Here is a 72,089-nt window from a genome sequence, read left to right on the forward strand (position 1 = left end):
ACCATATTGGGACAACTTCATTCAACTCAGACTGACTGACTGAGTTTGGTTTTACGCCGCTTTTAGCAATATTCCAGCAATATCACGGCGGGGGACACCAGAAATGGGCTTCACACATTGTACCCATGTGGGGATTCGAACCCGGGTCTTAGGCGTGACGAGCCAACGCTTTAACCACTAGGCTACCCCACCGCCCCATTCAACTCAGAACAAAAGATGGAGGGTATAAGAGAGGCTGGAAAAGGAGAGGAAGATCGATTTGTGGATTGGGGTGGAGGGTGCCGCTGGTGTACTTACCATGAGGGCGGTCGGGTAGCCTAGTGGTAAAGGCTTTCGCTCGTCACGCTGAAGACCCAGGGCCCCGTTTCACAAAGCTCTCGTAAGCCCAAGATCTCGTGACTTTTCTCGTAGCATTCGTACTTCATATTCTGTAACGTAGGGAGTACGAATGCTACGACAAAAGTTACGAGATCATAGGCTTACGCGAGCTTTGTAAAACGGAGCCCAGATTCGATTCTCCAAAACGGGTACAATGAATGAAGACCATTTCTGGTGTTCCCGCCGTGATATTGCTGGAATATTGCTACAAGCGGCGTAAAGCCATACTCACTCACCATGCAATATGCCTGAAACAGTGGGTTCATGTCCGACCACTGCACCCCTTCTTCAGATACCCAGTGGAACAGACCATGCCAAAATCATAATCTCAACTTTTATGCCCTGGTTCATCATTTAACATTGTGATATGGATGCTGTATTTCTACTGATAGCGATGGCTCTCTACTTATCGACATGATCTCAAAATGATTTCTGTTCTGATCGAACCACATAATTCTATGGACATTCGATATAGATAGACTTCGAGCTGTGAAGGTGTTACAACACCAGGTTTTCATGTATTGCCGATGCTGAACAGGCACCAAATGAGAATGTATCATCAACTGTTATGAAAAAAAATAAAGAATGAATCAGTTCAGTACATGTCTTGGCGTTATGTTGTTCAAAGCAGAATTGCTCACACAAACAGAACATTATGTAATCGTATTATATTCGTCTATACTATCTGGGGTAGAACGCACACACACTCACTTCTATGCCAAAAACTTCTGCCTGATTTGCAAACGTTACACCAGAAGATTATTCTGCTATTAAAAAAAGAGTAACATTTATAAGATTTACCTTATTATGTTGGAGACTCATATTTTTTCACCATCAAAATAGGAAACGTTTGACATGTACAACAGGGCTCCTTATTTCTGGAAGACCACCGCCATTGCGTGACAATATTGACCTGTCGATTCCATCATCCGAGAGCATTCTGGAAGACCACCGCCATTGCGTGGCAATATTGACCTGTCGATTCCATCATCCGAGAGCATTCTGGAAGACCACCGCCATTGCTTGGCAATATTGACCTGTCGATTCCATCATCCGAGAGCATTCTGGAAGACCACCGCCATTGTGTGGCAATATTGACCTGTCGATTCTATCATCCGAGAGCATTCTGGAAGACCACCGCCATTGTGTGGCAATATTGACCTGTCGATTCCATCATCAGAGAGCATTCTGGAAGACCACCGCCACTGTGTGGCAATACTGGCCTGTTGATTCCATCATCCGAGAGCATTCTGGAAGACCACCGCCACTGTGTGGCAATACTGACCTGTTGATTCCATCATCAGAGAGCATTCTGGAAGACCACCGCCACTGTGTGGCAATACTGACCTGTTGATTCCATCATCCGAGAGCATTCTGGAAGACCACCGCCACTGTGTGGCAATACTGACCTGTCGATTCCATCATCAGAGAGCATTCTGGAAGACCACCGCCATTGTGTGGCAATACTGACCTGTCGATTCCATCATCAGTGAGCATTCTGGAAGACCACCGCCACTGTGTGGCAATACTGACCTGTTGATTCCATCATCAGAGAGCATTCTGGAAGACCACCGCCACTGTGTGGCAATACTGACCTGTCGATTTCATCATCAGAGCGCAAATGCGGTGGTTTGGCAACGATTTTACTGGCACTTCAACAGTTTTCAGATGTATAGCTGCATTATCATCCGTGAGCTGACATTCAAGCGATTCTATAATTCTATCGATTCTGTGATGGTTATCCACTTATGGAGGCAAAGGGATAACCGTTATTGAATATCGACATCATATGGCAAATAGAGGATATGTGACTGGATACCCTCAGAAACACAAATGAAGATTCTTAAAGTAGAGTTAGACGAACACGAATACATGTTTTATGGATAACAACATCTCTGAAATGTGATGAAAGATAAAAAGTAGTTTTCCATAAACACGTGTCATGTATAATAATTAAATGTTTTTAGAATTCCTAAGATTGGCAAATGGAGGATGTCACTGAATATCGTTAGGAGCACGAATGCGGAAATGGTATTAAATATGCTCAAATGGACAAGTTTATAGGAGCGAGGTTGGACCTTTTCAAATGGACAAATGAAGGTTATATATTTTTTCACAAATGTGTGAAACTCCTTACAATACAATTGTTATGCAAATACATTTGGCATCACTTAGCAATGTGCCGTTTTCTTATGCATAATATGCATTGCATGCGTGTCAATTCCATCCTTGATGATATAACTTCCAAATTCAACTTATAGTCCGTTTGGCTCAAAAGCGGACCGATGAATTGCAATCTAACTCGAAAACTAATAAACATATAATACTCAATGAAACGCTGGTCATAATCAAAACGTCAGACCAACTCTGTGATTTGTTTGCAGAATTAATGTCCTTAAAATAAAAAAAGTTGTTTAACAAACTATCATTAAAATACTGACACAGTTCACTATTTGTTACGAGGGAGGAGTGCAAAGAAAGGGACAGCCCGGTGTGCGAGAAAGGATGGAGACGGCACAGCACAGGTTAATGAATCAATAACTTTGTCGGCACTTGTGCACGTGCTTCTCTAACACCTGGCTGTGCCTTTCTCTGCACTATTCCCTCGTAACAAATAGTGAACTGTGTCAAAATTTTAATGATAGTTTGTTAAGCAACCTTTTTTAATTTTAGGACACAAATTCTGCAAATAAATCAAAGAGTTGGTCTGATGTTTTGATTATGACCAGCGTTTCATTGAGTATTATATGTTTATTAATTTTCGAGTTAGACCGCAATTCATCAGTCCGCTTTTCAGCCAAACGGACTATAATGGAGTTTGGAACATCAACAACAAACAAAACACAGTTATCCTTATTTGATTTATTTACAAAGTGTGCACCAACACACAAGGAGTGCTAAGTTAGACAGAACCTGATCCACATTGCTCATGTCAAATGTAAATTATGATGTCTTGGTAACTATGATTTCCCTGTCATAAATTTAAGTTCTTCTACAGTGAGTGAGTGAGTGAGTGAGTTTAGTTTTACACCGCTTTTTGCAATATTTCAGCAATATCACGGCGAGGGACACCTGAAATGGGCTTCACACATTTTACCCATGTGGGGAATCGAACCGGGTCTTCCGCGTGACGAGCGAACGCTTTAACCACTAGGCTACCCTACCGCCCCTCCTTCTACAGTGTAATAATGTACAGGTCTCAGTTGGCTCAACACAGACTCTCATGCCAACACACACAATCATGGAATAAATATACATTGGGGAAACACCTAACAATCCACATGCATGTGTGTTTCATATCTAACATGGGAATGTTGTCATGAAGAAATGACAGACAAAAGGGGGTCCCCAAAATTCACGGTTTATAGGGTAGGGGGCATGAAGGGAACAACAGCAAAATAACTAACAAAAAATTAACATTTCTAACTTTCAAATAAATAAATTCTTCGTTGGAGTACTATTTAGGGTCTGGTAACTTGTAAGGTGGGACGTGACATGACAAAAGTAAACAAAAGTTGTACAGTCAGCTAAATATGATACAGTTCTATGACCACCGGGGCCCTTTACCTGACCAGGCTATCATCTGTGATTTACAATCACTATAGTAACATTCAACTTTAGCACTTGGTCTCAGTCTAGCACACCAGCTTGACTTTCAATTTAACCCTGATATGAACAGGCATTAAAATTTACAAATGGTAAGTTATTAATGAATTAAAATGAAGAACATGTTCATCCCTTACAAGACAGAAACAGTAATGGATGACTATGGATATGGGGTACTCCTATGAGAAAACCGATATTTCAGCCTTGAAACTTCACACAACACATTCCTGAAGAACTGAAATTAATTGCACTTCATCCTTTGAGACACCATGAGCATGATTCAAGAAAATGAAATATATAAATAACAAAGAAGATAGAATAATTTGTTCTATGGTAAAGGAAATGGCTGTGAAACCTAACTTAGGAATTAACCTAAAATTTCACATAAACAACAGATTGATAAAGAAATATTTCACTTCAAATACTAAATACATTTTAATGTGTCATGTTTTTAATTTTAATTCTAGTCAGTATTCCACTTTTTGAAAAATGCACTTTTTTAGATCAATATATCATTTATACTTATCCTAACTCATACGCTTGAGCGAATAGTCTAAGTCAGGATAAGGTAAAATGTGACATATTTATGAAATGTAACTGTCTGACAATTGACCAATAGTGTTTCTCAGAAGTATGTTAAAATGTATCCCCTATGTTATAACTTTACATATGTTAGCACAAGAACATGAGTTTTATAAATACGAACATGTGTTGTTATTAATTTCAGGCATGAGTATATAGAGATTGTTATGGGAGCATATGTCATACTGATTTTATGAAATGGGTGTCAGAATTCTTGCATTTCCCGGCACGCAAGAGTAAAGGTAATATATGCAGATATATACATGGGCATGATGAGTAATTCCTTTAATTATTTGTTAATCCTTGGCTTTAGAGCTACTCTTTAGAAAAAATGCACTCATCCAAAAAACAATTTTGTCAAATGACCTCACCAATCTTCACCTCTAATCCTCCATGATGTCACAATAAGATTCAATTGACATCAACAATGCTGTCCGGATGATTTCAACAACACTGGTACAAGTAAAGTGATATTTGCACGAGTGCACATACAATCATTATGAATTTTTATATTTGCAACCTTTTGTGTAATAATGCAGACAAAAATATCATGATAATGAATGAAAAGAACATTTTGTCTTCAAAATATCATCAACTTACAACTATATATCTCATTAGGACCGTAATTCACATCTGAACAGCCACTTGATACCATTTGATCATTTGACTCCAGTCAAAACATTTGGCACCAAAGGGAGACAATCATATCCAATATGCTGCAAGTCTACTGTAGGGGTGAATCGGTATAACACAGTATTAGTAGAACTGCAGTATTTTATCTTCGGTTCGGTATACCGTAATGAAATCCCAAAATTCTGTATTTTCGGTTTCGTGCCATCAAATTCCATCTAGACCTAAAATGACATTTTGTTCATTCAAAATAAAAAGGATTATGGTTATTTTTCACCATGCCATTAAACAATGTAAGGTTTGGCTCTTGTCAATTTCTGCATAATGACCATATCTCATATACCGGAACCGAAACAGACCGAACCGAAGGCTTTGTACCGCACCACGTACTGTACCTTGGTAAGAGCGTACCATTTCATCCCTAGTTTACTGACACTGTCGCAAACAGCACCCGTAAAACCAATATGACACCTGCTGAAATTGCAATCAACCTATTTCCAGCTCAACCATACAGATACTATTGTGTCTAACAGCTGAACACACACATATCCTTCATGTATATAAAAGTTTAGACTAATTCATTCAACACCTCTGACAATCAGCATAGGTAAATGAGATATTTTCTATTCAGATATTCATACTGTGTTTAATCTGTACTCACATATTTCAATATTTCCCAATATGGGTATAATCTTAATTATTCCTAACAAAATTTCACAGACCACGATCATCACCTGTTTGAAATGAAGAATTTTGATACATCCTTTTTGGAGAATATTTAGGTATTCTTTCATGGACGCTGCAAGAATTGGTCAGATCAAACTCTCTTGAATGAGGATTGCAATTGTGGAGGTAAGTAGCCCTTGGTCCGTGTCCTGAACGAACACGCCTTGTTTGAAATTTCCCCAGATCTATGTGTGTCACTTGGACTCATTTTTAGGTGATGTCGTCGGTCTTGGGCATCTCTAGGGATGGCCAGCTGAAGTTCTCAGCCTTCCTGAGATTGATCTCCACCTTAGTGCCAAGCATCTTCACAGAACTCCTGGCAGGGTCTATCACCTGTGAGCAGAGCAGAGAGCTTATAAGTTTGTTGCTTATCAATTGAATAACAACCCGTGAAGGTCCGGGTTAGAATTAACCTTCAGTAACCAATGCTTGTCGTAAGAGGCGACTAACGGGATCGGGTGGTCAGGCTTGCTGACTTGGTTGACACATGTCATGGGTACCCATTTGCGCAGATCGATGCTCATGCTGTTGATCACTGGATTGTGTGGTCCAGACTCGATTATTTACAGACTGCCGCCATATAGCTGGAATATTGCTGAGTGCGGCGTAAAACTAAACTCACTCACTCAATTGTATAACAATACACTTGGCAATATTCCACTTATTTGACAATAACTTATCAAAAGTAGTCAGTAACGACAAGCAAAGGTTGTTGTGAACACATTCTAACCCTGTATGCCCTAACCTGGGACAAGGAGAGTGAGTGACTGTTGCATGAACTTGCATGATACCTAATCTTCAGGATTCCAGCTACACCATAGATGTATGCATACCAAAGAAAGAAAGCCAGGACATGCCGGGTACAATTACACATTAATTAACACAGTGGTGGTCCGAGTTGGGTTGGTTTGTTTTGCAATGTCATTCATAATCGCAATATTCCAGCATATATTTTTCACATGGTTGTTGTGGGTAAAAGCACTACAAGCTCGAAGTCATGATTGACCAGATTCAATCCAGCGATCAACATCCTTGAAAGATTGATCCAAAAACCAGTTGAACTATCACGTTCCCCTTATGACATGTGTTAACCAAATCAGTGAGCCTGACCACCCGATCCTGTTACTAATTAACCTCTTGTTGTTAAAGACACTCAGCAAGTATGGGTTTGTGTGAAGACCAATTCTAACCAACATCTTCACGGTCTAACAAATCACTGAACTTGAACCTTCAGTATGGGTTGCAATGTCAGCTGTCAAACAGGGATAACCTGACTGCTTCAAACAGGGATAACGACTGCTTTGTACAACGCAACAAATTTGAAAACATTTTGTTTCAATCAACAGTGACAATGACCTACATGGACCATCATATCACCAAGATGAGCCTGACAGTGTAAAGTTGGAGAAAAGTCTGAAGTGATGCAGGTTCCAGATGCTCCACATCAACTCACTACATTAAAACATCAATAATTTGTAAATACTAGTCATGAGAATATATATCTCCAATTATAGAGTCTTATTCTTAAGGTGAAGTGAGGTGAGGTGAAATTGGTTTTTACGTCATGCTTGAGAATATTTCGCTCATATGACGACGTGCATGCATGTGTATGTGTAGTGTGCGGCTGCTTGTACTAGCCCAGACTAAAGCTGGTTTTATAGTGCTAGCTCACTGAGATACCATGCCGCAGTGAAGCATGAATACCCCACTCAGACACATTATACTGACTCCGAGCCGACCAGTCCTTGATGTACCCATTAATGCCGAGCGCCAGACAGGGACCAACAAGTACCAAATTTTAACGTCTTTTGGTATGACGTGGTCGGGGATCGAACCCGCGACCTTCCACTCTCTGGGCGGACGCTCTAACCACTACACCACGGAGGCGGTCTTATTCTTAATGAACTCCAGTGTACTGGACGACCTGCTCCTATCACATATAAACCCAGACTGTACACGTAGTTCTACTTACGTCTCGGAGAACAAATTCCTGTTCAAATATACTCTTCCCGCCGTCAAACACTATGTGAACTCGGAGAAAGACCCTGTTGGCTTCTATGTGAGAAAAGTCAGGATTGGCCACCTTGGCGAACACAGACAGACATACATTGGGCCCTGTTTGATGCCAGTCAAACCTGCATGCCTTCTTCTCCCCTCCTTCTGCCTGCAACATCAAACATTATCTGACATTGTCAAACGAGTTGAACATCATCAGTTGAGTTGAGTTTCACAATGGTTCTAGCAATATTTTCTAGCTGCCTCAGATGGCCCCATGCAACACATCGTCAGGGACGTCAGACGGCGGCACCACATGTGCCTGTAGCATGGACGTATCATCACCGGCAGAGGTTGGCTACAACTTACATACAGGTATCACCTTCATACACAGGTAGAAAATGTTGTGTGGATTCCAGTTTGGAAGACAGTTGGATTTGTGGATGCACATGGTGAATTGGTTGTTGGGAAGTTTTTGAGCACAATAATTTTTAACAGAAATCCTAAACACCATGATTCCGTAAACCTGTATCAGAGCTTCATCAATCATAGCTTCTGTCTCCTGGGTAGAAAATGGCAGACACTTCCTATGTATTATTGTAAACCAAAAGTCACTGTGTTCTTTAATCTGATTGGTTGAAAAACGTGATCAAATGGTATTTGATTCCTGGAAATTCTCGGCGTAGTAATACATACAAACATGGCTCACACCACTGTATTGTTACGTCGTCAGCTGTGATGACGTCATTAAAACCATATTGTGACGTAAAGTCCGAATGACGTCACAAATCAGCAGTTCCAGATGCTACCATGGGAGACAGCCGAAACGGCCGGCTGATGACATTTCACTGCTGTACCCGTACTCGATCTCAATGAGTGCAGACACAAAAAACGTGTGTGGATCTTTTGGTTTACTTTTGTGTTTACAATGTCGATAAACATCATGTGTTGGCGAATTTCCGGGGCTGACGCCGTCGGTTCCAAATGAATTCCCGTGCTTCAAATACTCAATAAAGCCCGGAAATTCGCCAACAAATGATGTTTATCTCCTAAATGACACCTTCACATCATTCCGTAAAGTGATCATGAAACACTGATCTCCTCAACTTCCATGAGTTATGAAACTCCTTTATGTCATACTAACTCCAGGATTATATCACAGACACTAAGCAGCCCCGAATCCCCACGGGAGGGTGGGGTGAGAGTGGCGTGACAACCTACCTGTGGCTTGATCCACCTGTGTGTCCCGGTCTCACACCCCACCTGATTCAGGAAGCTGTCAAAATCTGATGTCTTCCTCATGCAGCATGACCAGAACTTCATTCTGGGACAAACAACAAGAAATACCAATACATAAACATGGTGGTCAGATTTCTTCAAATTCAGGTTCACTATTGTCAGTTACTTTGGCTAACTTTCCATAACTGACAATATAAGAACTTAATTTTGGGACTAGTTAAACAAAATTCACTGCACAAACACAAAGAAGTGAAAGATTGGATAGCAGTGCTCTCTCCTGTGACCATTTATTGACTTCACATCAAACTTTGCTCCTCTTTTGCAACAGATCTCATTTTTGTGCCAAGGGTTTTCCTACATAATGACGTACCCTTCATGGAAGATAGGCACGCCAGGGTGGTACATGCAGGTCTCACTGTCGCTGGCCTCGCCCTGGTAAGTCTGGAACAGGATGATACTAGACTATACCGAGAAATTAGTGTATATCTTTTGAAGGTGAGGTGAGGTGGTGAAATTGGGTTTAACGTCGTGCTTGAGAATATTTCGCTCATATGACGACGTGCATGCGTGTGTATGTGTATGTGCGGCTGCTAATACTAGCCCAGACTGAAGCTGGTTTTACAGTGCTAGCCCACTGAGATACCATGCCGCAGTGAAGCATGAATACCCCACTCAGACACAGTATACTGACTCCGAGCCGACCAGTCCTTGTTGTACCCATTAATGCAGAGCGCCAGGCAGGGACCAACAAGTACCATATTTTAACGTCTTTTGGTATGACGCGGTTGGGGATCGAACCCACGACCTTCCACTCTCCGGGCGGACGCTCTAACCACTACACCACGGAGGCGGTCGTATATCTTTTGAAGAGGCTACTGATCAGAACTGAGTGGAGCACCCTGTTAAAGCCTTTTAGATCACATGAAAAGGCCATTTCCTTTGCAAAACATGAAAACAACAGATTCACATAGGTGTTTAGGGAAGAAAAGATAAAGGCATCAGAAATCCGGCAATTATAACGCGTCTTTCTTGAAATAAAGGAATAATAAGAGCCTTTCATTGCAAAACTATCTTCCGTATACCAAATGTGTGTTGATATGAGACAAAAATGCAAAACAATCTGAAGATAAAAACAACTTACACCTTTACATGAATTGTTTGTGCAGCTTGTTCCAATCTTTATTGTGTTATCAGCTGTCTCTGAAACAACACGGGAATAATGAACAACAGGTAAAGACACCAGAAACAGGCTTCACACAGTGTATCCATGTGTGGAATCAAAACCGGGTCCTTGGCTTGACAAGTGAGCGCCACACCATAGGGTCAAGACAATGGATAGAAATGTGACCACAAGACCCCCTCTAGTCGACTATTATGGTAAGGACAGGATGTGGTGACATGGGTCCCGTTCACAAAGCAATCGTAGAGCTAAGATGATCGTAACTTCCATACTTTAACATAGACTTACGACAGTAGTAGCGCTAAGATTAGTTTGCGAAACAGGCTAGCTATTCTCGAAACGTTCGTATTCCTACGAACTTCTTAAGCCCATTCTTAACACATTGGCTACGATCAAAGTTAAGAATTCTTAAGGCTACGAACATTTCGAGAATAAGGGCCCAGGGCCCTGTTCTTCCCTAATATCAGGATAGGATAATGATTATGTAGATAAAATGAAACTTAAGTTATATTTAAAGTATCAAACAAACATATCTTCCAAACTGAATGTTTATCCAGCTCAACATTTCCACATACCAACTGCACTCTCCTTGTCATCGTCTGCCTCCAGTGTGAGCTTCTCCAGCGCTGACTTCAACGTCGCTCCCACTGTCAGCTTAAGTTTTGTCATGGGTTCATCAACCAACGGCCGATCATTAGCATTGCGTGGCTTGATGGGATCTCTCTGTTTGGGGGCCTCAACCACCACCTGACTCACAGAACAACAACACTTCAACAGATGCTATAGTCCGTTTGGCTCAAAAGCGGTCCGATGAATTGCAATCTAACTCGAAAACTAATAGACATAAAATACTCAATGAAACACTGATCATAATGAAAACATCAGACCTACTCTGTGAGGTTTTTGCAGAATTTATGTCCTAAAATTAAAAAAGTTGTTTAACAAACTATCATTAAAATATTGACACAGTTCACTATTTGTTACGAGGGAGGAGTGCAGAGAAAGGGACAGCCAGGTGTGCGAGAAAGGATGGAGACGGCACAGCACAGGTTAATGAATCAATAACTTTGTCGGCACTTGTGCACATGCTTCTCTAACACCTGGCTGTCCCTTTCTCTGCACTCCTCCCTCGTAACAAATAGTGAACTGTGTCAATATCACAGAGCTGGTCTGATGTTTTGATTATGATCAGTGTTTCATTGAGTATTATATGTTTATTAGTTTTCGAGTTAGATTGCAATTCATCGGTCCGCTTTTGAGCCAAACGGACTATAGTAACAAGTTAGCATGCTAACTGCTGGACCATTCAATACCACATTTATTACTTCCTGGCCAAATAATCAATCCATCCATGTGTAGCAGCCATAAAATGTCCCGTGCTGGGTTTCGAACCACGGACCTTCTGATCTTTGAGCCCGGCTTTTTTTTTAATCAGACACCTTGTTCACATGACCAAAGAGGTTAACACTGTCAGCAAGCAGACATGGTAAGGATGTCATATGTGGGATGACTCCACGAGTTGCTACACATGTTCTTGTAGAGATCTCTTCAAGTTCTTATTTACACTACAGAGGTATTTTTAACCAATAAAGTCAAATTAAACCTTTTCCTTTTATTTCAGAATCCTGCTATCAGTGAAATATAAGTGACATTGACCTTCATTTTCAAACTATCAGTTATTATCACCATGATCAGAAGAAACAAAGACGCCCCTCCCACTGACTGACTGAGTTTGGTTTTACGCCGCTTTTAGCAATATTCCAGCAACATCACGGCGGGGGAACACCAGAAATGGGCTTCACACATTGTACCCATGTGGGGATTCGAACCCAGGTCTTCGGCGTAACGAGCCAACGCTTTAACCACTAGGCTACCCCACCGCCCCGGCGCCCCTCCCAATGTCTGGAATGTGTTCTGTATCTATGGTAACCAACAGGATGTGTACTCACCACCTCCCCGGGGTTTTCAGTCTTTGGTTTCTTGGGTTCCACCGGTTTCACATTACTGTGAGCTCCCTTGGTGCAGCCCTGTGGGGCAGAACATGGAGCATTTACACAAACGGTGTCAAGAACATTGAGTGGTATCTAGACATTGGTGTGTTGAACAAGGGGGATAATACTATGGATATACAACTAGTTTATTACACTATATGTAGGGCTGGATATAGCCCAGATTTTCATATTGCGATATATTGCAATAACTTCATAGATATTGCAATACATATTGTGGTATATTGACTGGAAGGTTTCTGCCCAAGTGCGAACATAATAACTTCAAAATAGCTCTCTGTGTGCGACATCATCTCCTTAGTTGCTGTTACATCATACTGTCAGGCTCCCCGTCTGCATTTTGTATGGCTGTATGCCAATGGTCTACAGATAAATAAAATGGTATAGAGCCTTAATGTGGAATGTTTAATTGAAGTATTGCAGCATAGCTTTTCGAACATAATGATAGAAGTGAGAATATAACATGATTTTCATGGTCAGTGTTGTTTGCTTCAACAGAATGCACTTCAATGCAGTATTTAATTATTGTTACTGTATGTCAGTGATTCCTTCAGATTCAACTCCAGTATAAACATGCGTTAACATGAACTATTGCAAAATGAAACAAGAACATGATTTAGGTGAAGTATTTGAGATTAAAATCTCCTGTGAAATCCAATCACTAAGATCCTTGGCTGGAATGTCATTATACAGTGCTACAAAAAATTTAAGACTTAGGCCTTTGTGATTAATTGGTAACATATGTCTCATTCAAAAATAACAAAATGATGTGATTTTTTAAATGGTCACTCAGAGCCAGAGGCTCTACTAATAAGTCCAAATAAAATATCTGTTCATTTGATGCCACTTAATTCCTCCAAAATGTCACATATCAAACCATTCAATTCCACAAAACGTGGCAGAATATTTCAGAGCTACAGATAACTTTTTGGGTCATTGAGTTATGTACTCCCTTGTGTTCATCTCAATTGGGTATCCTAATTTTCCTTTGAGTAACCAAATAAATTGTACTCACCTCAGTCAAACTCATTTGGGTATTTTGCCATTTTTCATTAATTTTAAAAATATAATATAGCTTAAATAATAGTGTTTGTGATTTACCTTTGATATCTAATATGAGAAACGATAAGAAAGACTGCAATATGTCAAGCTCATGTCCTAAAATAGAGCCTCTCAATATGTCAGCTATTTTATCTATCCACCGGTACGCAAGCTACGACTTGACATTTTTGTGTGTACGCATATAAGATCACATTTATTGAGTATTTACAAAACTTCAAGCGTTCTTGTATGCAATAGACTTAATGGGAATTGGGTTTTCACATAAATGTTTGCGTAATTTACGCAGATACGCAGCTTATCTGTGCCTCTGTATTTGGCTCTTTGGAAGCCACTTACAAAGATACTTCCACTTGTAAAATGTTACATGAAACAAACAAAAATAATGTAATTTTTAGAGTAAAATTGATATTTTATACTTATCCTGACTCATGCTCTTTTGCTTGTCTTCTTCTTCTTGCGAACATAGAGTAACACTTGTATCTCCTTAATTGAAGCTCCCTTCAATGTAAAATCACTAATTAGTACTCACCAAGAGTTGCCTCCCTTTGCCTCTGCTCGGCGGAAAAGGTGGCGCCACCCTCTGGCCTCATGCTTCACTCTCTCCTGATTTTGCGAGAGCCCAACACTTGAATTTACAGGAAATCCAAAGTGTTATGTGGGGGAGGATGGGAGGGCTTACCTCATGAGTCAGGATAAGTATAAAATATCAATTTTACTCTAAAAATTACATATTTTCCTTATCCTGACTCATGCTCTCTTGCTTGTAGAATCCCTCACGGAAACGGAGGTGGGAAAGAACAGAATACTTTGGATTTATAAAATTAATTAGTGATTTATATATATATAACTGTAATAACCCCCTAACGGGAACTTCATAATGGCACTGACTTAGGATAATTCCTCTACTATAAACCATAAGTTTATACATTGCCATAGATGGGGTATTACAATAATAATATACTATGATAATAGCAATTAAAGATATAAAAGCGACTCCGAGAAGGAGAAGCTATACAACTGAACATAATCATCAGTATAAGCTTAAAGCTGAGAAAACTTAAGCTAAGTATATACATAGCCCTAAAACTCCGTAGCGTTATAAGCTGGATAATACTGGTATGAAATATACATAATAATCTCGTAAGACTATGTGTCAACGTCTACGAGGGACTGTCAACTGCTGTGCGAGGACCAAGGGACCGAAATGGTGAATACCTGAGACGTCCTCGGTGGTGATATCTCTCAGATAGTGATTAGCAAACACCATGTTAGATTTCCAAAAGCATCCTTCCATGATTGTATTCAATGAACAGTTACGTGTAGGCGAGTGTGGAAGCCAATGCCCTGATCTCATGGGGATTTGATGCTGTTGGAGGGTCGAGTCCTGCTGCCTTGTAGGCGCAAAGTATGACAGTTCTTATCCATATAGATATGGTGGTACGAGAGACTTCTGTCTGAGTTGTTGCCGATAAGGGGATGAATAATCGTTTGAGAAATCGTCGCCTTGTTTTGGAACATCGTAAGTAGATTTTGAGAGCTCTGACTGGGCATAGAGATAAGTCCAGTGTATCTTGAGATCCGAGAATCGAGGAGAGTGCAGGAATATGGAATAATCTGTCTGGTTGACCTGGCAATTGATTTTTGGCGATAAAAATCCTATCTTAATGCCAGGTGCGCTGTGTTTTGATTGTCATCAAACTGTATCCTCTCATAATCTAGTGCATGAATTTCTGACATCCTGGCTGCCATGGCTAGAGATAACAGGAAAAGCGTTTTCTGTGAGAGAAATTCAAAAGTTGTCGATTCCAACGGTTCATAAGCCTCACTTGTGAGGTGTTGGAGCACTATATTAAGATCCCAAGCTGGGGCGTGGAATTTCCGCTTCAGATCCTCCAATCGGAAAGCACGTAGTAAGGCCAGTAACTCTGGCGTCTTGGTTAGCTTGACACCCGTTCTCATAGTTATCACAGAACTAAACGCGGCAAGATATGTTGACAATGTCGAGCCTTTTAAATGTTTGTTTTGGGCGTAGGTAACACAAATAATCTGCCACTTGTGGATGTGTAGCATCTCGCTGTAAATCCCTTATTTGCTGCGTAATTTTCGAAACTGTGCCACTTGTCGTCATACAAGTTACGTGTAGAATAGCGTAAGGCAAGCGTGACTGCTTTTGCCGCTCTGGTAGAATACCCTCTCTTGTTTAAACACATTTTAATACAGTCCATACGTGAAGTTGGAATACTTGTGGGCTTCCGTGCACCTGTTTGGTGTGTGGATGTACTAATAGGTTCGAGCGCTTTGGTAGCTCTAGTGTTGGTTGTCCGAGTTCTTGAATTAGAATGGGAAACCACGTTCTGGCTGGCCAGTAGGGCGCAACCAAAGTGAGTTGGAGGCTCTGTGTTTGTGATTTTCTGTAACACTTGAAGGATTATTGCTGGCGGCAGAAACACGTACGCATTGAGGCCTTCCCAGGATATGCTTAGAGCGTCCGTTGCCCATGCTTGTGGGTCCGGGACTGGTGATCACGAATGTCGGTAGCTGATTGTTGAAGCGTGTGGCGAATAGATCTACTAGCGGAGCTCCCTATTTGCTTGATAATCTGTGCAAAAATCTCTGTATGGAGCATCCATTCTGTCGGTGTGGCGGTAGATGTGGCCGAGAGAGTGCGTCTGCTAGTACATTCTTGGCTCCGGGAATGTGACATGCTCTGACATGTAAGTTGAGATCGTCGATTAGATCGAACAGTTGAAAGCTTAAAGTCAATAGGTTCAGTGATCTCGTTGAGCCTTGTTTGTTCACATAAAGCGCCACTGTCGAGGTTGTCGGTATGAATCATCAGATGCGCATTTTGTAGAATGGTGCTCCAATGAAGTATGGCGTTGATTACCGCTTTCATCTCTAACATGTTTATATGGAGCTTGCTTTCTTGCTGATTCCATAACCCTGAAGCCGTCCGGTTGGCGAGATGAGCTCCCCAACCCTGGAGCGACGCGTCTACATATAGATGGGTTTTGAATTCCTGCTCTGTTAAACATATACCTTCGCAGACATTCGACCTCCTGGTCCACCATAGTAGATGAGGTCTGAGATGTTTCGGTAGACTGAATGGTTGTAGGTCGTTGAGATGTGTATTGATGAAGACCTGTAACGGACGTAACTGTATTCTGCCTCTGACTGTCATGTCTTGGGCTGGCGTGAGGAGACCCAACAGGCTCTGCCAATGTCGTAGTGGTAGCGGAGAGAGTAGGAGCTAGAGGAATGGTCTGTTGGATCTTGAGCCATCGGTCTTCTGGCAATACGGCGATCACGGTTGAGAGTAAGTGATAAATCGAATGCCTAGAAATTGCAGATCTTGCGATGGTACTAGGTCCGACTTGAGTAAGTTTACTAACCATCCCTAGCTGTGTTAGTAGCTTTATGATGTAGTTTAACTGTAGTTTGAGGCGCTGTGGATCTTGATCTACTTGTATCCCGTCGTCGAGGTAGAACGCGCTCGCGTAGCCCTAGACGATGTAGATAGGTGACGATAGGTTTCGTTATCCTCGTGAATAGCCAGGGGGCTGATGATATTCCGAATGGGAGTACTTTCCATTGGTAATGCAGCCCGTCTAGTGTAAATCGTAGGTATTTCCTGGATTCGGGATGTATCGGGACGTGTAGATATGCGTCTTGCAGATCTATACTGGCCATGTAATCCATGGGACGAATCAACTGCCGTAACTGAGGTAGATGCAGGGCTCGATTTAAGAGATGTTAACCTACTTGCACCAGGTACAACCTAAGATAAAGACCTAGTTGCACCAGCCAAATTCCAGTTGCAATGTAGTGTGTTAAAATGTTTCAGTGCACATAAACCTTAATCAGTGATGTAGTACACATGAAACCATAGCAACACTGAGACACAGCTGATCCCTGTTTACAAGAGCTGTCATAGCCGAGACGTGTTTATGAATAGCAATGTTTCATTGCCATAGCTATTCAAAGTTTAGAAGAAAAATGGGCTGGCATATTTATGCATATGTTAGATTTATTGTTGATTTATTTCTCAACATTTCACTTGCACCTTGTGCAAGATAGACTCATAGCTAGGTTGTATTTTGTAATATTGGGTTGCACCAGTGCAAATAACAAAGCACTAAATCGAGCCCTGAGATGTATCATGCGAAACTTTGGCGGTTTGCGTAGATAATGTCTGTTGAATATGCTCATGTTGTAAATGAGTCTGTATTTCTCCTTGGGGTTTTTCTTGGGTACTAGGAAAACTGGGGAGTAGAAGCCTGGTTCGACGTTTACTTGATCTAGTACTTCTATGGCCTGTTTGGTTAAGAGCGATGTAACAGCCTCTCTTAACTTTGGTAGTTGTTGTGCCTGGAAGTCGAACTTGTGAGGGTTGACTGTCAGCGGAGGCGTGGCCTGTAGTGGGATACGATATCGGTGTTGAAGATTGTTGGAGACATAAGGGTCTTGTAACATTCCCCAGTTCTCCCAGTGTAGTTGAAGGCGTCCACCCACTTGTGACGGTTGTACTGGAACGGCTTGGGATGGAAGACTCCAGTCGTTCCGAACCTGTCTTTCAACGTTTATAGTTGCGGGAACCTCTGGGTGCCCTGCCCCTTCCTGATGCTCCTCTATAGTTGCCATGGGCGACGAAAAGAATCTTTTCCCCTGGAGCTGGCCATCTTCCTATCCCGTGCTCTCTGTAATCCAGTGAATTTAGATCTCCCTGAATATCTTTGTGAAGTCTGCCTGATGGCGCTGGCTAAGCGTGTCCATCGACTTAATCATAAGGACTTCTCTGGAATCCTTAGTGACTTCCTTGGAGACTTTCTCTATTCCTCCGTCAAAGATGGATGGGGAGGACCACGGGGGCTGTATAGAGTGGAGCTGTAAACTGCTCACCCCAGCTGCAGGAAGCGGGGCGCCTTGACTGACGAGCTAAGGTTAGCGCTGCTGAGACTGCTGTGAGATGATCTGTTAGGAACTGCTGGTCCTTCTTTTGCATCAGTAGGGCCGAGTAGATCATCCTATCATCTTCAGAAGTCGTGTCCACGAAATCTGGTGATAAAAGTCTCATTGATGGTTCTAGATCTATTAAGGCCAAAGAACATGCGTCTGCGTCATGGTTTCTATCTGCACCAGCTTGCGATCGTCAATCTTGTAGTTCTTATTCTTGACATAAGCTGATCAGCTTGTAGTTGTCATCGATGTCTTGTGCCTTGAGGAAGGGGTCCATGTTATGAGTTGAAAACTTCTTAGCGTGAAAGTTCGGTAAGTGTGGCGTCTGAACTTTCATGGCTTTATGGAAGGCTGTATCTAGATTCTGTGGCACCGCGGCAATCCGGGGTCGTCGGAGGTAAGGTGGCCGGCGTCTGCATCGTCCTCCTTCATCAGGTAAGTAAAGCCGAGTTACCACTCTTGGAAGGTGAAGAAAGGTCTAGGTTGTTTACCATCCAATATTGTATCTCAGCGTCTGAGAAAATGATGCCTCCATCATCTTCTACCCGGGATAAACTTATGAGAGGTTGATGCTCTTCAGATGGTGTACTGTGTGCTTCTACCACTGTGCCGGGTGACGTTAGGGGAGACCTGACTGTGGACCTCTGTGTAGACCTGTGTGGTGACCTGCGAGGAGATCGACGTGGTGATGTACGAGGAGATTGGCGTGATGAAGCGGCGAGGTGATCGGCATGGAGAATGGCGAGGATGCGTCTTGGTGAGCGTCCCTGGCGATCTGCGTCTATGGGTTGACCTTGAAGATCTGTGAGGTGAATGTTGATAGCCCAGCGAAGCTCTTGTGGAGTCCCTTGATGTCCTTCTGGGCGAAGATGATTTGGAGCCTGATAAAGGTGCCCTTCCCGAAGACCTTGAAGCTTCCTCTACTTCGGTCCTGGGAGCGGCGACTTGACCAGCGAAGCTTCCTCTCGTCGGTCCTGGGGAGCGGCGACTTGACCTTTCCAGCGAAGGCTTCCGTGAAGTCTGGTGGTCTGAGTCCGCATCTAAGGATGAAGCGAGGAAGGTGATGATCTATCCGCCGCCAGCGAAGGCTGTACATCTGGGTCCTTTGTCGAGGGTGGTCTGTGACTTCTTCTTAGCGAAGGTGGCTTACGCCCGTGGCGCTTCGTTGGCGGGGGTCCCTCTGGGGTGTCATCTGCGTTGGAACCTTCGCGAAGGCTCGGGCCCTGGGCTGGTTGTTTCTCCAGTCTGTAGTGGTCCTCCATCATGATCATGATTTTCCGCATCAGTTCATCTGGGACGGTCTGCGACGATGTAGTCGGTGCCCTCTCTGCGATGTTAGCGCGGGCCCTCAGGAGATCGTCCGACATCGGTGTAGACACATCAGGCTGCATGGCGTCTCTGCTGACGTCACTGTAGCTGTCACCGGTCGCTTCTTGTGGCGTAGGTCGGGGATGATGATCGGATGATCATCGTAGAGGCCCAGTTCGGCGGCTGGAACGATCTCGGCCGAGAAAGTTCTTGATGACTTCGTAGACTTTCCCTTGGAGGTAGACGCTGCCCTGGGGGTACGGAGTCTGCGTTGAGTAGGCGTCGAGGCCCTCTTAGACTTTGGCTGCGATGGCGGGATGTCTGGGGAGGCAGGGCGCTTCTTGGAGGCGGACTGCATCCCACGCCCCTCCTCCGAAGGAAACTCTGGCGGAACACCAGACGGGAGGGGGTCGACCAACAGCAGCTGACTGGCTAGGGGTTCCGATGTATCGGCCATGTCTAACCCTTGTTTGCGTGACCTATCTGCTGCACGTCTCAAGACGCAAAGATGATATTTAATAAAAGCAGAATTAGATAGATTAATGCAGTAACTGCAAGCGTGAATCAAGCGCACAAAGGCATGAGCAACTAGGGCATATTACATGCGGGTCAGCAGCAGAAAAACGTAATCTACAAATAGTACAGATTTTCATCAACGTAAAACTATCTGAACAATCACGAACTCACATGAATAAACAGTAGAAATACGATTAATTATCAATACATATTAATGAAGGATACTAGCTATACCTCTATAGTAACCTATAGGAGGTAACTAACTAAGAATAACCAAAGGATATAGTGTGTAAGGAGACACAGGCGCTCTCACATCCTGCTCACTGGGCGAAGAAGGAGAGAGTGAAGCATGAGGCCAGAGGGTGGCGCCACCTTTTCCCGCGCAGAGGCAAAGGGAGGCAACTCTTGGTGAGTACTAATTAGTGATTTTACATTGAAGGGAGCTTCAATTAAGGAGATACAAGTGTTCCACTATGTTCGCAAGAAGAAGACAAGCAAAAGAGCATGAGTCAGGATAAGGAAAAATAAAGTATATTTGGCACTTTTAGAGCACATATTGTTGCCATGGAAGTCAAGGGCAGATAATTCAAAGGGAGCTAACTCTAGGTGACGCAATATATTGCAGAATCTGAACCATATCAAAGATACTGTACCAGTATATACCAGTTTACCGGTATTATTGCACAGCCCTTACTATATGCGACATTTCAGCGCAGATGCTAACACCTGCTTCATAACAGTGTTATCATCTACACCAAAACATCACATATATTGTAATTAAGAAAGTAGGTAGGTAGGTAGGTAGGTATATAAGGTTTTAGGGCGATCTTGGGCCTTAAAAGGCCTATATGCGCCCAACACTTAACAAACTGTTAAATTTTTGTTCAGTTAAATTACATGGTACTTACCCGTTTTAACGAGGAAGTCTAAAACAGCTCTTTGTATGCAACCATACATTAAATTATCGCCAAGTATTGCGTTCATTGAAAAAGTATTTTGGGTTTTGTTAAGCACAGTTTCTTTAAGAGCCTTACGTGGGTTTTCATGAGCTGGACATTCAATGAGGTAGTGCTGAACTGTTTCTGGGCAGTGTAAGTTACAGCTTTCACACAGAAGAGATAGGTCTTTATCTAAAATACTTCTATATGCCTTTAATCCACAATGTCCCAGCCTGAGACGAGTTAAAACAACTTCATCTCTGCGACAACGCCGACGAATTTTAAAATGTTTGTTTACTACAGTACAAGTAGAGTACATGTGTCTACCTGTAGTTTCATTATCCCATTTATTTTGCCAAGATGCAGTTATTGAAGATGAAATGACAAACCAGTAATCTCTTGGAATGGGCTTAATTGAATGAATATCTGGCTGTGGTCTATTGCAAGCCATCTTAGCAATTGTGTCAACTACTTTTCCAGCTACACCAACATGTGCAGGAATCCAAACAATATCACAGCTGATGTACATGGAGTTTAAAACAGTATCAAGATACAAGATGTCGTATAGTATGTCACTGCGTGGACCTTGTACACCGGATTGAATTAATAAAGAAGTAGTATTTCCATAGAATTATCCCCCTTGTTCATCCCACCAATGTCTAAATGACACTCATTGTACATGTATACTACACACAATATTCCGTTGAAACAATATCTACAAGTGTTTTCCATTTTCAAATCACACAGGCATTTCATAAAGAGTGTGAAATAATACGCTCAGTTTGATATTTTCCTTAAGAACCATTTACACATAACAGGATTTTTTCCAGAGACTTATTGCCAAAATCTTGAGATTATGATGATTATAGTCAGTTCTATATAATACTGTTTTAGAATAACCAATAAACCTTAGAACCTGAATTAATCACAACAGAAATCTTGTACACATATAGGAATGCACCATACTTCTACATCTCATTTTATGCTATAGTCCGTTTGGCTCAAAAGCGGACTGATGAATTGCAATCGAACTCGAAAACTAATAAACATATAATACTCAATGAAACACTGATCATAATCAAAACATCAGACCAACTCTGTGATTTGTTTGCAGAATTTTTTTCCTAAGATTCAAAAAGTTGTTTATCCAACTATCCTTAAAATTTTGACACAGTTCATTATTTGTTACGAGGGAGGAGTGCAGAGAAAGGGACAGCCAGGTATTAGAGAAGCACGTGCACAAGTGCCGACAAAGTTATTGATTCATTAAACTGTGCTGTGCCGTCTTCATCCTTTCTCGCACACCTGGCTGTCCCTTTCTCTGCACTCCTCTCATAACAAATAGTGAACAGTGTCAATCTTTTAATGATAGTTTGTAAACAACTTTTATATTTTTAGGACTTAAATTCTGCAAAAACCTCACAGAGTTGGTCTGACGTTTTCATTATGATCAGTGTTCCATTGAGTATTTTATGTCTAGTAGTTTTCGAGTAAGATTGCAATTCATCGGTCCGCTTTTGAGCCAAACGGACTATAAAAGTAAGATCTGATTGACAGTTTGATTTTTTCAGGTTGGTAAGTTGCGCTGCTTCTTAAAACTATGGGTTGCCAGTGGGAAATTTCAGTCAACTGACACCTGGTTATACTAAGTCTTTTGTGAAACACAGAGGAAGTGTTATGGGCTGTTTGACAGCCTTTACCATGTTTACGATGCTTGCATGAAAAGCAGGCACATATTGAACAGGCTGAACTTTAATATGCTTAATGTGAGAACACTCACACCTGTAGAAGTAACCATGGTAACTGACAGTTTCTAGGTTTTGTATTAAACAGAAATCTGAGGACGATGGCAAAGAAGGAAGTAAACACAGCATTATCAGAGGCTAATTAGGTGTAATAAATATTCCATTTTTCACAAGTCTGTTTGAAGCATGGTGTAGTAAATATTGTTTATGTGATAACAAAAGTGGACTTCAGGATAAATCAGAAAGTCTTAGCCCCACATTCTATAAAGTGATCACATTCACAGTAGGTATTTCATATATTTTTGGCCTGTTCAGCATTTTTTTATTATGGCATTTTTCAAAAGAACTCTGCTCAAAATTCCGCACCAAGGTTTTGCAGTAAAAGAAAATACAAATCTGACCAGGCATAGAAAAAGACATAAAAAGACTACCTGCATGAACTTTGAGTGAGTGAGTGAGTGAGTTTAGTTTTACGCCGCTTTTAGCAATATTCCAGCAATATCACGGCGGGGGACACCAGAAATGGGCTTCACACATTGTACCACATGAACTTTGATAAAATGCAGAAACATCTCCCCATTTGTTCATAATTGTGTCAGCTTTTAGGATACATTTAGGGAACAGAACAGGGAAAGTTCATCACTGTTCATTTGTGTGTGACACCTGCATTAGATCAATAAAGAAATACCTAGAAAGTAAAGCAAGTTGAAAAGGATATACTGAGTGCTGTCATACCATGTACAACTTTTGGATAGCAATTTTTAGAGGTATCTATACACAAGCAGCTCAAAACTAACTGGGTAATCACTGCATATTTTACCTAAGATGCAGCTGATCTACATCTCTGACAGTCACTCTATCATCATGATCAAACATTCATACACACTTTTCTCAATTTTCAGTGCAGCCTCCTTATTGAATGACAGTCATGCAGAAATGTGTGTCCAGAACACACTATTGTATACAGTAGATGCAGAAAAAATACATAATGCATCACAACGACACACAATAACAGGGCTCAATTTAAGAGATGTTAACCTACTTGCACCAGGTGCAACCTAACATAAAAACATAGTTGCACCACCCAAATTCCAGTTGCACTGCTTTTATTGCAATATGTAAAGAAAGAAATATGCTATTGAATTACTTAGATGTTTTATTCAGCAGTTTACCCACTCAAAAATTGACTTGCACCTGGTGCAAGTTAGACTAATAACTAGGTTGCACTTTATAATATTGGGTTGCACCTGTGCAAGTAACAAAGCACTAAATCGAGCCCTGCAATAATATTAACTGAACTCAGTTCTAGACAAGCAATGTAAAGTCCCTGTTATCATGGTCATAAATGTAATGATTACCGGTACATCTTAAGCAAAACAAAAAATATGTTGTGGTTCCGTTTACACCTCTTTAAAATTTAGGGTAGGTAGGTAGGAATTCTTTTTTTTGTTTACATTTTTTTTAGAAGTTAAGATTCAACTAATAACACATTTATCAATGTGTAATTGTTTATTTAATCTAGCTTGCGGCCATCATGTTGACTTTCTTTATCAGAATGGCCAATGTCCGTTGGTGCCAGGAAGAAACAATGGTATCTGGAAGCTTATTTTATTCATACCTCTAAAAAAACTAGGGTCGGCACAAGAATTCAAGGGTCGGTCAGGTATTCGGAACCACAACATTTTGTTTTAGGCTTACAGAACAGTACACAACATTCTGATTACTTTAAAGGGCCCTTATATACCCAGTAGGGACCCTTGAAAACAGTAATAGTGTCCTCGGGACATGTAGTTCTGTAGTGAAAGGTCAAACACTGCAGCACTGGTTTGAATCATCACCATTAACTATAGCAATTACCATGGTAACAGGCAAGAGAGGTGAACAATTTTTGCTGACTTGAACAAATAACATTTTAAGCATCCTGGGATACTGATATTAACAATAAGAAATAACAAAACTGCAAGTGACTTTGTTGTCCAGTATTTGATTTACTAATCAGGCAAATACAAGTTTGTTTATGTTTCAAAAAGCTCAAGATGTTCAATAAAACACAACCGATTCCTGATTGGAACTAATGGAAACGGTGGTCTTGAGTTACATTATTTTACTAAACAATACCACATCTTCCACAGTTATTATAAGGGTAATGTTATTTTTGAGGGCATTATCATTTGCAGAAGCCCGAGGTCTTCCATTAACTGCCCGACAAAGGAGGGCAGTTGAAAAAGCCTGTGGGCTTCTGCAAATGATAATGCCCTCAAAAATAGCATTACCGTTATTATTGCTAAAATACATGGAATTTGTGTTGAAAAGAAAAGGAAACAATGAAGGAATTTGACTAAGTTTACTCAAAACCAACTTCTGACGGGGTTGATTGCCCGAATGCAATTACGCCATCGAACAATTCAAGTGACGTCACAACAGAAAGTGACGATATTCGACCTTGGCCTTTGACAAGACCATAGCCTGCAACATGTCAAACTATGTCAGTGTTCGGTTTTGATCAAACAACAACATTAATAGTTCAATTGTTAAGGTTAGCACCAACAAGAAAGCCAATATTACCGCTATTTAAAGCGGGGGAATTCGGGTTGCTTTGATTTGTTTGACCCAGAATATCTGCCAGTCCAAAGCCAATGTCGAATGAACCGTAAGCCCATGCACCCACTATGACATCACTTGACAACAGAACTGATAGTCCAATATCATTTGCAGCGGCCCGCCAATTTTTGATAATGGTAGGGCCGTTTCGTGATAATTCCATGTATTTTAGCTATAACCTTATTTAGTTTTGGTATGTTAAACTAAACAGTCAGCTAAGTTATTAGGCATATATTTGAAAGAGATGCCCTGGTAACCATGGTAACATACAGGGTAGTTGAGAAACATGGTGAAATCTGTGCTCCTCTTATCACAGCAGGACCAGCCTTTGAGAGCATCATGGAACACTGGCTCTCCAGGGTGAAATGTACATGCATCTGGAACAAACAAAAGTCTGCGTCAGCTGATGGATTTATTTCTAACACCCTTTATTATGAGTAAAGTGTTGCCAGCTTTTCATTGTATTATTGAATCTGTCTGTCACTACAGACATAAGTCACGAGGATACATCTTCACTAAACCAAATACTGTTACTAAAGCTGAAGGGGTCGTTGTCGCCACAGGTACATTGTACTACATATATTTAAACCACTTGGGAAAGTTGTGTCCATTGTTCTTGGAAGTGTCTTATTAGCATAACTGAGTAACTGCCCTATTTAAAACAATAAAATTGTACTCGTTTTGACAATCTTCATCAAGCCTAATACATTGCGAGATATTAAACTGGGCTCCAGATAAGGGCCGTATTGGTGTATGTACTGGATATAAAATGTGCACGCGATACTGTAGGAAATAATTTAGAAAAACGTAGCAGATCGCACTACAGCAATGGTGTACAGTCTTAGAATCATTATCAGACGTATTTATCTGAAAAAGTATTGTTTTATTGTTTATTGACCTGTTTACACAAGAGTAGCAATGCTGTTGTGCATATATAAAAAAAACACAAGATTACTGATACTCCATTAAATTCCATTAAGTACTCTAAATGTATTCTTTAGGTTTTCCAGTACTCCTGCATTGAAAAAGTAAGGAGTACGTACTCCTGATGTTGAAAATTTATCTGGAGCCCTGCTAAATAATGCCCTCGTGATTTAAGCCGTTTAATCACCCTCACTACGGTAGTTATTTAAATAAACTCTGCTCAGGATAAAGCCCTCTCAGAGTTTATTTAAAGAACCACTAAACTTTGTTTTTTGTTACTCTTTTAACCATTACATATGAAAGATTTGTGGTTAGTCTTATGCGGAACACCAAATTTAATGTTTAAAAACTTGTGATTAATTAATACCGAGCCATTAAAAGTGGCCAAAAAGTCGCCTGCTTCCCTCTCGCCCGCCAACGAAACCACAGACAGGTTACGTAACTCTGTCGCCAGAGCACTGCAGTGACGTCATATGAGGAACGATTTTCAGTTAGTTGTATAGAAAATGTGTAGCACGCTCATCATTTTGATGATTTCGACATGAACGGCGACATGCCGAATCGTTGCTTTGTCGTCAATTGCTCCTAGGGTCGGGCGATGGTGTCCCCATGCACAGATTTCCACAGGACCCCGCAGTTCGTGCTAAATGGGTTATGTTTGTGAGTCGCGGCGGCGTTGTGGAAGCCTGAAACGATATCTTACTTGTGTTCAGATCGCTTCACGGAAGTTAAAGAATCAAAACTACTTACTAGTTGTAGTAAAATATGCATATGATTGATGACCATAAAGATTTTCTATGACACAACTTGTAACATAACGATTTCTTCCTCGGAAGTGAGGTTGTGGTCGAAGTAACAATAATATTGTAAGTAGTATTATATTGACACCCACCTCGCTGCCCGCGAGAGAAATTGTTATGATATACGCTATGTCATGCAAAATCCTATTGGCCATCAATAAAATACACATTTTACTACCAGTAGAAAAGTAGTTTTGATTTTGTAACTTTCGGTGAAAACAAACCTAAATACCATTTATCCTCAGACTGGCGGATGTTCCCGAAGGGGCTAGCCATTTTAAAAAATAAAAATCTGTTAGAATTAATGAGATTATAGTTTGTTTTCATCAAGTTAGAAAATCAAGACTACTTTCTACTTTCGTTGTTAAATATGTATTGGAATCATAACCAAACGGATGTTGCATGACACAACTTATAACATAACGATTTCTTCCACGGAGGCGAGGTGGGGTCAAGTCACAATACTCGCGCGATAAATTTCTTGCTACATTCCCATGGTTAATGTCCACTCACCAGTATGTAGATACTAGTCAATCAATGTGCGTCTTTATATTTGGTCTTATAATCCTAATTAGTTTATTATCACACTTGTATGCATTTTGAAACTAAATAAAAGCAGGCGATCTGCTGATACTTATAGTGAATTTATAACAGAACTGTAATATCTAGACATTTTATAGTTTGCCAATGTGAATCATAATTAGCACACACACCCTAGTGCATGTTGTCTGTCTCATTACACTTCACGTGAAAAATATGATTCTGTTGAATGCTACACGACAAATGAATAAAACAAAATGCAAATATTAAAATTAAAACAGATTAAAGTTATAGGAACAATATCAGGCCATTACCTTGTTCGAGGAATGTATCCATCAATATCCACAAAACTGTTCCAAATGATGTGTCTTTTAACAGTTTAATATACGAAAAAAGTGATAAATCTTTTCAGGTATTGGTGTATAGTCTCATTGGTCACCCAAGATAGCACACCTGGCAACTAATTGCATAATGTCCGCCTTTCTTTAAAACAGTAATTTAGTTAGCCAATAATGGGCAATCAATCAATGTATTGCCGGTTAATCCTTTGAAAGAAGGGCGTTGTTTTTCTGCTTGAACACCGACCGCGACAGAGTGTATTCAGTATAGATTAGTAAATCTACATACATAAACACTACCTTTTGACAATTCGCTGTGTAAGATAAAAGTAATTAATCAATCAGCGTGTTATCGGTTAATCCTTTGATCGATGTTTATAATGTTGAATATTTACTCCAGACACAAGAAATGCCAAATGGGAACCTTTGTCGGGTAATCTAAGTGTGTTACCACTAATTATACCTGTTATAAATTCATTAACTGACCATCAAGTGAATGATGACAAATAACATGTGTAGGTTTATACATGTACCACCTAACACGGGTTACAACGAGGGAGTATTAATTGCTGTATTGCATGTGAAAACTTATGGGCCGACACTGTTTTGAGAATACAAACAGATTTTTACATGACATGATTAAATATCGAGGTAAAACAACACAGAAATGGGATCAATTTGGATCAGTCATTATACAAATAGGGCCTAACGACACCAATCGATTTTGACAGAATCGTCTATGAAAACAAGTTGCAACTCGGAAACTAGGCAAAGCAGGAGACAAAATTAAATGACAGTAGATTGTGAGAACATATAGCTTTCATTTTCCACAACAATTGTCACGATTTCAGGTTTATACAAGCCTGAAAACACGATAATTAACCCCCTAAATTGTAGATGAATTCTGCATCGGCTCTCAAAGCTATTCCTCATATGACGTCACAGAGTCGCGTCGCTCTGATTGGTTGAAATTTCGTTCGCGGGTGAGAATTGTGCACTGTTGTCAAAAAGGTCGATTTAAGTCAATTAAAGGTCGAAATGAGTAGTTTTAATGACAGGGTTTCATTTATAACGATGCCAGTTAGTGATTTATGTATTTGTACCCCCTAGGGTTTATGTGACCTTTAAATAACTACCTTGCAAAGGTGATTAACCTATACGTACCCCAGGTAGGTTTCTGTATACAGAAACATACCCTGAACAAAGTCAAAATACAGAAATGTACCCGGTACCCTAAACAGCGGATGAGTCCATATTCCGCAATGCATAAACCGAAACAGTACGTAGTTGTTCCCGTTCAACTGATTATGAGTGGCATTATGCATCACAAAATATCCATTACTGTGTATGTTCGTTTCATATACAACGCAATCACATGCATATAACACAAGACAATGACAGTTCCAATCAAGAAAACGACAGAATGCAGAATGGACTCTTCCTAAGTATGTTTCTGTATTCTGAATTGACGAGGGTACGTTTCTGTATACACATCTGTAGTACCCATGCCAACATCAACCCCTTGAGCATTACTAATTTTAATATTACTATGGTCATGATCAGAGGTACAGATAAGCTGTGTATCTACATAAATTACGCAAATATTTATGTGAAAACTCAATTCCTACTAAGCCTATTGCGTACAGGTACACACAATAATGTCATATCTTAGCTTGCGTACCAGTGGATAGACAAAATAACTGAGGTATACTGAGAGGTTCTATTTCATGACACAATCTCAGCAGCTTGCAGTCTTTCTTATCATTTCTCATATTACAGATCAAATATAAATAATAAACACTAACATTTAAACTTTATTATATTTTTACAATTAATGGAAAATGGCAAAATACCCTACTGAGATTGAGTGAGGTGAGTACAATTTATTTGGTTACTCAAAGGAAAATTAGTATACCCAATTGATATGAACACAAGTGAGTACATAACTCAATGACCCAAAACATTATCTGTAGCTCTGCAAGATGGTGAGGTATTCGTCATCAAAATGCTGTACCATTACCATTTACTTGTCTCCGACATCAGTGATCTACCTGACCCAGGCTTGATTATGAACAACTGTCGCAATAAGACAACATTCACTCACTAAGGATCTAAAGGGGCTACATTTGCAAATGCTTGTAGGATACAGTTCAAAACTGCTAATTTAGAAAGGGAAAATTCACGAGAAAAATACCAGCCGAACATGTCAAAATAACTTAATGTCAAAATAACTTAGTGTAGTTGGAAAATGACAATGCCTAAGAAAATCGTCCATAGCTGGCGGGATCAGGCGACAGCCAATAAAATAGTCTTATAGAGAAACTAGGGTTGCGGAACTTGAGAACTTGAATTATAGTTCAATGGTCACTCACTGACGGAAGTATGAACTGAAACGACAGAGATGTGAACTGTTTGAATCTGAGCTTCAAAACTCGAAGAGCGTAACAATGATAACAGTTCAAACAAAAACTTGGCCCAAATCGGTTGTCAGATAAAATCACGACTTTATAAGCACATGTCGCTCTCAATCATTACCAGCTGATTATGCGCGTCCAAAGACAATCCTTACCATCGAGATTATTTTGTTGGTCAAACTTCTGACCACACCCTTTGTTGTAGCACTGTACTTCGGCCATAGTAACTGGGTTCCGGGAATAAACACAGATTAATTGGCGAAACTTCTAGAAGGCTTTTCTCACGTGGAAATCAGTTCCGCCGGTCTCAAACGACAACAAACCATCGCCCTCTGTCGGTGCATCAAGGGGAGATAAACCAACAGGACTCCAAGTGGGCGTCTGAAAAGGTGTACATAGCAGATATTTCCATGACTAACGCTTAGTCAATGAATATATATAATTTTGATAGCAACATATAAACCCACTTAAATTGAAAAGGAGCCTCAGCGAGTTGGGAGATTCAGATTCCCTGAACCTGGGAAAATCTAGACTTGCTTCATTTAGGGCTGTAGCATTGCAGGGAGGGCTTGGTATTCGTTGGTTTCACAATGTGTTTCAGGGACTGTGATAGTCTGTCATACAGACTCAGAAACGAATTTATCCAAGGAAGCCCATGCAAGTTTAGAATATGTGGCAAGTGTAGATTTCACAGTTTCAGTTTCTGAAAATGAAGATAGTCACTGGGCTCCTTTTCACTATATTTTATGATTATAATATTTAGGAACTGGTGTTTTTTTCTGTAAAATATGTTCATTTCAGAGACTAGATGTTAGTCTAGGGCTGTGAGACAGACTAGGTATTTCCATATTCCCCGTGTTATGTACTTAATGTCATTAATGGAAGTGTTTCAATCAAATCTGTTCTAGAGTTTCTTTTTCAATTCTGTTTATGTTGATGGTCCCCTTTAGATATAAAAAAGTCAGCGTAATGGTATTTTTTCAAAGTTAACTGGTTTTGACTAATTTCCGGATACAAAGTTTATTTGCCTCAGTGGAACAATTTCATGATTAGTTACATTACTTCATACTCAACATTTCACTTTGATAAAATGCAACATTCTTGATGTGTTCAGTCGTGCAAATGAAACATTCTGACCAACTGTGAAATTTACCGGCAGACAGCTAAGTTTACTGAAGAACAGATCACACCAGTTCTCAATAAAGTGTAGCTATGGTTCTCATTGACTGACTGACTAAGTTTGGTTTTACGCCGCTTTTAGCAATATTCCAGGGCGGGGGACACCAGAAATGGGCTTCACTGAAACGAACCCGAATTTAACCACTAGGCTACCCCACCGCCCCGGTTCTCATTGAAACAAGAATACTCGAATATCATTTCCATGAAAGAAGCAATTGTTAGCTATTTTAGAAAGTCTGGTTTTGTTCAACGGATTGTTAAATTAAAGGTAATAAGCCTGTGAAAAGGCTAGTTATCATTTTTCAGATGACAATTAATTCCGAAAACAAAACAAAAAAACCCTAGGATTTCAACGAGTCAATTTTCTTCTAAGCTGACACAATACTCCTTTTACCTATCGTTCCCACTTGGATTAAAACATATTACTAGTAAACAGCACAAGAGTTAATGGTTACTTCGCACTCGCTGTTAGAATATTATATTAAGGCGTTGTTTTTCTATATTTTTTTATATTTTGCGTGTGCAAGTAAATTCTCCCTTTTCTCACTAGGTTCATGGACATATATGCCACAGCTGCTCATCATTAAATATTTTCCACAATTCGGATTATGTATTTCCACATTACTAATGTTCCTATACTCTTTATCTCCAACCATTTCTGGTGGCCCCCGCTGTGATGTTGCTGGAATATTGCTAAAAGCGTAAAAGCCATACTCACTCACTCACTCACTATATCTCAAGGGTCTGCGTTTCGCTAAACATAATTATGCTAAGGTTAGTGTAGGCTTACCGAAATGCTAGCCCTGTACATTTCGATGATGACGCCTACCCCCTCCGATGCATCTGTCTGATGCTGTGACTGATGTAAACACTTAGCACCTACCCTCTAATGATCTACCCTCACCCAGAGTCCACCCCAGTCGTAATACACTCTGATCTTACCTAAAACAGACCTCCATCCCACAGAGGGGATTGCATTGCACCCAAGTTTGGTCACACATTTTGGTCTTTATTTGTTTTCGGATTACCTGCTAATCTACCCGTTTTGGTAGTTGAAATAAACATATATGTGTGCAGTTCAATGTTTATCACATATTTTACTGCATGTGCCAATGGGTTTTGTCGTCTTTTTTTCCATAATTTCATGCTGGTTGTTGCTCAATATATAGTACTAGCAGTCATCCGACAATCATTTTGTACCCGGATTTTAACCACGTTAGTGTCCCGCGAAGATCCAAGTTACAACTGATCTTCAGTAACCCATGCTTGTCGTTAGAGGCAAATAACGGGATCAGGTGGTCAGGCTGGCTGGCTTGGTTGACACACGTCATCGTATCCCGATTGCGTAGATCGATGCACATGCTGTGATCACTGGATTGTCTGGTCCAGACTCGATTATTTACAGACCGCCGCCATGTAGCTGGAATATTGCTGAGTGTGGCGTAACACAAAGCTCACTTACTCAAAGACAAAGACTATAATATATTGGTTCATTTAGATAGTATTGGCAAAGTAACGTGGGCATCAAGTTTAAGATATTTATTATTTTCTCACGGTTATGGGTATGTCTGGTTAAACCAAACTGTTGGTCATATCGATGTTTTTATTAATGATTTTCGCAATCGAGCTATAAATATGTATCACCAGGAATGGCAATCACGTTTGAATAACAGCACACGCTATGATTGTTATAGGACATTTAAAACTTTACTACAACCAGAAAAATATTTATCTGTACTTAGATGCAACGATCTAAGGTGTACGTTTATAAAATTCAGACTAGGTTTGCTAAATTTAACGGTAAATGAAGGAAGAAAAATGTCCATCGAGAGGAATCAAAGAATCTGTCCATTATGCAAAGAAGCAGTAGAAAACGAAATTCACTTCACCTTTATCTGTAAATTTTATGCTGACATTAGAAAGAAATATATACCTGAGTATTACCTGTCAAAAGCCCCCGATGTAGCTTTTAAATCACTATTATGGTCTTGCAATGAACAAAATATTAGAGATGTGTCATTGTTTATAAAACACTCCAGTAAGTTAAGAGATGAATTGTTGAAACATTAGTTACAACTTACTTGTAAAAAATACTTATGTACAACTCTGTAAACTGTATATGGGCCGGTGGCCTTGAATACAATAAAATTCTTGTCTTGTCTTGACTGTCATGCAAGTGGACCTCCCTCCCCACCCACGTCCCTTTCCGGATTAAATGACCGAACCCTTCATATCAAACGTCAGGGACATATTAAACAACAGGAGTATAAAAAGTCTGGATAATCGCCGACAGACCGAAAGATGTTTCATTGGGTGTTACGGGCGGACTGGGAGTGAACATATATGAAGGGATCAGATCAGTGATAACACCAGGTGTTCACGGAAAGGGAAATCATGTCCTGCCCCACCAGTAGCACCGGTATCTCACACAATGTGCATAAAAAGTGTTTTGTTTGTGTTTGTTGCACCAAGACTTCTGCCATGTTGTATGCGCGTAAATGTAGCAGGGCGTGAAGTCATCCCACAGATGACATCGATCCTTAACTTGTCAGCTTGCTGTTGTTGTTAACCTCTTTGCTCATGTGGACACGGCGTCCGATTTCAGATCAGAAGATCCGTGTTCGAATGCCAGGACGCGACTCTGAAATTTTATGGCCGCTGCATAAACAAACCAAACAAACGTCGACATCTGTTGCGGAGATATAGCTCCACGTCGTGAATTTGCCCTTGTCACCGCTCGGAGATCCACTTGAGTTCTCAGATCGTACAAGACCAGTTTGAAACTCTGCAAATACATGCATTCCTTGCACAAAATGGACAATCGTAGGCAAGGCTGTTTGTGTATTTATTCCAAGCAATGTTTCAATCCATTTGAAGTTCCATAAAATCTAAGTTATCGGTACGTCCATCCCAGTTTATAACTCTGGAACCAGTTCTTACCACTTGCTCATCACAAGCACAGATCGAAAGGTATGAACTAGTGTAGGTATGCGGGAAAACATATACATTCTTTTTGCATAGTTTTGCTTAACCCAGCTTCAACCTTTGACCCTTTAATAATCTACTGTTATTGCTTATTCGACATTTCCTATGAAAACGCTGGCTTTGCGAAGATTAAATCGTGTGTATGTTCTCTCAACAATTTTTGTACTTCAAATATGGTCACAGAATTCTGTTCCGAGGTCACACATGGCTGCCATATTAGTTTTATGCTATTAATCCTGCAAAGTAAACTATTTCTGTATTTTGTATTCATGTAATGCGACAACACAATGTGTGTACATAATATTATTAAAATTTATGATCCAGCAGCAAATCGTGACCTCTACCCAAGTTTATCTAGCTTTCATGATTTTTGACGTTATAATGTTTATTTGTTAGATTTAAATATAGGGTATGTTGTATCTATAAATGGCCACACATACATGTACTATTATGATGTACCGTCACTTACTAACACGTAAATCAATTTATAACTTCATATGCATTAGTATGGAGCATGCAAAATAACAGTTTAACGTTTCTTTCGTCATATTTATTTCGGGCGTAAGGTGGCATGAAACAATTTTTTTCCTTTATTGTATTTTGAGCACCGTTTCGATACAGATTCTTTTAACTAACAGGGGTACAACAAAATGTACTGAAACGTCGTACTCGCGGAACAAAAGAAATTGTTATCCATAAACTGGGTAATTATTGCACTTTCCAACGTCTAAAATGCCATATTCAAAATTCAAACAATGTATGGAATTGTGTGGAACTTCTGTTGGGTTCACGCCCATCTAAATGAAGCAAGAGCGTGAACTGATTGATAAGTTAAGTTTCCACGCTTTGGTTGCATTTTGTGGTTCGATTGTAGCGCTTCCAGCGGTTATTATGAATAGTAGAAACTGGATTTTATAGTTTGTTAATTCCCTTGTCTAGGGAAGATGGCTGGCGCCAGGACAATAACTGAGGTGTATTGACTTTCACATGGATCTGTTTCATTGACTTTCACATGGATCTGTTTCATTGACTTTCACATTGATCTGTTTCATTGACTTTCACATGGATCTGTTTCATTGACTTTCACATGGATGCACTTGCACAGGTGAGGATCGTAATTATTAGATCACACAAAGTTTACACACATTTTCATATAACTGCAGCACAGGGACTGAGGCTAGACTAACATCTATAGTCTCTGAAATGAACATTTATTACAGATTATATTATAATAATAGAATGGAATAAAAAGGATCCCAGAGACGTTCTTTATTTCTGAAACTGTGGAAATCTAGACTTGATTCTTGCCAAGTTGGATCAGTACTTTAATTGATACGGAAACCCATCACACATGAAACCCATCACACATGAAACCCGTCACACGAAACCCGTCACACATGAAACCGGCAACTTTGCACAACTGGGTGCAAAACAAAGGTTTGAATTCACTCACTCAACTTCCCAAATTAATCATGTATTTTCATCATCCCTTATCCTACCGATGCTGTGTTAGAAACACAGTATGGGATCAAGAGCATGGGGAAGACGGCAGTTCCAAACGAAGTCACAGAATATAGGCTCCCCACCCCCATTTTAATTTTAGCAGTGTATTGTGACAATCATGAGGTACTGGGTGCCTAGTCTTTTCAAGAAGTTGAAGGCGATGTTAACCAAATTCACTCTTAGATGGAAGTATGATGACTAGGCATCTGGGGTACATATCTGTAGTACCCGTGCCGACAACGACCCCCTCAGCTCCAGTACCTCATGCTAGTCACAACTTGAACATACAAAATACTGGTCAGGTATACGAATTTTTATATAAAAATGGATGAAATTACTGTTTACAAAGTATTGACTAATCAAAGGAATTAGCGCATGTGAGATCCTGAAACGCAAAGAAAGTGTAACACCTTCTGCCATAGTGAAATATCCCTCACCAATTACTGACGTCACGAACCCTGTCTCTCTATAAACAACCTGTTTGCCGCGTGGCTTCACACTGACGATAGCTGATCGATATGGTATTGATTCAGTTCGATAGGAGAGAGCGTCTTCTGTTAATGTCAATCACTTCGGTTTGGAATTGAAGCCAGCCTGTGTTGCGAGATTAGGCAGTGTTCTGCGTGATATTAGTCCACATCCGGTCTGGGGTCATTTACAGGCGGGTCACTTCCGGTTTTCTTCAGGTAGCGTGCATCTATTAAGGTTTCTTAGGCGGTTCCTGATGGAGGCCATTCTGTCACAATCACATGGAGTCGTGGTCACATGCAGCATGGGGAACACGTCGTAGTGGATGTTGTTGCAGTGGTAGTAGTAGTAGTAGTAGTAGTAGTAGTAGTAGCAGTAGTAGTAATGGTAGCAGTATTAACTTAGGTAGAGGTGGTAGTAGTAGTGATGGTATGAGTAATATTAGCAATAGTAGTAGTAGTAGTAGTAGTAGTAGTTGCAGTAGTAGTAGTAGTAGTAGTTGCAGTTGTAGTTGTAGTGCTTACAGATATATGTAGTTGTAGTAGCAGTAGTAGTAGTAGTAGTAGTTGCAGTTGTAGTGCTTACAGATATATGTAGTAGTAGTAGTAGTAGTAGTAGTAGTAGTAGCAGTTGTAGTACTTACAGGTATATGTAGTAGTAGTACTAGTAGTAGCGGTAGTGGTGGTGGTAGTAGTACCAGTGGCAGTAATGAAATAAGTGTGGCGAAGGCGGAAGAAGGGGGACTTTGTAGTTGGCAACAATAAAGTCAATTCAGCCATGACGATATGCACTTAATACCTCAATGTTTGCTTATAATTCTAAGAATTAAAAACAACCAGAAGCAGCCTAAAACTACGCTCAGCATATGTTGACGTTCAATGTATGCAAGTTTCATTAAAACATTATTCTTATATCGCTTAATTCTCCTATTGAGCATTTGTAACTAAGAACCGAAATATGATCGTATGATTATACCATCAAATCTATACCTACAATATGCATTGAGTTTGGCGAACTCTACAAAACATAATTAATTACATATTCATTAATTAATTGAATTAAGCGATCCATCATAACAAACGCAAATTAACCGCTTGACCTATCAAAGAGCACTTTTAACGCAGTCTACAAAAGTTCGGCCAAATATTGATATAATTCTTCAAACAGGTACGCTCGCAGTGTAATGTATCTCGCTTACCTTTCCATTCCAGTGATCGTATATTACAGGTACATATATATGTTAATGTATTGAGACTCTGGCAGATAATCTTTGATCGAATCGACCGATACCGTTTAATCTTTGACCTGGGGTATAGCTAAAATTTCAATGAGAACCTAAAGATATGTGTGTACAATGAAACGTTAAAGCATGGCAAATTCAAATACCTTTAATTCCCTGACAATTTAAATTTGGCATATTGAAGGCTGTAGGACATGACAGAAAACGGTCGTATTGGGCATATGCTTAACGTGTCAAAATCTGATATGCCTCGGATCTTTTGTGAAACGTATATCAGTATATGTACATCGCGAATAGCTCAATGATCAGCAAATAAAAGCAGATCTAGAGGGACATAAAGCATACAAATGCGTTCTAATATATACAAATGCATACACATACATTCAAATGTAACGTGTACATGGAACACTTGAGTACGTATGTAAACTGACAGGTAAAAGAAACTGTACCCCGATGTTTGAGGATCGCTGAAATGGGTTTTTTTTCTAATCATGTTTTTTTTCGGAGGTGATATAGACTGACGTACTAAACAAAATACACAACTGGCCCCGATTTCTCGAAACAAACTTAAGTCTGAGTTTTGACTAAGTTAGTGTTTATATTCAAATTTGAGAAAACACAGGAAAATTCATTTCCCAGAATGAACTGAAAGCGATATTAAACTCAAACCTAATGGACAATTTGAGTTTGGTGGATAGATTACTTAAGTTGTTTGGGCTTTTTTATTTAAAAAAATGCAGTTGATTTAAAAATTCAGCTGTTTCAAATTGTCGAACTCAGTTTGAAATTTGAATATAAGTAAGTTTGTTTGGAGAAATCGGCGCCAGGTGTATTTTTTCCTATATAAAAAACAACGAAAATAGTTTCAAAAGAGTTTTGTTTGTGATTGTCTCATTGCAGATACTTACGGGGTTTTTTTTTCTTTTCTCTAAATGGCCCCGAAGCACTTTCTGTTGTACTTCGGGCAGTGGGGTAGCCGAGTGGTTAAAGCGTTCGCCGAAGACCCGGGTTCGATTCCCTACATGGGTACAATGCGTGAAGCCCATTTCTTGTGTCCCCTGCCGTGATATTGCGGGAATATTGCTAAAACTAAACTCACTCACTAACTCACTTTTGAACGTCTCAGTTTATTTGGTGTAGTATTTCGTAATTAAGTATGCAGGGTTTGAACGACTGTTTCAAAGCCTTGAATCATAAAAAACGTTATAAGTTTGTTGGTCAATTCCAATTTCCAAATGTATTCTTTCCTTTGCCCGACAGTATAGTTCAAAAGTTAAATTAAAAATATCTATTCGATTTTAAAACATGGAACATGTTTAGATCAAGTCCTCACTGCATTAGATGGGAACAGTCTTCGAAGAACGATACCATAAGCTTTCTTTCGTTGAGAGCGTGTGGTTGAATCGTGAAGACAGATTTCGTCACGGGTCATTGGATCAATTTGTTGCTATCACACGAAGTACAGTGAACGACAGGTAAAGCAACTCCCGAGCCGTCCTACCCTATACTTACTTGGAGTCTACATTATGTCGGTACCGGTGAATAAACCGGAGATTATTTCATATTGCGCTGAGCCAAATACTGTCTATTGACTAGGAATATCCACTATGACTATAGGAAGCTCATTGACTTGATGGCAACGGTAGCAATAATGTGTTAGGGCTCTGAGTGAGACAGCCATACACGAAGCGCTTGTGACTAGACATGGATGATATACTAGAGCGTGGATAGACACATAGACACCTGTATTTATGCATCCTTATTGTAGATTCTTCATCCAGTCATCTGGATATCGATTGCTATGGACGGGAAATGGAATGCGGCGGATTATTCGGTTTCAGTTGTGGATATCACACCTGATGAAATTGATTATAGTCAATAGCTGTCAATAACCCATATGCGCAGAATCTGTGTTGATAAATCGTGTATTCATTTACAAGTCACACACTATAAATTTGATTTGGGTCTTGATTTATCGATAGAAATAATTTATCTGAATATAAATTACGCAAATCTGTTTTATGCGAGGGAGGCACGCGTATCTCTCCTAGGAGATGCCATCAACAAAACCCGATATTGGGTTATGTTGCTTTGGGATAGATGGGAGATGGCAGTGGGACATTCGTGGACACACTATGAGATGAGGATGTCTGAAGCGGCAATGGCTGGACTATGTGACGGTCAGTACAGTGTTTAGGATAGCAGCGGTCAGCGGATCGCCATTTCTCGAGACACACGTGTCACTCAGCGTATACCACGGACTACAAGTGGCATGAAAATCGAGGCTGGTGAAACTTTTAGGAACACTTGAAGTTGTGAAATTTATCTTTTCAGGAACGTAGGATGTGACACGTAAAAAGAACACAGGAGGTGTTACTGATTGTTTCCATTCTGCAAGAAATCTCATCGTACAGGAATGTTAACATTAATGTCGCCGAAAGTTAAGATTGATGGATAACTGGAACTTGCAGATACAAAGAAGGTACCAAAAATCAGGAACATGCCTTTCAGGATCGTTAACAATCCAACAACAAGTGTAATTCAGGAAGTGTGTGGACCATCTTTATATAGATGTTAAGAGCACCGACGCTGTTTGATACTTCAGCATTCTGCACGTTGACAAGGGTGCACCTAGAGCTTCGAGAACAACCACTCACCAAAATCATCTCAGGAACGGAAATATTGCATGTTCAGCGTTTTGAACACAACAGAAGTGTCGGATCTGAAGCCAGTCCGGTATTAATAATACCGTGTACCCCAGGGTATACCTAACCACCGTCTCACGTTCCCGGGTGCTCGGCGACTAGACCCACTCCATTGACGTGAACTTCTCTTCTCCATAACACAGAGAGAAACCGCTGTGGTATGTTATCAGTACATCAGGCACCGATCGAACTTCATGAGAATTTCCTATACGTGTTGTGTGCGAATAAGGGTTTCTGTCAAGAGCTGTTGGGTAATGATACATTGACATAGAGGCACATATCACAGGCCAGTGTGTGTAGGAGAACTTGACGACGAGCACTTGACCCTGCCCGTATTGGTCTCTCGGCTGTGTGCGTTGCACTTACAAAGAAAGACGATTCCGAGAGTGATTGATTATGCGCTAGAACCAATCCACATGGACCTATACCTACTTCAGCTGTTGAAAATACACCTCAGTACTTTATAGTCGATAGTGAAGTTATTTCACGACTCCCATGATTTAGAGTCTGTTGTAGGTATATAGTTTTCTGAGACTCTCGATGGATAGTGTGGAGAGATTTGGAGATTCCTTGGAGTCTTTGAGGATGATTTGTTGCCTCTTCTGATGCCACCAGGGTGTGTCATGCCTCCTTCACCTGTATGGAGAAGGGGGTTCGGGGTTAGGGGGATACTCAACGCTGGCACCCCTCGGCCGGATTTTCGCCTAGATGTCACCAGGGCGAAGGCGAACGGAAACACGGACGGACGGACATCAGCCGGACACAGGTGTCCAAACCTCGGACCGACTCGGCAGGATACGCAATTATTCTTCAGACAGACTGGGCGTTCAAGGTATATAGTTTCTTGCGATTCGTTTAGCTGATTTCTGAATTAATTTATTTCCTGATTCTACTTGGGGTGCTTTGGCCAGAATAATGAAATAATCAAAATCATCTGAACGTTTGGGTAATGCGTGCTTGTTGTGTATAATAAATCTCGTGATTTAAATAATTATGTAAATTCCATGAGAACATAACCCTATGTCATCTCGAATATTTAATAAGGTTCAAGACAAAGAAGGAGATTGGCTCCCCTCAAAGTATTATTTACAAAATGTTGACACAATTACTGATGTAATGCATACATCATTGTTTAATTGCAATTCATCCACTGGCTGTCATAGAGGACGTTATATTCACACTGGAGGACACTGTCTTCTTGAATTAAATAATCTAACCTACTTGTGTTTTTACAACAAACAACGCGTTCATTGTATGATATTTTTTCCAGTAGTGTCATAGTAAATGTTTTCCTCGATATCTCCAGTGATGTTAAAATATCCTGACTCGCATTTTATAAAATATGACACAGCGTGTCACATTCGTGTAAGAATCTACACACGCCACTGCAGATTTAAGTTAAGAGCGTAATCTAAAGTGGTTCGTATGAAAAATAATTCCATATTCATAAACTCCAAATAATTAAAAAAACGTGACCAAATTCGTTTGTTTACAAAATGCAAATAGTATTATCAGTATATCTCGATCTCTCCGAACACGACCCTGTTGTATACCAACCACGTCTCTTCCGCCTGTCGTCATTACCCCCAATATTAGCACGCATATATACCAACACATTCATTACAAAGACCTCAGGCTAATAAGCATACCCGGCTGTAGACAGCAGTGTTCCTATTGAGATTTATGGTAACTTTATCCGCTTTGATTACAGTGTGATGGGTTCTCACCACACCAATTGGTAATTCAAGTACCTTCGGTATTGTTGGAGATTTTTTATCGGGTATTTCTTACAAAACAGGGATCACATTAGACTAGACGCAGTCGTCGTGCAAATATAAATTATTACAAGTATTTTAAAACTTTTTATCTGGTCTTTATTTTTGCAAATGACTTTCAGCTCATACATGACAACCGTTTCAACCATGTATGAATAGTGTTGTTTGTTTGCGTCTCTATTTAATGTACCGACAAATAGATAATACAGTTTTTACAATACACTAGCTCACTTCTAGGCTTCTCCAGTCTAGCTATAGATTGTCATGGACTGTTGTGTCTGAACACAAAGATGGGACTTTGTGCCACAGTGGTAACAAATGTTTACAAATCCATCAACTGACAATCTAACGGTGATGTCATGAAACAACATGACGTCTTTGTCACCAACAGATCATCAAACGATGTCACTAGGGGTAATACAATTGTTGTTATTGTGTATAAATCTATGTTACAAGCTCTTGACACCAAAGTCGCATTGTAAACAATTCCAGATAGTTTTATAGGAGGGTTGAGTGACGTCAAATCAGAACCCGTGAAGATCCGGGTTAGAATTGGTCTTCTGCAACCCATGCTTGTCGTAAGAGGCGTCTAACGGGATCGGGTGGTCAGGCTCGCTGACTTGGTTGTCATGCGTCATCGGTTCCCAACTGCGTAGGTTGATGCTCATGCAGATGATCACTGGATTGTCTGGTCAAAGCTCAATAGGACTCGCTATAGGACGTTATTGAGGAGCCTTTGGAGACCCGGGTTAGAATTAGTCTTCAGCAACCCATGCTTGTCGTAAGATGCGACTAACGGGATCGGGTGGTTGGTTGAAACATGTCATAGTATCCCAACTGCGTAGATTAATGCTCATGCTGTTGATCACTGGATTGTCTAGTCCAGACTCGATAATTTACAGACTGCCGCTATATAGCTGGAACATTGCTGAGTGCAGCGTTAAACAACCAACTAAACGACCGACCAACATTACTGAGGATTAACAGCGTTTTCTGCCGACCGCCACCCAGTCTGTAACAGAGACATGATATTATGTGTATATCATTTACGTATAATAATGTTGAGAAAACATCTTTTCGCTCCTGTGCAATTTCATAGCAACGTAAAAGTTTAAATTATTAGGAAATCCATACCTGATATCAATTTACACGCGACATAAATTCTACGTCACAGATTCATAAGTTCTAACATAAGGTCAGGCCAGGTGCGTTATTAAATATTTCCTCTCTGTCCTTGGTAATAGGAAATAGCTGTACCAGCTCAATAAGCATTGTGTAGAAACAAAGCCTTACCTACCACCTAGCCGGCATTCTCTGACCTCGTACTACACGTATAAACTCCGGCCATGAGAACCGATTGTCCCATAACTCACAGCGAGCTGGCTAATGGAGTTTTACATCGATAATCTGGCAAATCTCTCGCAAATCTTTATAAAATACATGAAACAAACCGGAACCAATTTATAACGGAAATATGTCCTTTTTGGCGATACAGACTGTGTTGCTTTTGAAGGCATGCATTTGTCTTGTATTTCGAGACATGTGTGTTTCAACATGGCTTTCAAGGGATATGATTTATGCAGGTGGAGAGTTGTCTGAGCTGCGTATGCTTTGATAATGATGTCAAGATACAATCATTTCATTACATCCTGAAACAAATCTGCTTTTGATGGCCATCTACAGGTCATTTTGTTCGTTTAAACTGCAGGGTCGGCGAGTGTAGATCTGTTTTACAGTACACGAAAAATCCCATTTCCTGACTTTGAAAAAGCGCTGGTTTAGTTGTTGTAAAAGCCGCACTCAGCAATATGGCAACTGTCATGTATGGCACCAGACAATCCAGTGATCAACAACATGAGCATTGACACATGTCATCGTATCTCACTTGCGTAGATTGCTCAACAAACAAACAGTGCCCTGTCTGTATCTCTGTACATAATTCCAAAATGTACAAAAATGTTCGACAAGAAGGGTGATTTTGGTTTTCAAAGTAATTCCAGAAATGTTATGGTCGTCTCAGACTTTCGTTTGTCATTATAATGCGTGATGATACACCATAATATGATCTGCTCTCCCATGACTTTCATACCTCCCTAATCACTATCACTATTCATGAAAACTGGGTCAGTGGCGGATGTTCTCGAGAGAGCTGGACCTTCTTACCCTTTCACGAAAGGTTGATAATCAATTATTTTTCTAAACCCATTCAAGCGATTGTTGATATTGTCGTTTTGTTGCCTACTGGCATCTGGCGTTGTGTCGAAGTTACGGACATACTGCGTAAATACATTGCGTTACCCGAGGTTCGACATAACGCAAAGTGATGACTACAGGAAGAATACAGAGGGACCAAGCATTTACTTCGAGACAACTGTAACTTCGACACAAGGACGTTTGTATATCACCGTGAAGATCCGGGTTAGAACTGATCTTCAGTAACCCGTGCTTGTCGTAAGAGGCGATAAACGGGATCGGTTGATCAGGCTCGCTGACTTGGTTGACACATGTCATCGGTTCCCAATTGCGTAGATCGATGTTCATGCTGTTGATCCCAGGATTGTCTGGTCCAGACTCGATTATTTACAGACCGCCGCCATATAGCTGGAATATTGCTGAGCGCAGCGTAAAACTAAACTCACTCACTCACGTTTGTATATCAAAGAGCCTTGACGTTGTATGTAAAGTTTCTGAAGGCATCGGCGTTGATCCTTTGATCGACATGAAGACTGTTTCTAAAGTAAATAACTCAGTTAACAAATTTCATGTTCATGGATAATGATAGAATATTACCCTCAAAGTACACCTACCGACCTGGGTAATTACACCCCCGACACAATCAGTTGTTAAGTTGTATATAGAACACGACCCACACGCGACCCGAGCCCAGACCGTAAAAATAGAAGATGTGAGGAGATGGTCATCCTGATAGGACATTATAGATAAACATCAACCTTTACAAATATACTCGTATCAACAATGTGCACTTAACAAGCACGTTAAGCAACATTTAACATACCGATATACGATATGCGATTCATTCTGTGTTTGAGACCGAGCGTCTTGAAGCACCGTGAGGGGTGGCTTAATCATTCCTGGACATTCAACTCAAGCTTGAAGACAAAGAGCTGTTGATCAGAAACTAGACGTACATTACACGCTTCATTTCCAGCCAATGAAAGACGTCATGTGTAGATATGTATATTGTATATTTCCCGAGCACACCTTGTGTGTTATTGTATATACCCATGTGTTGCTGAATATATCTGCCTTGTTGTATGTACCAAGCAGGGCCCCGTTTCACAAACCGATCTTACAGCTGTGCCTGTCGTAAGTGTATGTTAAACTATAGGAGTTACGACAGTCGTAATGTTACGATCGCTTTGTTAAACGGGGCCCAGAAGGAGGTGAGGTGAGGTGAATTTGGGTTTTAGGTCGTACTTGAGAATATTTCGCTCATATGACGACGTGCATGCGCGTGTATGTGTATGTGCGGCTGCTTGTACTAGCCCAGACTTAAGCTGGTTTTATCGTGCTAGCCCACTGAGATACCACGCCGCAGTGAAGCATGAATACCCTACTCAGACACATTATACTGACTCCAAGCCGACCAGTGCTTGTTGTACCCATTAATGCCGAGCGCGAGGCAGGGACCAACAAGTACCATATTTTAACGTATTTTGGTATGACGCGGACGGGGATCGAACCCGCGACCTTCCGCTCTCCGGGCGGACGCTCTACCCACTTCACCACAGAGGCGGTCTGGGCCCAGAATGAAATAACACCATTGTGTAATAAACATGTGTCATAGTATTTATCAAGGCTAGATGTATTACAGTATATTTTGGCCATGTTTGCTGGTCACAATCATAGGTTGTACATAACCAGCTTCGTAGTATTAATAATAATGTAAACATAAGGATTGTATCTACTGATATATCTTCTTTGAGTTGACAGTATATATCTATGGTGTACAAGCCTGTAGCTGAAACATACATTTTACCTAAACGTATTTCATATATCTTGGTTCTACTCAGCATGATTGTATATAGCGTCTATAACGCACGTATGTACAGCACATTCCGAGACGCCAGATAGTCCATATAAAATAGTCGTTTTGTGATATCATATCCTTTTTCATACCAGTGCCATCTTTGTTTTCACAAAATGACACAGGCATATTTAAATACGGAGATCTATGATCTGTTATAACTGCTCCAAGGCAATATGTATTTGACTACCCTTCAAATACTTTCTCTGCATGTGTCAAGTAAGGTAAGGTGAGGTGCTTTGCTTTGCTTTTCACCAGATGTACTGCTAGCTTATACCAAAGACCATATAATAGATCTCTGCTTATACATTGGTCCTGCGTTGCTCGTCCTGCCTTGTCTGACTTGGTATGACATACGCCTTTTGACTTGACTGCCTGAAGTAGAATATAGACACCATAAAATCCTCTTTAAAAGATTTGATTTTGGATCTTTTGGATTGATAAAAGTGATCTAGGCTTGTTGTGCTTGATCTAGGTTCCATAAACATGATTGACTTGATCTTGGCCCCACCGTATGGCAGACTTGATCTTGTGAGTAAATGAGTGAGTGAGTGAGTTTAGTTTTACGCCGCACTCAGCAATATTCCAGTTATATGGCGGCGACTTTGTCTAGTTTCCATTGTTTGATTGACTTGATCTTGGCTCCATTGACATGTTAGACTTGATCTAGGCTCCACTGGTATGGTTGATTTGATCTAGGCTTCATTGGCATGGTTGACTTGATCAATGTTACAAGGCTTGGTTGACTTGATTTTCGCTCAAAGTGGTGTGGTTGACCTGAACTAGGTTCCATTGACATGGCTGGCTTAATCTTGGCCCCATTGACATTGTTGACCTGATCTAAGTTCCACTGACATAGTTGACTTGATCTGGATTCCATTGACATGATTGACTCGATCAAGGCTCCACTGGTTTGATAGATATGACCTTGTCTCCATTTATCTCCCGGAATATTTGACCAACGATCACTAGCTTCATGGATATGAACCATGATCAACTGGCTTAGTTGACTTGATTTAGAATCCCTCGCTTGAAAGGCGTAACCCTGACTTCCACGTAACTGTTTTAGGCTCTGCTGGCTTGACAGGCTTAACATTGGCTCCACCGGCGCTATAGTCTTCACATAGGCTCCATGGGCGTGATGACTTGATCTATGCTCCACAATGTTTTTTTATATCGGGCCTATGCTCCACTGCCTTGTTAGATTTTATGTATGCTCAGCTGGATTGTTCGATTTTGCCAATGTTATACTGGCCTGTTTTTACCTAGGCGCCACTGGCTTGTTAGACTTCACCGAGGCTCCACTAGATTGTTACATATGATCTAGATTTCTCTGGCATGAAACACTGCGTCGACTATCCACTGGCTTCACAAATGTAACCTAACGTCTACTGGTTCAATGGATTTTACCTTGGCTTCAGTGACTTGCTAAAGCTTTTTCAACTCACAAGGCTGTAGAGTCTCGACCAGGGCCCCTTTCAATTCATACCTTTCACTCCATATAGCCCATACCATGTATATGTTCATACCGATTGTCCCAGAGCATTTCGAGTACAAAAGACATTAACCTGCTATTTGTAAAAAACATAAACAATATCTAGTGTGACAAAGCATAGCCAGGGCTGACTAACCGTGTTATATAAAGTGACCTCAGCTTGTCTTGTGAACCCACGGTAATAGGGGCGAACAGGTGGTGTCATTGATCTACAGTCAAATCCAACAAGGATGGCCGCGAGACTGCCCAAAGTATAGACCACCGTCGTGGGGCGGTAGAGCTGTGAGGTACATGTTTGGGTAACACCACAAATTGAAAAATGTGATATACGTATGAGTATGAATTATTAATGAAACTGTGTACTTTTATTTCTAAGGGAAAGAGCGGAGGAGGATATATTGTATAAACAAAGCTGAGGTTTACCTGGCCTGGATGTTATGCAAAGGACTAAACTTGAGTATCTGGATGGATTTTACCAATTATTATAGACTTTACAAACGGTAGAATAAGATGAAAATTCTTGTCATCGTCTTTAAATTGCCGTAACATTTTCATTAACGACATCTCGAGTTGAGAGTGTTCTTTCTCTGTATGGATTAATATGTAATTATTTTTCTTGGTCGAACATTAAGTAAGATGGTGAGGTGAGGTGAAATTGGGTTTTACGTCGTGCTCCGCAATATTCGCTCAGCTGACGACGGCGGCGTGTCTGTAAAAATGCGAGTCCTGGACTAGCCAACTGAAGTGATTTTACAGTGCTAGCATGAGATCCATGCAATTGGGAACCATGAATACCCCACTCAACCAGGTCAGCGAATACTGACCAAAAAGATCAGTCCTAGTTGCCTCTTACGAAATGCATAGTCGCCTTTTGTGTACCAAATTTCAACGGTTGTTGAAGACCTATTCGCGGTCGGGGATCTTCCCGGGCCTTCCGCTCTCCCATTAAGTAATATATTATTACATACATGTATATTCATGTAAGCAAGAACCAATCTACCGAATGTGATCATCCTCTATAGGTCATGTTTTCCTTATATTTGATGGTTATCTTTGAAAAATCATTTCACACGTCGTAGTAAATGCATGAGATTTCTGCACCTCCTAATACGACGTAATCCATGCATACGCTAGAATATTGCTTAAAAACGACATTAAACTTTTCCCGCTAATAATGATATTTACTATAACTGCAGCAACAGTTTTGCGTCACCTGCGCTACAACAGTTATTGTCTCGTTTACAACACTGTTTAACCAGCATACGTACTTAAAAACTCCATCAAGTGGGAGATTTAAGATTTAACTTCGCCTCAGCTTTTTCCGCCATATATGGACGCTCCAACAAGCATTTCTAACGACTGACTGACCCGCTAGTATGTACAATCTTCCCAGATAACTCCTTCCCTTCTATATTCAGTATGTGAATAGAGTGGGTGGTCAAGATTACTGACCAATCTAAGCCAGATCTTCCATTACAGTAGTTTTATTCCTCATCGTGGTGAGATGACCTGAGTCACTCAGTGACAATGACAGTACAGACGAGTACATATAACGCTTCTATTGTACGTGACAAGAGGTGCATACCGCGAGGTCGGTGCCAGGTAGGTAATATAACGAACAAAGTTTCTCAATGACGAACAAATACAAGTTAGTGGTAGTTTTGCTTGAATGGAACCACGAGGACTGAGTCCTTTCATTCTGTTGTTGGGCGGTTAGGAGGTATTTAGCGTTAGGGTCTATATACCTGAATAGGCCAGTGTTTTCACTATGGATATATAGAGTGTGTTAGTAGGGGCGCTCTGAGCTGGTGCGGGACTTGGAATCGGGGATTTGGTGACAGGTAGGTATGATTGATGTGTATTTATTGTTTATGATAACTTATATGAGAGGTGTTGGCACGTGAAATGTGTTTTGTTTCATGGTTAGTACTTCTGAGATTGTTTGTTGTTATCCGTTTTGGTTTGTGAAGTTTATTTCTCTCTACAACTCTCACTCTCTAAAGCAACCTCTCCTACTCTGTTTAAATCTCTCCGTTCTTTTCACCTTTTCACTCCATCACCATTTCAATCGCCAGACTCCCCCCCCCCTCCAATGTTCCTCTTTCGTGGTTTCTCACACCCTCTCTCATTCTCACTAATCCACTCTCCCTCTCACACATTTCTTAGCTTTCCCTCCATAAGCTACTCCCACATTCTCTTTCGTTCACTCTATTTCCCCGTCTCTCTTTCAATCTGTTTCAATCTGTTTCACTCTTCATCTGACTCTTTCCCTCTTCCCTCTTTCAGTCTTCCTCGCTCACACACTCTTGCTCTTTTTCTTTCTTTCCATCTCTCCCTCTCTCTCTCTCCTATCACCTTACTGGCTTTATAGAAGCACTCGCTAAAAAACAGTCGATCCCAACAAACGACACTATCCATTTCATTTTACAAAGCAACAAAATTTGGTTGGATTCTATACATACATGCAAAATCGTGTTTACTTCAAAGTTTGATGACCATTCGACAAGTAAACAACGAGTATGCAGTACGTAAACAACCCTCCAGGGGACACCCCGCTAAATCTTACAGCAAACATTCACCACCTCCAAGTAAATCAACCAAATTATCCCCAGCTTGGTAGACATTAGGTGGGTACTCCTAATCCAAAAGGTCAATATTTGGTCAGTCTTTCGTCCAACCTTCCAGCGGAATCCACACCGACCAGTGAAGCCACACTAAGTGGTATATTTAGCACTGAATTTGTGAAAAGAGCTTTAGCTTAATATAATCTCAGATCCGTATGTAACTCTCCGACTATTTGGCTGACCTGCCCTTGGAGCTTCACGTCACTTGTGTGTCAGATATCATGTGTTCCTGTTTATATCATCACTAGTTTCATTTCCTCAAGGCGCTGTCAGGAGTTGTGGTTGGTTCGATCCTGCTTGTGGGAGGTTGAATTTGGATATATTTTAAGCGATTTAAGTGACATTTCGTGTTATCATCTCGGCATGGATGGAAATCCTGAAGTAAACAGGTTTCGGACTCTTGTGAAAAACAAAAGGACGTGTATGGTCCTGAATAACTAAGGTTGGTGATCAGAATGAACATTGGATTCAGATCGGAATCTGAGAATATCTGTGTTTGCCTGTCCGAGTGTCAGATGATCGCAGCTCAGATAAATTTGAATCTGGACAAGTGGTTGGCAGCAAATATAAAGGTATACGTTCTCGGGTGCAAGCTTATCCAGTTATTTCGAAACATCGCTTCAATGTTGATTGACAAACTTACATGACGTACAAGTACATATTTGTTTACAATGATAAGTTATATATATGTATGATACTACTTTTATACAAAAGATCAGTCAAGACAGGAACCTCGTGGGGTTACTAAGCAGGGTAGGTGTGTATGTGTGTTTTTAGAGACAAAATGGATGGAAGGATGGTTGCATGACATCTTCCTCAGAAAGCATACCGACGATGCTCGTGATATTAATCACTTGATTGTCTGATTCAGACTAGATTATTTGCTGGCCGCTGTCATCTAAAATATAACTGGAATATTGCAACAGAGAGGCGTTAAACAACAATCAAAAGCACCCATACTCTTAAATTCGTTTTCTGGCGATCTGGACTTTGTATTTTATGAGTATGCGTCCAATTTACTAATATGTTTTACCTACATTAGATTATAAACAAAAAAGGAAAGGTTGTGGATGAGAATACAATTTTAATACCAAAATACATTATAATACATTCCTTGCAATTAATGAATAAATATGAACATTATTAAACTGCACTGAATCTGCTAATCAGATATTAATCAGGTCAGTTGTAAGTATTTCGTCATATAAGATTAACGTTTGTCAATTCATAATAAATCGTCACTCCGCCTTTCTCGAACAAAGGTAAACTACGTCTTTTTTCGACTGCGAATTAACCAAGAGTCACTGTATATTAAGCCATTGTATTTCAGCAATGTGACAACATTGTTTTCGGCATTCATTCGTGTCAAAAGAAAGTGTATTAAGCTGTACAAATAATACGTACAAATTGGAGAACATGGTAGACGGGTAACGCTGAAACGTAATCAATATCTTCGCCTCACAATCACACCGACAGATAACGGTTAAATCACGGCTAACACACCATGTATATAGCCTTGCCACGCTGGTCGATATCGACACGAACATCTTGTCAATTAATGTGACAAGTTGACAGCTGGCTTGTCAATTACAAAGTAACGTTTATCTCATATTGAACGCAGGTAAGTGGGATTACTGCACGGGGATTTGGACTCCCAGATTAAAATTCTGTCTGTTCTGTAAAGATAATATCTAAGTTACCGCATTGCTTATTGAACCAATGCTTGTAGAAAAAAGTTAATCGAGGTTAGATTAATTCTCGAAGTACATACTTTGAAGTTGCAGAGTGCCAGTATTTATGCAGGGTTCGGGTCAGGTGGATCTTATATTTTATGGTAGGTAGAACTTTAAATTGAATTTAAGCCATGTCTACTATATTTACTCATACGCGAACTAGTTCTACTGATATATACTCATGCCAATAATGGTTGTCACCCCCCTCCCCATCCCAACCCCACACACACCTCACACACCCACCCAACATCCCCTCTCCAATTATAAAAATTGAAGGGGGTGACAACCATTATTGGCATGAGTATATTATCCCTTGTTGGATTTGTCCTAAAAGCAATGTTGTTTCGTTGTTGAGAAGAGAGACTGGAACACTCGTCTTGAACTAATGTCCAAGGTCAGAACGATGCCTCAAGTAAGTGATTATCTACTCGACAAATATATTTTTAGACATACGTATCCAGTCAGAGCACGTCTAATACTTAAATCCCTTACAACATATTTACATCTTACATTTACGAGTAATCCAGTTCTCAGCGCTTGACCTTGACATAACGTTGGTTATGGGTTAAAGGTCAAAGAACACATCACGTAAATCACTGTCATAGTGATTGTAACGTATTCAAAACCTGTCAGAGACAGAGACATGGTTGAAACATATACATGGGGGGACCTGACTTGAATATGTCGAATCGGCAGTTTCAGCAAGTTTGATACAAGCCATTTGTTGATCTAATATGTTGGGGGGACATTTCAACTGACAGTCCATGCAATAGATCACGATGTCAGAAAAAACTCACTCACTCACTCACTCACTCACTCACTCACTCACTCACTCACTCACTCACTCACTCACTCACTCACTCACTCACTCACTCACTCACTCACTCACTCACTCACTCACTCACTCACTCACTCACTCACTCACTCACTCACTCACTCTCACTCACTCACTCACTCACTCACTCACTCACTCACTCACTCACTCACTCACTCACTCACTCACTCACTCACTCACTCACTCACTCACTCTCTCTTATCCCTGACTAAATGCGAGACGAACATCCGAAAACCAAACTAATTAAACAGGTCGAATGTGTTACCCTGGCAAATTTTGTAACAACATCAGTGTGAAAATGACGGTCCCCTCTCAGAAACATTGGATCGGGTACATATAAGGTTCGGACATTGATTCATATGAAGTAGTTCTTATCAAGAGCGGCCTATCATGTATACGTGAACATGTTTTGTAGCATTTCAATATACAGCTCCGAGTAGCACACAAAGCGGCTTTGGTTAAACGTACTGCATATCACATACTATATGTTTTGTGGCACGTCATTACACACATAGACACAATGCATGAGCATGTTGGGATACATAGTCAGTAAGCCACTTGAAGTGTTACATGCAATATAACGTACAATGTACAATACAACACACAGCAAGTTCGCCTGTACAACCGGTCAGAACAACCCGACCATGTACATTTAATGTGCATAGGTCTAATAATTCTTTTCAGACCTGCTTTCAACAACGTAATAGTAAGTCTGCTACTCTACCTTACACGAGTAACCTATATACATGTATACTGGTTCGGCTACATTTGGAGTGACATGTGAAAGTGCTTGAGAAAGTGATAGTGAAACATATGTGAAACCACATAGTCAAAGTTAAGTAGAGAAGTCATCTTTTGTTACAATGCCAATGAATATGTTTTTTGCAGAACAAACATTCACATTCCGTAGTTATAATGCCAAGTTTCTTCATGACAAAAATTGCCAATATAGTTAAGCTTTGGAGGTATAAACAGGTTGTCCAAGATATTTTTGTGGATTAAACTTCTTTTTAATTTCTCTCACGACGTTTCGAGACCATTCCAGGTCCCTTCATCAGGTGAACTGGCAGTTAGGACTATGACGTCCATAAAAATATCTTGGACATCAATGTACAACTTCTAAATGCCACTGAAAGACATTATAAACAGGTTGTTCTCAAATGACTTAAATGGTACTGAAATGATCTACCTGTATATTTTATCATAAAGGTCTTGTTGTCAGCTATCTGCTTGCAATGCCGCATGATCCAAAAGACGAACGGTGGCATTGTAACTTAAGAGTAACCCTTGATGAAATGGTCTTCAACAACCCATGCTTGTCGTGAGAGGCGACTAACGGGATCGGGTGGTCAGGCTCACTGATTCGGTTGACACATATCATCGTATCCCAGTTGCGCAGATCGATGCTCATGCTGTTGATCACAGGATTGTCTGGTCCAGACTCGATTATTTACAGACCGCCTCCATATAGCTGGAATATTGTCGATTGCGGCAAACAAACAGAACTTAAGAGTACTGCAGTGTGAAAATATTCCCACTGGTGGCTCTGTTCATCTCTCTTACCTACAAGTATAATCTTTATATTTAGCGAGAGAAACTTATAAGACTTATATGCCATGTTTCAGGGGTTGCGACAGGAGGCTAGGAAAGGTGAGAGACTCTTACAGGAGTACTTCCGTCCCTCCGAAAACAGCGCCATCTTCAGTTCCGTTTGGCACCCTTTCGACAAAGTCACATGACCCAGATAGCGTCAGTGTTCAGAGCCATGACTCTCGGTCTAGTGCAACCGGAAGCTCTCAACGGTTATGTGTGACGTCACTTGTGCTCAGGAAAGATAACTCCTCTGCCTTAAATTCCAGACAGGGTACGTTTGTCAGAAGCAAGACTGAATATTACGATTATGCGTCTTCCAATGGAATGTTGACTTCGCCTCGACGGAGAATGTATAGAAGGAGTGACAGAGTTATCGTTCCTTCCAAATATGGCTACCATCCTCGAAGCCATTCGCCGACATTCAAATGCCTTATTCAAGCCTCGGATAAGTTGAATCGCTTGCTGGAAACTGTCACCCGGTCAGTGGTCACGTCTACAGCCTCTTCAGACACAGATGGGACCAGTATCCAGGGCAGTTCGACCCTTGACGACACAGACAGTCAGTCCAACCAGTCGCTGGACCTGTATGACGTCGCCGTTAAACCATATAAAGGTTATAGGTCAAGTCATGACCTAAGGTCAGAGTTCAAAGGTTTCGCATCTGATCCTCCAATAGGAAAACATCATGTGACACCGCGGACGTTCTCAGATAATGTCAAAGTGGCATACAAACAGAATGGTGTACAGGGAACAGAGTTGCATCTATTTTTACCAAACATTGTGCCTAGTTCCGGTGACTGCAATGACCAGTCTCCGGAACCTCAAAGTGATCAGGAGACCAGTTCCATGTCTTCCAAAGCATTGCCAACGTTAAACAACAAACTGAATTATCTGAACTCAACGAAACCTAGCAACGGATTACCAAAACGAAGTCGTGTTATATCGAGGCGTAATTTGTCTCCTGCTAAGCCCCTTAATAAGGATAAGCAACGGAAGGGACGTAACTGTGAGGAAAGAGAGCCATTTATTCGGGGAGAAAGTCTGAAAGAAAGACTGGATGATTTCCCAACGTTAGTGTCATTGGATACCAGCTAACACCTGACAGTGCTCCGCCATTTTAGGTCATTTCTATTTACTGTTCTGTAGATTAGTAACTTCGTCAGCGGACGAGATCCCACCCAACAGCAGTGATAGTTAGACTAATTGCCCAAATGGGAGAAATCCGTTAGGCTAATTTGAAATTTCTGCTGCCCATCGCCATTATACTGCTAACAGTGGCGTAAAAGAATACTCACTCACTTGACCATTAGTGTAAAATACAACGATCATATATAAAAAAGAGAATAAAAGTGGGTTCAGGGATGTATCAAAGAGTCAATTTTAGTTTTGATAATTTTAAGTCTCTTATTATCTGCCACTAAAACGATACTGGAAATGGAAAGAAAATAAATGAAGTAGCTTTATAATTATGTTCATTTCAGCTCGGAGATTTTCACATTTACTCTCACATATCAATATCCCGTTATGGAAACATGCAGAATAGTTAAACTGCCAATCGAAACAAAGTATACGCCATGTTTCATGACTACTAAACTTACATAAACAAAGATGGTTATTCGAAGGTGATGTATTTGACACGAATATCATAGTTGTCCACATTTGGGTGACTGTTTCGAGATTAACGTTTTGAAAATAATCATTTTTTGAAAGATCCAATTTTCAGATGTATAGTTATTCCGCCAGGCAGTTCAGTTACAAGTATGATACGGGAAACCAATTCTATTACGCCTCTCAAAATGTGATCTGTCTAAGGGTGACGACGTCATTGCTAACTGGGTAGTGGAGTGAGTGAGGGAGTTGAGTTTTACGCCACACTCAGCAATATTCCCGCTATATTGCGGCGGTCTGTAAATAATCGAGTCTGGACCAGACAATCCAGTGATCAACAGCTTGAACATCGATCTTCGCAATTGGGATACGATGACATGTGTAAACCAAGCCAGCGAGCCTGACCACCCGATCCTGTTAGTCGCCTCTTACGACAAGCATGGGTTACTGAAGGTTCATTCTAACCCGGACCTTCACGGGTAGGTAGTAGAAACTGAAGTGAAACTGTAAGGCAATCATATGATTCTGATCAGGGCGAGGTGAGGACAATGTTACAATGGTTTCCCAGCAACGGGTTTAATTTGTTTCACTTATGCTAGTCGTAAATGCCGACTAAGGGACCGGGTCGTCAGGCGTCTACGCCTACTGCGATCGTTGCACACAACGTCCCTGTATTGTCTTGGTTCAGATTTAATAATGATTATTTACAGGCTGCATTCATATAGCTAGACTATTTGTTAAGCAACAAACAAATAATATAGTTAGAAGTAATAGGACTGTTCTAGGAAACCTACGACACATACATATGATGCACGAACGTTCTCCACACAAAGCAACAAGCCATTTAGACAAGATATTTTCAACTAGCAATATGTTTCTTATGAGTTTAGTTTGTTGTAGTTTCAGCTCGTGTTTTTAAGATATTATGCCGACAAATCCACCGCCAATACCAATCTTTAAACACCATAAATAGATTAAAAGTATCCAATATAGAAAACTACTAACGAAAATTTCTATATAAAACGAAAGCATTTTCTTATACGTAAATCAAGTTACATGTAATATAAGAATATTTATTGTTTTGGGACGTAACAGTTGGACAAAAGGATGGACGCAGTAGGACAAAACAAACAGCTTATGTATTGTAAACTGCCAGCAAGATAAAGTACGTTCCATGTTTGATGGTGGCTGAACAAGAACTGGTTATTCGATGGTGACATATTTCACAGCCCATCATTTGTGTAATGTGGACCTTATATCTGCAGTGTTTCGGCGACTGTTTTACCCTACTGAAATTTGAAGGGCGTTTGTGATGTTTTGTTCAAATCCAAGTTGCAAGGGAGTACTTTCTTTTGTCAGGCAGTGTAGTTTACTGATGCACATGGTTTATTTGTCTTGGCTTGTTCGAGGATTAGTAACACCAGGTAGATATCTACAAGTTGTAGTTTTTTGTAGAAATACCAGGTATATTGTTACAAGTAGTTGCTGGTAGAAATATCAGGAATGTGATGTGCATCATGTATATTTTTACAAGTAGTTGCTGGTAGAAATATCAGGCATGTGATGCGCATCATGTATATTTTTACAAGTAGTTGCTGGTAGAAGTATCAGGTATGCGATGCGCATCATGTATATTTTTACAAGTAGTTGCTGGTAGAAATATCAGGAATGTGATGTGCATCATGTATATTTTTACAAGTAGTTGCTGGTAGAAATATCAGGCATGTGATGCGCATCATGTATATTTTACAAGTAGTTGCTGGTAGAAATATCAGGCATGTGATGCGCATCATGTTTATTTTACAAGTAGTCGCTGGTAGAAATTTCAGGTATCAGGCATGCAATGTGCATCATGTATATTTTACAAGTAGTTGCTGGTAGAAATATCAGGTGATGCAATGTGCATCATGTATATTTTACAAGTAGTTGCTGGTAGAAATATCAGGCATGTGATGCGCATCATGTATATTTTTACAAGTAGTTGCTGGTAGAAATATCAGGTATGTGATGCGCATCATGTATATTTTTACAAGTAGTTGCTGGTAGAAATATCAGGTATGTGATGCGCATCATGTATATTTTTACAAGTAGTTGCTGGTAGAAATATCAGGCATGTGATGCGCATCATGTATATTTTACAAGTAGTTGCTGGTAGAAATATCAGGCATGTGATGCGCATCATGTATATTTTTACAAGTAGTTGCTGGTAGAAATGCATCAGGTATGTGATGCGTATCATGTATATTTTACAAGTAGTTGCTGGTAGAAATATCAGGTATGTGATGCGTATCATGTATATTTTACAAGTAGTTGCTGGTAGACATATCAGGCATGTGATGCGCATCATGTATATTTTTGCACAAGTAGTTGCTGGTAGAAATATATCAGGCATGTGATGTGCATCATGTATATTTTTACAAGTAGTTGCTGGTAGAAGTATCAGGTATGTGATGCGCATCATGTATATTTTTACAAGTAGTTGCTGGTAGAAGTATCAGGTATGTGATGCGCATCATGTATATTTTTACAAGTAGTTGCTGGTAGAAATATCAGGCATGTGATGCGCATCATGTATATTTTTACAAGTAGTTGCTGGTAGAAATATCAGGTATGTGATGCGCATCATGTATATTTTTACAAGTAGTTGCTGGTAGAAATATCAGGTATGTGATGCGTATCATGTATATTTTTACAAGTAGTTGCTGGTAGACATATCAGGCATGTGATGCGCATCATGTATATTTTTACAAGTAGTTGCTGGTAGAAATATCAGGCATGTGATGTGCATCATGTATATTTTTACAAGTAGTTGCTGGTAGAAGTATCAGGTATGTGATGCGTATCATGTATATTTTTACAAGTAGTTGCTGGTAGAAATATCAGGTATGTGATGCGCATCATGTATATTTTTACAAGTAGTTGCTGGTAGAAATATCAGGTATGCAATGTGCATCATGTATATTTTTACAAGTAGTTGCTGGTAGAAATATCAGGCATGTGATGCGCATCATGTATATTTTTACAAGTAGTCGCTGGTAGAAGTATCAGGTATGTGATGCGCATCATGTATATTTTTACAAGTAGTTGCTGGTAGAAATATCAGGCATGTGATGCGCATCATGTATATTTTTACAAGTAGTTGCTGGTAGAAATATCAGGCATGTGATGCGCATCATGTATATTTTTACAAGTAGTTGCTGGTAGAAATATCAGGCATGTGATGCGCATCATGTATATTTTTACAAGTAGTTGCTGGTAGAAATATCAGGCATGTGATGCGCATCATGTATATTTTTACAAGTAGTTGCTGGTAGAAATATCAGGCATGTGATGCGCATCATGTATATTTTTACAAGTAGTTGCTGGTAGAAATATCAGGCATGTGATGCGCATCATGTATATTTTTACAAGTAGTTGCTGGTAGAAATATCAGGCATGTGATGCGCATCATGTATATTTTTACAAGTAGTTGCTGGTAGAAATATCAGGCATGTGATGCGCATCATGTATATTTTTACAAGTAGTTGCTGGTAGAAGTATCAGGTATGCAATGTGCAGGGGTAGAATTGTTATCAGCTCGATTGGCTAGCAGCTGAATATATATATTTTTAATATTGAATCCTTTTTGACGTTTCGTCTGAATATGACAACAACAGTGTACATCATGGCAATGTTCTTGAAGTCAATAAACTTGTTTATTACCAGAGTTTTGTTGTGAAAGGTCAATAATGTCTAGAGAAGTTAAAATGTTGCTTGGTTGTGGGTTTGCTTTTATATAACACCACACACTGGAATATCTAAACTATATACACTGACGGTAAGTTGGAAATAAGTATTGGTAGAGAGAACAGTGACTATTAGCCTGAGGTACATTCTACGTCATCGCTGATGACAGCTGACCAATTCTAACCCTGGTTACCAAGTTGGTTGGAAGTGACTGTTTTTTATAAATGTTCTCAAGAAACAAAAATCCGGTACGGGATTTGGAAAACCAGATTGCGGTCCTCGACAAGCACCACTAGTGTTTGTTTTCGATATGGAATCCTTATTTGGAGTTTGCTTTACGTGGAACTTAGAAAAGTGCGATGAGTGAGTGAGTGAGTTTTACGCTGCTGTTAGCAATACTTCAGCAATCACGGCGGGGGACACCAGAAATGGGCTTCATACATTGTGCCCATGTGGGGAATCGAACCCGGGTCTTCGGCGTGACGAGCGAACGCCTTAACCACTAGGCTACCCCACCGCCCAGGAAAGTGCTATGGACCTTAGAGAGCACATTGGCAGACGGAATGGACAATCAGAAGCCCCGGGAGCAGTGCATGGGAAAACATAGAGGAACGCACAGAGGGGTAGGTTAACGGCATCTTGCTTGGCTATAGACAGATTGACTGGAGAACAATTGATGTTCTGTTCTACCGCGTCTCTCAAAGGCTTATAGGTACAGTAAGAATTACCTCTACATCGGTGGATAGTGTGACACGCAGGCCACTTAGTATGCCTTGACGTTTTTTCTCTCTTCAAAACATTACGAGATCACTTTGAATCTGTTCTGCTGCTGGTGGTCCCTTAGCGCAGGTACACTAAGTAACTGCATGGGAGAGTGAGTGAGTGAGTGAGTTTAGTTTTACGCCGCTTTTTGCAATATTCCATCAATATCACGGCGGGGGACACCAGAAATGGGCTTCACACATTGTACCCACATGGGGAATCGAACCCGAGTCTTAGGCGTGACGAGCAACCGCTTTAACCACTAGGCTACCCCACCGCCCCGCCAAGACGGGAGATGGTAAAATTAGTTAAACAAGGATTGTGAATCAGATGCGGTAACGCCTCATTTAGCGATATCCTCGCAATGTCAGGCAACACCATACACGACCTTCACGTGTTAGGAATCGAACCCGGACCTTCGGAGTGACGAGGGAACTCTTTAACAACTATATAACATATGTTGTTTAACAACTAGTCTACCACACCATACGTTACATATGAGTCACTTGAGATGTTTGCTAACACACATGTTCACTTGTACTGAATTGATGGAGAAGTTAGCTAAAATTACGATAGATTCCTTGTTATACAAGCGAAAGAGACTAATGATCGGTCGTCAAAATGTCGACATATTCTGTTTATATATGACCGCCTTCGATAGCCGTCATTCTGGATACTTGTTATTGCCCTGCCTGGTAGTTGGCATTTAGACGATAAAGCATGGAATGACCACTTCGGAATCAGGATACGGTGTCTTAGTAGGGTATCAGTTTTGAATTGTGGCACGGCAACCTAGTACAAACAGACGCACGCACGCACGCACGCGCGCCTGCACATCTACATGAGCGTCGAAACGTAAATACAATAATCTTTAACACTATGTTAAACCCCATTTTCTATCACGTCACTCATAGATATGTCGAACTATTTCAAAACGGTCATTTCGAAACTGGGTGTTATATTTTACGTGCGCTTCGCCAATTTGATAGTACAGTCCACAACTCGTGTGGAAATCCATTCACTGGCATGAGGGAAGTGAGGTGAGGTGAAATTGGGTTTAACGTCGTGCTTGAGAATATTTCGCTCATATGACGACGTGCATGCGTGTGTATGTGTATGTGCGGCTGCTTGTACTAGCCCAGACTTAAGGTGGTTTTATAGTGCTAGCCCACTGAGATACCATGCCGCAGTGAAGCATGAATACCCCACTCAGACACAGTATACTGACTCCGAGCCGACCAGTCCTTGTTGTACCCATTAATGCCGAGCGCCACGCAGGGGCCAACAAGTACCATATTTTAACGTCTTTTGGTATGGCGCGGTCGTGCACTGGCATGGAGATATTTAGATGCCTATACAGTACACGAGCCATACCACGTGCAGCGAATGAATGTTGTTTGCGGTAGTATAGCTGTAAATATTATAGAATGTAGCAAGCAAACAAGTGATGATATTATGGGCACCGATCCAATCGGGCTTGATGGCGCACAACTGCAGTCACCGTGTCTGATTTGCCTTTAGAAAAGTCATCGCTACCTTCTTTCTTTGGAAGTACGTCAATTCTAACCCGAAGTGCTGACACAACAAGCGTGCATACACGTCGCTATATGAATGAAATATTGTGGAACACGAGGTTAAAATCGCTTCATATTTGACCTGTTTACATGTTGCCTTGGGGGTGATTGGGTGTGTGTGTGTTAAATGACCATTGAAACTCTCGTGCAAACGGATGAAAATGAAATGTGCACCCCCTCTTTCTCAAAAAGCTGTATCCGCCCCTGTACACACTTCATTCACATTACTGTATGCTGTGAGCATGATACCTACCCCAGGGTTCCTTGAGAAGTTTGTGTGAGTTTCCTTCTGTGAGACACTCATTGCAAAGATACACGAAATATCACCATTGATGCCTGCATCAAATACATGACCACCGAATAACCAGTTCTTGTTGGTTTCGTGTGAGCCCCCATCATACGTGTACACAAACACGTGGAAATGCACCGAGGCTCCTAACGCCAATCACTGGATTGTCTGATCCCGACTCGATTATTTACGGGATTACAGTTGCACAGTTATCCTTAATCATGATAAAGCAAACGTCAAAGAGTAGCCAGGTTCTTGATAGGCATATAAAAGTTGGTATACAGTATAAAACAAAATATTATGGATGTAACATGTGTTATATTTGGGATTACACTTTCTTAGTAAAGTACAGATTCTAGTACTTTTTCTTCTTGGGGTGGGGGTGGGGGTGGGTGGAGAGTCAGAGTCCCACCTGTTCGAATCCCGGATGGGACTCAACCCCCCCCCAAAAAAAACAAATATACAGTCTGTACGGGTGTGAAGGGCAAAGGTTAATATTTTACAGACGCTTCAAACAGTTAGATGTTCATGACTAAGGGAAATAACTCCTGCAAGCCTGGCAGTGTCCCAGTCTTTAAGGACACTGTACTGATGGGGTGACGGGACATGCGGTTTAAAGTTGCGGTTCTACATAACAGTACACGATTTGTGGGTATATGACGGCTTGTGTTGGTCCGAACGAAGATCGTTTTTTAAAGTGCTAGTCCGCAGAGATGCAATGCATCAGTTTCACATGGATAACTGGCTCCTCAACAGCGGTATACTGACTACATGTCGACCAGTCCTTGTTATATTCCCTCGAGGCCGAGCGTCAGACAGGGTAACAACAAGTGCCATGTTTTAACATGGCGCGATCAGGGATCGAACCACTGACGTTTCGCACTTCGGGCAGACACCATGTCCACTAAACCACCCTCGCAGTCAAGTGCATTATTAAGTTAACCAAAAGGATATTGATTATCTCTCTAAATACACAACAGTGTGTCTTATGGATTGATTCGAACGATCGACTTTTTCTAAATCCATGGGCTCTGAAGACGCGCATTCGATTTCAATGTTTTAAAAATGAGTATACACATACACTTTGAAATTCCATAGTCATATTTATACTCAAGATATGATGTTTTGTCTCTGTTTATAACCATCCCGATGATACTGGCCTTTGACGTAATACAAGACTGTCTGTGAAGGCTTGAGTTTGTGTTCCTAGTGCCGCCGTGATGTTGCTGGAATATTGCTAAAAGCGGCGTAAAACCAAACTCAGTCAGTCAGTCAGTCAGAGTTTCTAGTGTGTGGGGATATATTCAGTTTTTGCTGACAAATGAACTTTTAGCTTAACAACAAATCGTTTAGACATTATCCTGGACAATTGTACTATCACCACCACCACCACCATCATCATCATTAGCGTGTTGTGTTAGAGAGAATGGGAAGGAACACGTCATTGATGCGAGTTCTGTGTAAATGATGATGTAACTGATTGAAGCGCCCCTTCAATACTCGTGAGAAGAGTGATACTTTTAGACTTATATTTTTAGTTGAATTAATATTACACTTAATTGAGTTACTTTCCTAACGTGCCACAGGCATTATTTCATGTTTAAGCGACAACATCTCTGGAAAGTTGTTATAAGGTTTGGTAATGGTGAAAAACAAAACATATCTTGTCGTGACATTCAACCATAATTGAGATAGCCTTATAATCGTGTTTTACCCGTAATGTTTAACACGTGAAAGGGCAGGATAAGGGAGTTGTTTCACCATTGCCAAACTGATGTAGCATCATTTCTTGTGTACTTCATCATTTCTTGTGTACTTATGATAATGAATTTTAAAGACAAAGACATTTTCACATTCAATGAGATACCAAATTATATTTTAGGTAAAAGAAATATTTATCCAACAACAATATAATTTCATAGTTTTTCTTTATTGCAATCTGTTCGGCTATGTCCTGACACTTCGAATCATAAGTCTTGTTTTACAGGCATCTATCATTTAAGCTGCAGGGTGTTTTATGATTTTACAAATAAATACCGTTGATAGTTTTACGCAATGATATATTGAAAACGAATAACCATGAAGGTAAAAACATGTTGTGAGGACGTTATGAGTTAATAAGGTAAAATATTATATTCGTACCCACGTAAACAATTGTATCAGGGACAGAAAGGTGAGTTTAAATTACAGTTTTACAAGATACCTAAACAGTCTGTGAGAGCGATTTACTATAACCAGTTACCAGTATCACATCGGAATTACGAAATATAAAGATGCACAGCAAATTTGGTTGAATGAAGAAATGACAACCTCTCACGATACACAGGAATGCTTAATACAGGGGAATACGACCAACTAAATCCACTTTCCACGGCTTTGCGGAATAATTATATTATTTGTGCCTCTGTGAAGGAATTAGTATTAATTATTCACCATCACACCGCGGTTGAGAGGTCACAATCCTACTTTACGTTATTTCTTACAAATTACATTTGTAGAATGGGGAATTAATACGATTGATGAAGATTTTCATGAATTATTAATCGGAGCTGTGGAAATAATAGACCTCGCAGTTGTGGAACCTCACACCAGTTTTGTCACACAGAGGAATGGTACTGAACTGCTTTTGATGTTTTTTCTTTTCTTTTTGTGTCTTTTTGCTTGACCTAATTTCGATTGTGACATAAATATAAAAAAATGCTCAATCCGATTGACGCCATTTGAAAGGTTTAAACATATGAATATCCATCCATTGTATTGTTCATATATTAGTGTTTGAATATTGAGAAAAACATCATGCATAATATGTATTATAGATATGAACCAAAAAGATGTATACATCTATGTTTTCACGGTGGCCAGATATGAAACAATAAGAAATGCCTATTCGATATATAGTGCTTTTTTTTATACGGCCAACAGAGTTTAGTATTAGTGTTTCGGCGCTAGTAAGGTTGCGATAACGTTTATGTTGCAACTGTTTTCTTTCATTGTTCGAGGCGACGGGGTAGCCTAGTGGTTAAAGTGTTCGCTCGTCACGCTGAAGGCCTAGGTTCGATTCCCCATATGGGTACAATGTGTGAAGCCCATTTCTGGTGTCCCCGCCGTGATATTGCTGGAATATTGCTAAAAGCGGCGTAAAACCATACTCACTCACTTTCATTGTTCCATTTTTAAAATGCCTTTAACGGAGGAAATGGGTTTCATCGGTTACGTTTGTCTTTAACTCACTCTAACTTAAACTGAAAAACATCACTAATCTGATATGAAGAGTACATTAAGTGAAAAAGGCACGAGATCGACATATTCTCTGCACAGTATCAGCGAACGTTAAACACCATGCAAGCTTAAATAGTAACTTAAAGTATTTCTCATCCCCTTAATGGTTAACTTATTCCATTGTGTGTCATTTTAATTGACACCCCTTATTAAATAAATTTGTGGTTAAATATTATGCAAATTACTGTTTGGATGAGCAGTAAGTGAAGGAAAGTGAAATCGACATTCATATCACGTGGAGCAGGTGGTGGTAGCCTGGCAACTGTACATGAGACCCCACACGTCACTGCGTGCTGCACGTGCGGATAGTGCACAGACTGATACGTCACTGTGTCATCCCAGTGTGAGAACTTGTGGCAGTGCAGTTCTGTGATATTAAAGAAAAGCGATAACGATTTCCTCAACAACATTTAAACCCCAAACAAAAATCAAACTCATCTTTATTCATTTGTTCCTAATTCACTGCTATCGACTCAAACATCAACCCCTGCAAAAACATAAATTAATCAGAAGAGCTCGTTACCCGATTATAGAAAGATAGTTTCAGTTAAAGAAAGACCTTTGACTCGGTCACATAAGTGCGCAGTTTAATCAGGCATGTTCCAGAGTAATTGAAAAATCGTAAAATGAAATAAATCACATTTTCCAATATCTGTAATGACCTAATTTGATTATTTCAAAACTGTCTCTAAAGATACGCTATTATTAGCAAGCGATTCTGCACTGATAGCCATTTAATATATGTATATAAGGACAATATTTCAATGCTGTGACATTCGAGAGAGTTCTCACACAGATAGCAGTACCAACGATAATGAAAATCGATGCAGGATGCCCTACTGCAACATGAACGGATGATTAAAATCCCCGTGATGTTGCCAAAAGATTAGGAGAGTTTTATTGTATTGACTGTAAGCTAAGTAAGAGAAATGTAGTTTGTAGACACCCATAACAGATCTATATTGTTGTTGATATATTATTTAATAAACCACTTTGACACAAGGAGAAATTCTTGGGGCAATCATAAGCCACTTTGTACATTTGCAAGCGATGATAACGGTCGGATCAATTCCTGCACATCTTAGTAACCGGTACACATTATTTCCACATATAAAAAGCATTGGAGATTCGGGTTAAATAGCTGTCGACTTTAAAAGAATGAACCTTGAGGCGGATTTAGCAACCCTTTATGCAGTCGTTGATAAATGAGAATGTTGTGGGTTGTAAATCTCTCTGTTTGGAGACCTGGCTCCGTCTCTTATGAATTTGTTTGACCTACACAGGTCTAGCGCTGGAATTTTGGGCAGCCAAAACGTTGCGATTACGCAGTCGATAATTTATCAATGCGTGCGTCGTGATAAATATATCTATCATTTCCTAAAGCATTGCCTACTTGACAACCTAGTGTCGGTGGTTGAGGTGTCTACTTGCCCGCCTCTTCGCTGTAGGGTGGTATTTGCACAACGTATACTGTTAAACCAGAGAATAGCCCGTTGAGGTTCATCTTATCTCAGTTAAGCAAAAGTGTAAAATACTGTAACTTAACGGAACTGATAATAACATAATTAGCTTTAAGTGAGTGAGTGACTATGTTCTTTCAGTGAGTGTGTATGGAGTGACGCCGCTTTTAGAATATTCCAGCAATATCACGGCGGGGGACATAAGGCCACCCCACCGACCCTCTGTTCATTTAGACCCGTGAAGATCCGGGATAGAATAGGTCTTCAGCAACCCATGCTTGCCACAAAAGGCGACTATGCTTGTCGTTAGAGGCGACTAACGGGATCGGGTGGTCAGGCTCGCTGACTTGGTTGACACATGTCATCGGTTCCCAAATGCGCAGACCGATGCTCATGCTGTTGATCACTGGTTTGTCTGGTCCAGGCTCTATTATTTACAGACCGCCGCCATATAGCTTGAATATTGCTGAGTGCGGCGTAAAGCTAAACTCACTCACTCTGTTCTTTTAAAATGAGGAGTTGTTAGGTAGCCTTGTAGCCAAGCGTTTGTTCGTCACGCCAAAAATACCGGTTCGATTCCCGACAAGGACACAATGTGTGCCCATTTCTGGTCCCGTTGTCATATTGCTGGGGTGCACGTACTTACATACTCGCTATTTTAGGATGACGGAAAATGTCTTCTGGTCAAAACGTCAGTGTCAGATAATAATTACAATACCTGAACTGAGTGATTGAGGACAAGGGAGGTCCCCAGTTCCCCATGTTCATGCAGAGAACTGGCTAAAGATGAGGGGGCGGTGGGGTAGCCTAGTGGGTAAAGCGTTGGCTCATCACGCCGAAGACCCGGGTTCGATTCCCCGCGTGGGCACAATGTGTGAAGCCCATTTCTGGTGTCCCCCGCCGTGATGTTGCTGGAATATTGCTAAAAGCGTCGTAAAACCAAGCTCACTCACTAAAGATAACTATTGATTGTGTATTGTGGGTCGTTGCTCATGCAGTTGTGGGTCAACCTCTGATTTCATAAACTCGATTGTTCACAGACCGGTACTGTAATGCTGGAGATCAATGAATGCTCGTATTCAACCCGTGAAGATCCGGGTTAGAATTGGTCTTCAGTAGCCCATGCTTGTCGTAAGAGGCGACTAATTGGATCGCGTGGTCAGGCTCGCTGACTTAGTTGACACATGTCCTCGTATCCCTATTGTGTATATCGATGCTTGTGCTGTTGATCGCTGGGTTGTCTGATCCAGATTCGATTATTTACAGACCGCCGCCATATACCTGGAATATTGCTGAGTGCGGCGTAAACAACAAACAAACCAAACTAGTCTGAAGAGGGGCGGTGGGGTAGCCTAGTGGTTAAAGCGTTCGTTCGTCATGCCGAAGACCCGGGTTCGATTCCCCACATGGATACATTGCGTGAAGCCCATTTCTGGTGTCCCCCGCCGTGATATTGCTGGAATATTGCTAAAAGCGGCGTAAAACCAAATTCACTCACTCACTAACCTGAACAGTCCCCGAAACGCTCCAACACTCAACTATGTCAAACACAACCAGCCAATCTGATCGTACATGTTGTTTTTTAGCTCAGTTAAACACCGTTGGTACTGCCCAAATATAAAAGGCAGTACACATAACCTGTTCAAAAGGCTACATAACAAAGTGACAATGTGTAAAAATAAGCTTCTTCAGCTGTTTCCTCTTTGGATTTAGTCATCAAAAAGTCTACTTGGTTAGAACATATGAATAGCTTATTATAGCACGCACGCATGAGTTTACTAAAATTCAATCATATTTCAATATATCCATGCATGAAATATGAATTTGTGTTTTCAATATCCATTGAACGAAAAGTGCTTATTCTGGAAGATCAACCAAGATTAATGATGTCATCATCTTGGAACGCACGTGCAAGGTCTACGTGAGGTCTCACGGGATCTGTTGCGCGATTTCCATAATCGGTATTCAGGTATGGAGATTTCTATACAGCGATGAATTCCAGGTTTCAGTACTCAATAAATAACCGTGGGAAACTTCTGTCTCATACAAAGTGGGAGTGTTACATATATTAATAGTTTTTGTTGTGGATATCTACATAATCAGAATTTTCAATTTATACGATTATAACCTCTGTATGTGCATTATTATATAATATAATGTGTGCTTGCTTGCATGGTCAGTTAAATACAATTACAGATATCAAAACGAAATAATATTTAACACTATTGGTCTCATTGTTTGAGCGATAAAAAATTTAAACAATTTCTTAACTGGATTATTTATCTACATGAGATTTAACCTAAACATAAATTACAAATTTCCTTTACGGTTGTGGATATAAAATACACTGAAGCCTTACGAGAGTAACGACTGTGCATATTTGCATACGGTAGAGTTATTGTTGTCAGGATTTACCTTCAAACAGCTCGATCAAATATTTTTAAAATGTCAAAAAATAACTCCGACCAGCGGTGTTCGATCTGTCGTAGTGAAATGTACACGGCTGGATCATGAATGGCTGCAGTGTGTATGGGGTCATGTACAGGGCGTGCAGATCGTGAACCTCGCGCCCCACGGTCTAGCGTTTGTCTTGTGGTTGAACACAATGAGGTGAAATAAACAAGTTTGGTGTGATGGGCAAACATGACAGGCGGTAATTACACCGTCTGTGTCAACATGTCTGTGTAAAGAGTTGTCAATATCATCTTAAGTTTTCACCCTTCCTAAGTCACTCTACCGGGTAGTTTTGTCTACACAGGCGAGATACCGGGTGGATTTCTCCTGATAGCGTCAGGTAAATTGCTACTGTTTGCGTGAAACTGATAGTGCTATCTGCATCATTGTTGCGAAGAGATTGGCAATACAGCACGCACTACGTAATTGACATGAAATCTACATGTTACATCATGACTCATACCTGTCTGTCAAACCTGGTTAGATAAGGTGTCTCTTTTTATCTTTACGAAGCCTGTTCTAACTGAACAAATATACGAACAACTCTCGACGACCATTAACTCCGAAAAAAGAAACAAAAACATAGTCTGACCTTCACTGTCATTTTCGGTTCTTCAGTGAGTGTGTATCTAAGGTTTCACGCCGTTTTTTCTGTTCTTCAGTTGACCATGGGGACTGCAGTACTGGTTAAAGTATACCTTTTATACCAAGAAGTGGAGTGGTCACGTCTTGAGTGGGTCGTGGTAGCCTAGTGGTTAAGATGTCCGCTAATAACACTGAAGTTCGATTATCCATATGGGTACAATGCGTGAAATTTATGGTTTCTCCTAGAGGTATCACTGGAATGTTACCAAAAGCGGAGTAAAACAATACTCACTTACTCAGGGGAGGTGAAATGGCCGTTTAATGTCACGTTCAAGTTTAGTGCCTGACAGAGCGACGTCCATGCACGTGTGTGTGCATGCGTGCTGTGTGCGTCTGTGCGTGGCTGCTGGTGTTAGTCCGGATTTATGATGGTTTTATAGTTGTTGCCCACGGTGACATCATGCCGGAGTTTAACATGGATTCATGTCTCTATGTGGATGCCGCACGATACTGAAACCAGAGACCATATAATCTATCATATGGTCTCTGCTGAAACCCTGTCTTATTATCTGACTGACTGACTGACTGAGTTTGGTTTTTACGCCGCTTTTAGCAATATTCCAGCAACATCACGGCGGGGGACACCAGAAGTGGGCTTCACACATTGTGCCCATGTGCTTATTATCTCAATGCCAGACGAAACAAGTCTCTGTTCAAAAGAAGATACATGGGGCAAGTGTGTGTTTGGCAGATCGCAGAATGAAACAGGTTTATTAAATTTTAACGGAGAATGCTGTGCCCAGGTACACCACTATCTCAATCAAGGCAGTACGAACGAAGTATCAAGCGTTTCTACCCGGGCCTGAATGGCTCTATGGCGCCTTATGGCACTGGGGCCAAGACGCATCGCGTAATGCCAGCCCACTCTCCCTGAAAGATTCCTGTAACTGCTCCACATTATACGTATTCCGTTTTGACGTTAACCTCGTCAGGATAACAAACACATGTGTCCTGGATATGAACAAGAGTGAGTGAGTTTAGTTTTACGCCGCTTTTGGCAATACTCCAGCAATATCACGGCGGGGGACACCAGAAATGGGCTTCACGCATTGTACCCATGTGGGGAATCGAACCCGGGTCTTCAGCGTGACGAGCGGACGCTTTAACCACTAGGCTACCCCACCGCCCCTGGACATGAACAAGAAATGTTTTTCGCCCATAAGAGGTCTCTCCCCACATCTTAACCCTTCCCCTGTAGATCTGAAGACGTTTTTACACTCAACATCTGGTATTAAGTTAATTCGGTCGCTACTAAGATCTCTCTGAGTTTTGGGCGGTGGGGTAGCCTACTGGTTAAAGCGTTGGCTCATCATGCAGAAGACCCGAGTTCGATTCCCCACATGGGCACAATGTGTGAAGCCCATTTCTGGTGTCCCCCGCCGTGATATTGCTGGAATATTGCTGAAAGCGGCGTAAAACCAAACTAACTTACTCACTCTCTGAGTTGGTTGGTTGTTTAACACTGCCCTCAGCAATATTCCAGCTAAACGGTAGCGGTCTGTAAATAATTTAGTCTTGACCAGACTATCCAGTGATCGACAACATGAGCGTCGATCTACGCAATTGGGATACGATGACATGTGTCAACCAAGTCAGCGAGCCTGACCACCCAACCCCGCCAG

At 40.6% G+C, this 72,089-nt stretch overlaps 1 protein-coding gene across 1 annotated transcript; it reads right to left on the reverse strand.

Moving 5' to 3' along the window:
* Window positions 1–3,225: 3,225 nt before the first annotated feature.
* On the reverse strand, window positions 3,226–30,819 carry LOC124259096 (cysteine and histidine-rich domain-containing protein 1-like). The gene is made up of 9 exons (XM_046693188.1): window positions 30,643–30,819; window positions 25,742–25,848; window positions 12,286–12,363; window positions 10,912–11,083; window positions 10,298–10,356; window positions 9,527–9,597; window positions 9,139–9,241; window positions 7,895–8,086; window positions 3,226–6,255 (listed from the first exon to the last, which is right to left on the reverse strand). Exons 1-9 carry the CDS (start codon window positions 30,707–30,709, stop codon window positions 6,133–6,135), a joined length of 972 nt encoding a protein of 323 aa, XP_046549144.1. The 5' UTR covers window positions 30,710–30,819; the 3' UTR covers window positions 3,226–6,132.
* Window positions 30,820–72,089: the final 41,270 nt, after the last annotated feature.

This window comes from Haliotis rubra, unplaced genomic scaffold (genome assembly GCF_003918875.1).
Source record: "Haliotis rubra isolate DU_JTF1 unplaced genomic scaffold, ASM391887v1 Scf71, whole genome shotgun sequence".
Lineage (NCBI taxonomy): Eukaryota > Metazoa > Mollusca > Gastropoda > Lepetellida > Haliotidae > Haliotis > Haliotis rubra.

Coding starts and splice junctions, on each gene's coding strand:
- LOC124259096 (XM_046693188.1), bottom strand. CDS start 30,709: ATGGCCGAAGTACAGTGCTACAACAAAGGGTGTGGTCAGAAGTTTGAC. Junction 12,364..25,741: donor CCATGTTTCTCAACTACCCT/GTATGTTACCAT, acceptor TCTGCCCCACAG/GGCTGCACCAAGGGAGCTCA. Junction 10,357..10,911: donor TGACAAGGAGAGTGCAGTTG/GTATGTGGAAAT, acceptor GTGTTGTTTCAG/AGACAGCTGATAACACAATA.